At 35.0% G+C, this 72,089-nt stretch overlaps 1 protein-coding gene across 3 annotated transcripts; it reads right to left on the bottom strand.

Annotated features, from left to right (window-relative positions):
• Positions 1 to 24,989: 24,989 nt before the first annotated feature.
• On the bottom strand, positions 24,990 to 45,844 carry LOC145681153 (uncharacterized). 3 transcript variants are annotated; one of them, XM_081752597.1, is made up of 6 exons: positions 45,353 to 45,844; positions 37,679 to 37,827; positions 35,070 to 35,288; positions 30,290 to 30,919; positions 28,222 to 28,378; positions 24,990 to 25,494 (listed from the first exon to the last, which is right to left on the bottom strand). In XM_081752597.1, the coding sequence occupies exons 1-6, from the start codon at positions 45,414 to 45,416 to the stop codon at positions 25,016 to 25,018; spliced, it is 1,698 nt and encodes a 565-aa protein (XP_081608723.1). In that variant the 5' UTR covers positions 45,417 to 45,844; the 3' UTR covers positions 24,990 to 25,015. The 3 variants fall into 3 exon arrangements, with proteins under 3 accessions (XP_081608723.1, XP_081608724.1, XP_081608725.1); XM_081752598.1 differs by having other exon boundaries at positions 28,222 to 28,369; XM_081752599.1 differs by lacking the exon at positions 37,679 to 37,827.
• Positions 45,845 to 72,089: the final 26,245 nt, after the last annotated feature.

Genomic DNA, 72,089 nt, shown 5'->3' with positions numbered 1-72,089 from the left:
TAATTAATTGATTTTAAGTGATTAAAAAGAGGTTTGGTGGAGAGGTAAATTGAGAATAATATGTATAAAAACTGGCAAAAATAATGATGTTTTATATAAGTGGACTGGAACCTGAGCAGCTGCAATAGCGCCTCATGTTGGCAAAAAACAATACAGATTGTGGAGATAAGACTGCCAATTGTGGAGTACGAATGTAATTACGAAAGCAAGTTAATTCAGATATTTAGAAAACCAAAATTATGTTTTCATTTTACACTTATCAATGTGCAAAAGGAATGTAGAAGATTCTTTCTTCGAATTTGATGTAAATACTAAATCTAATTTTAGGTAATCTGATATTTCTGATTTTGCAATTGTAACTTTCAAACGTAAAGTAATAAACCGACAGGAGGTTCCAGTAAATGTGGTCATTGTGAAGTTAACAATCTTAATTTGAGGATCAGAAGTACTTTCCAAAAGAAAATACAAATTTACATATTGCTAATTATCATTTTAATATATATGCTGATAACAGTGCATTTCAGAGAATATATTCTGCTAATACGGAAATATATTACAATCCAGTTGAGCCCACTAAAAATATACCAATGAATGTAATTAATTGTAGTAAGAGAAATAATGTATCACTAAACGAGATAACCAATATAAATTTTTTGTAGCTTTTGTAGCAGTAGCCGATAATACAATTTGTTATGCAATTTTAATTGACCCACACGGCGTTTCTTACCTAAGAATGAAAAAGTAGTAGAAGAATTTTAGATTATTTAAGTTACTTTTAGATCTAGTTTTTACAATTTATTAACTATTTCTCATAAAGGTTAACAAACGAAAATTTTAAATAAAGATTTTCTATTATACAAATATGGGAGAACATGTTTCATATTTAAATAAGCTTGCAAACTTAGAAATGAAATCAGTTTTCTGTTTACAAAAATTAGAGTTAGATATAGATCATTATATTCCAAAATTTGAAAAAATACCAAGTTCGGTATAAGTATTACAGTGGAATGATGAATCTTTAAGATATTTCTTCCACACTCATTTACCAAATCATGTGATAAAATGATAAATGATATAGGTAAATAAGGACTAAATTTTAAACATATTGCACAAAATTATAATTCTCCGCATGCTGAATTCTGTGTTTACGAAACGAATAAATTATTCGAAGATTTTCCATATAATATGTAAGAAATGGCTTCCTTTTTAAACAACACAATTGATATTACTGTTTTAAATCCTGTTTAATTACAATATTTACAAAAAGGCAATGCTTTCGAAATAACATTATGGAAAATAACTTAAACACAATCTACAGATGGAAAATAGAAAACGTTATTGTCACAAACATATAATCAACTTAAAGTGCAAGTAATTAAAAAATGAGGCAATATAAACCATTTATTCATTATTATGGTATGAACACGTTCTATAATTGGTATTCCTGATTTGAGTTGACTTTGAGTTTAATGTTCCATTGAGCAGCTATACGATAATAAATATTCTATAAATTAAATCTTTTTGAAGAATGCACCATTAAAATTTAATATGTTTATATATGTAAAATAAAAGAGTGATTAATATTAACCCCTAAACTATATTATTTTCTTTCTAGCGATATGATATTTTTGCAAAGGAAGGGAAATAAGGGTTTGAAGTTGCCTATGATCTAAACCGGTGCTGAATTCCTTAAACTATGATCAATGAATAGAATTTAAGAAATCATTTTCCCATAGATGACGAAATCAACCAGAGGTTCAGTTAAATTACCCGTATCTAAATTTATAATTATCATATAAATGTATGAAAATTAGGAAGTAAGATTTTAATATCATAAAAGCTACCTTATCAACTTTTATCTACACACCAATAAAGAGATCTCACTAAATAATGCCTCGATAATTATTTTTCATCTTCTATGCATAATAGTTAACATCTACCTTTTAAATAGACTGGATATATACTTGATAGATATAACTCATTCAATACTCTTGTGTGATATATTCTTCATTGTATTCCTGATACCAGTTTCCTAGATATGGACACATATTTCTAAATTACTTTTTGTAGAACTTCTGATCCGCGGCTTGAAATAATCATTAAATGGTGCTGAATTACGTACTTTGTTATATCTAGCATTAGTAGTGTTCGATGTAAAAGATTATAATTAAATTTACTTTTAAAATAGCTAACGTGTGCAAGAGAGATAATGTAATTATATGGGAAGAGCAACAGGAAGTAAGAAAGAAAATTCATGACGTTATGCATATGATTTTCTGTTTGTATGATCAAAGGAAGTGCTCTCTCCCAAAGCTCTTAACGAGTGAGTTGATAAAAAGGAAAACACAAAATATTACTTCTCTTTCTTCTCCATTGCTGCAAATCTATACATATATGTTTGCTCTTGCTACGTTCACATCAAGCAATCTGGCTTATTAAGGACGAAGCTATGGTCGCTTGGATCTTAGTAATTACAAAACGAAAAGTGAACGATGTATCCTTCGGTCGACACATATTGCGCTTTTAAATATAATGGTAAATATATGGAGAGCGATCTGTGTTGAGGTTTTACGTCGTGGATATATCATTCTCAGTTTTTCTTACATAAAACTCTCTGTCTCTCAAAGCTGGTGATGAGTAAGGTTAGGGAGTGACAACATTTTGTAAGCATTCAAATATTGCTATAAATGTAACCATATAAATGTCTGTATAACTTACAAGGGAACCTTCCGAAAATGATAGTTGCAGTGAAAGATGTGACGTATACCAATTGAAAGAGCTGTAACAGAGGTGAGCATTCCCAAAAAATTAGCTGCCCATAGCAATAAGTTCAAGAAATATAAAAAGTGGAAGTTCGGGAAACAGCAAGGTTGGACAAGGTGGAAAAAGTGCAAATTCCGCAAAAAATGGGGACACGGCAAAATACAATGCTGACAAGTTATGTATAGAAGGAGACTTGCCACAATAGGGAACAAATGAAGGCCACCAGTGGACTTAACAGTGTTGCCAACTGCAATGAAAAGTACATGTTTTGCAAAGAGTACTATATGAAGTGAGTGCAATATTCAGTGTCAACCTGTCATGTAGAACATAAGATATGACGTGTATAATCAGTGGTACAATCTAGCAAAAGAAATAGAAAAACAGAAGTACGAAAAATACGGAAAAGACGGAGTCGGCTATAATGCGCCACATTTGATCACGAACTGTGCATATTAGAATGAACAAAACTAGAAAGCACCAACTATGCAGGAATCCGACGTACCTAGAATCGAAAAGAAAAACGAGTTCCAAAGTTGCCAACACTGATCATGAAAATCCAGAAAATTCTAATATAGTTAGGCCACTCGCTTCACAAAAAGAAAATTCCGGCAACAGGCATTAGCCTTCGCATCATTTGTGCATGTTGGTCAACATTGTACGTTCAATTGTTCGATGAGACAATGGTCCAAACAGAAGATACACTTGCAGTGAGCACAGCGGAATACTGCCAATCCGCCACACTTGGTACAATGATCGCCTGTGAATGTCTCGAAACAGTACTCTAGAGGTGTCGGAATCTTTGGTGGTTTTTCTATCACATATCCACATTTGTAGAAAGCATACATAACCAAAGGCTTGAATAAACTGGTATTGGGTTAAGGCTTGAAGTTTCATAAAATTCTCGTGGGACCAAATGTTAAAGTTAGTATCTGATAACACAAGCTCTGCAATGTAGCGCACAAATTTCTTGTATGGTCTAAAAAATAAACATCAAGTGGTTGTATCAGACCCGTACAACCAGGAGGGATCAGCTCAACTTTGAAATTCACTCCGGATGGTACATGCTCGTAGAGCAAGTTGGTGTCTTTGTTCGCTGTCCAAGAATCAACAACTAGCACAACATCAGTTAGGTTTCTTTCTTCCAAACTTGGCCAAAACACGTTGGCATAAAACACGCTTAAATCACTCTTCTGCATGTTTGCGGTTGTATTTAGGAAGGCCTTAATATTCGGAAGAGTTGACAAAAAATCAAAATGGCCGCCAAAAATATCTGCTCGGTGAGAAAAACAACGTGCATTTTCGGCGGCCATTTGGAAACCCGTGCTTCATATAGCAAATGTTTCTTATAGGCGGTGTTGCATCTATCCAAAGAGATATCATCCACCCCTGTTCCCATTTCAAATGTTGCGTTTGACCCCTCGAGCCTTATGATGGGGGCCCTGGGGGACTTGCTTCTTACAAACTTTTCTTGCCCCTTGACATGAGTACATTCCTCTGCAATTGGATTTGCAACATCTCTTTTCGCTTCGCAGCAATTTGAGATCTCAATGTTCGATACCATGTTAAGACATTGTTCCTGCACAACTGGATCCGTCACATTTTTGTTCGTTTCACAAATCTTTCAGGTCACAAAGTTTGGTGGGACACCCTGTATATTCCCACATACGACCCAACCATGACATAATGTTCACTAGTACTATTATCGGTTGTTGACTCAACCCAACCATTTCATGTTCCCCGACTTGACATTGCCTCAATCACTCCAGCATTGATGCATTCCGAGTGATGACTGTTGCCTAAATTTTCTTTTTGTGAAGCGAGTGACCTAACTATATTAGAATTGTCTGGATTTTCATGATCAGTGTTGCCAATTTTGGAACTCGTTTTAATTTTCGATTCTAGGTACGTCGGATTCCCGCATAGTTGGTGCTTTCTAGTTTTGTTCATTCTAACATGCACAGCTCGTGATCAAATGTGGCGCATTATAGCCAACTCCGTCTTTTCCGTATTTTTCGTACTTCTGTTTTTTTCTATTTCTTTTGTTAGATTGTACCACTGATTATACACGTCAGATCTTATGTTCTACATGACAGGTTGACACTGAATATTGCACTCACTTCATATAGTACTCTTTGCAAAACATGTACTTTTCATTGCAGTTGGCAACACTGTTAACCCCACAGGTAGCCTTCATTTGTTCCTTATTGTGGCAAGTCTCTTTCTATACATAACTTGTCAGCATTGTATTTTGCTGTGCCCCGTTTTTTTCCCGGAATTTGCACTTTTTCCACCTTGTCCAACCTTGCTGTTTCCCGAACTTCCACTCCTTCTATTTCTTGAACCTATTGCTATGGGCAGCTAATATTTTGGGAATGCTCATCTCTGTTACAGCTCTTTTAATTGGCATAGGTCACTTCTTTAACTGCAACTATCATTTTCGGAAGGTTCCCTTGTTAGACTTTTAAAGTTGGTGTTGTAATCGGAATATATAACAGACATTACATTATAACTTTTCTCTTTTAAACTTTTTAAAGAGATGCAGTTGTATCCAACGTGACATTCACTCAAAAATTATATAAATATTTGCTACTGACAAGACAAATGTTGAGGGCAACTTATTTAAAAGCTGTTAATACTTCTTCTAGTAACTATTCTATAAACTTCACGCACTCCATTTAATGTAATTTAATTAATACAGTTTAGGAATTGTAATTATCGAAATTTTAATATTCAAAGTGCGTGAAGAAGAAACGTGTTTTGAAATTTGATAATATGTCTACTAGCACGACTTGAAAATATGTTATCGATAAAATCAGTATTTTCTTGTGCTCTCACACGTTATGTTATTATAATTGCCGGCCTGATGGAGATTTATTATGTTCTTGTCACTAGTATATTTTCTGAGATCTCCCTTTACTGGCATTTCTTCAACACTTTACAATGTTTGACTCACATTATAGTGATATTAATTTTCCATAATTTCATTTGCAATTTATAAATGTGTTAAATATGAGTAACTACTACCCACGTACTTTTATAGTTTCGTAAAACATTAAAGCGAATAAACATTACAGCACATTAATTGTAATAATAAATATAGATATTGTACTGCGGGGGCCGAGGTGGCTCACTGGTAGAGCGTTCACCTCTGGTGCATGGGGTCCCGGGTTCAAACCCTCCTCCCGCCAAGTGAACTTTGTGGTGGACAAACACCGTGTGCGTGGATTTTCTCGGGGTTTTCCCGTTTCCTACCACTTTCTTCATTCCACCATTTCATTCATTCCTCACCATCACTATCTCCTTTAGCATAACCGGCAAAACCGTGGGACCTAAAACTCAAGAATTTCATTTCATTTCATTTTCATATTGAATTGTTTATGAACTTGAATTTCAAAATGAGGTCACGCAAACAGTGTTTCTATCTATAACAGAATGGCTACTTGTAAATATCAGGGTGTAACTACCTTGTGGATATCTATAATAGCCGTCAATATTGCAATTTGGAAAATATATAACAAAATATTGTACTGGATTATTGAAGAATGATCGAGTTCTCTTATGTGTTGGCTAAGAAAAGTGTGTTTCTTCTATTTAAATTTCATGTAGGACTAAAACTGTGTTTAATGTATTTAGTTTCAGAGGATCAACGAATTTGCAATAAAACGGAGTATGCTTGTTTAGAAGCATGGAGAGGTAAGCAACGTTTCTCTATTATAATTAGTGATATATAAATGTGATAAATTGATTGGGGCACATATCTTTATGACTAAATTTCAAAATGTACTAATATTTAACCTGCTATATTAAGTTTCGGTCTTTTTCTATACTTGCTACTCTGTGTGAAAAGGGAAGTTAAATGGTAGTTTAATATTTGTCATCTTACCCAGCTCGAACGCAATATTATCCTTTCGTATAATTCAATGGAAAATTATTTTCTTGCTGGAGAACAGAACTTTTGCTACAGAAATAACAAAGATAACTATAATAATTGTTACGATAATTGTAGCGCCTTTTCAAGTAACGTTTTACAAGTGGTGTTTTTCATATGTAGCTCTATTTCATTGCATAGGTGTTTGATATAATAGGTTCATTCGTTGACACGATCCCGTTAAAGTACCATTCTACATGTTAGGCCTCCGTTTGCATTCTTCGTTCAGCTCCATCGGATCATGACACATATTTTAAATTCCCCATACATGTTCTAAGACAGAACCATGTATATTTTTCTATTAAAATATTTAGCGTGAAAAATCCAATTCCTAGCTGTGCAGCAATATGAATGCAACGCAAAGAATTATAACATGAATCTTTAGCACATCATAAAATCCAACATTTATGTCGAAAGGTTGGTCAGAACACCGAAACGTAAGAAAACGAAATGGTGTTAAAATTCTATATACGTATGTGTTTACACTATAGAGAGTTCTGAATATGTTTGTTTAGAAAAGAAAATTATGACATATTTTATGAATATATAACGGACATAAATTATATTTGTCTCATTACCACGACGAGGTCGAACCATTGGAAATGGAAAGTCCAATGTCAAACAGCCCTATAATATTAGAATGATTAAATTAAACGTGAAAGCTCAGAATTAATAACGAGTTAGCATATGGTGGAACGTTTCGGAAAATTTCGCTTCCAAGGGAAGAAAGGAGCATTTAAAATATTACTCTTTTCCTTAATTGTATGTTTGTAATATTTAAAACAAACAAATATTTAAACAGTTTAAAATGAATTATTTAATGTAATCAGCTTTAGGCTCTTCTCCATTTTATTAGTCCAATTTGAATGAAATGGGTATTGTTAAGAAGGAAATGAAATGTAAATAAAGTTGAATGTATAAAGCATGTATCATGCAGAACGTGCGTAAACATATTTCTCAGATTAAACTTAGTTTTTCATTTGCACTTAAAATAAATATGCAAAGAATAGGAAAGTGGGGTTGTAATACAATTAAGCATTCAAATATACTCAACAAACATATTTTTACTTCTTTAAAGAATGGTCAATTAATTTAGTTTCTTATATAAGGATAGGTGTTGCACGAATTGTATTTAATTACAACATAAGTAACAAATCCGTATCTTAAAATTAATATTGATGTTCTAATCAACTCTAGCAAAAATACCACAGGTATGTAAGTAATGCTCAGAAATTAAGAATAGTGTAAAACACTTTAAAATTTATTGTGGAGTAAACTATACTATTATCTTCCCTAATATTCTTTTTCATTTTACCATAACTAGAAACATGCATTATATGAATATTATAAAAGTATATTTAATAAAGTATAAATAGTGCTATTCATCGATGGACACAAAGATAATGATTTGTTAAAGATGCTAGTATTGCCAGGATGTGACTGCATACTTATTACCAACAGATAATTTGTTTTACTTTTTAAATAAGATAATATTTGAAACACAATCGTATAATATATAAATAAACAAAGCTGATAAACGAATAGTAGTACTCATAAAAATATATAAAGAATTTCATATCTTGCTTAGTATGTATATATTGGCTGACAGTAAATATACAACATGGTACGTACCAACCAGCCCATAGTACCAATATCATTATTATCCTACGCATAACTGTTAAACATTTACAGTTGAAGAAATACTTTTAGGAAAATAAGCGCAGTCGTCTTAGATGTCAGAGTATGTTATTGCAGTAATATGGTAGATGAAAAAACTCAAAAAAAAACTGTGTTGACGCCGCCACAATACACTGAACGGCTTAAAGTGAGATCTATGATACTTAATTAATCCTTTTTTTTTTCAAAATAATAACAGCATCAATTTCTCAGAGGATATAAAAAAAATTGGTCGTGCACGAAACAATAAGTTCAACTTATAGAACGTGCCCTTTAAAAAGAAGGGAGAAATCAAAAACGAATAAAAACCAGAATTAATAATCACATTACCGAATATAGAAGATAGTAAAATTTGTGGGATCATTTTGGAATGTTATACGTTATCTGTTCATTAAAGGTAAATGTTTTAATAATACATACAAATAAAATGTCTACATTAAACTTAGAACCAGTATTTAGGCATAAACCAGAGAAGGATTGACGTGATTTTTGTCTTCCTACGTGAATCAGTCCGAACAACTGTGAGGTGTACAGTGGACCACAGAAATTCTTGATGTACAAAGTCTGAGTTAGTAAACCCACGTTACGCCCGCTACAAGATTAATTACGCCTGGTAGAGTAACTAGAGCAGCATCATGAAGTTACCGCAACTGTTGAAAGATCAAATCGTAATGTGTGCATAAGTAAGGTGAAACGCTAGCTGACGATACGACAAAAGGAAGTCTTTGGATACTTGTACTCACAGTAAATATCACAATACCAGAAAAATATACGGGCAACAGAGACGCCAATGAGATAATAGACAGGGGACATAAATAATCTTATAATTAACTTAAATGAGGGATCATATAAACAAGTTTAATTACTTGAAATGACTATGCATATATGCGTATCAAATATATACAGATATATTACGCGGTATGTGTATTACATTATTTTTTAAAGTAAATAAAAAAATGCGCTGAGTTTTAAAACTATTAACAGTAGTCCTACCGGAAATTCAATTAAAGTATGGATTGATCATTCAGGAGAAGAACCCAGCCCCTAATGAAAATTTTATGTGTGTGATAGGGCGTGAGCTCCTAGGTTCCGGCGACACTGATTGATACGTAATGTTACTTCGAAAGCAGAGCTTTTCTGATTTCATTATTTGTTAGATTAGTTTCGAAAATGCTAAATAGTGTAATGGAGTAATTCATTTGTAAATATTAAAAATCCAAAACTCCGTAACACTTAAACGAGTTAGAGAACTTACCCGTACTAAGAGTATTTCTCCTTAGGTTGCAAATATAACTGAAGGGTCGTGATTCGTTTAATATTTGGCGAACATTTACGCACTGAGACACAAGAAGAAAGAGGAGAACATAGTTTCAGTAAACAACAATTTAAGAATGCAGGAAATTAAAGGTTAATATCAAATGTAGAATCATTGATAGAATTAACTCTGTACTCGTTTTGTACATTCATTTTCCTTTCTTTATTTTCAGTCTAACATCATCACTGAAATTTCCACTGGAGATTATCTTTAATTTAGCAGCATCCAACAGGAGCTGAGCATTGTATATAAAACATTTCAAAAATGTAACCGGCGAAAGTGTAAGTCGAACAAGAGTTGTCAGATTAGGAATCTACAACGTTAACCACTGATTTAAGGCGTTATTTCTTCCGGCTCGCTTAACTAAAGAGTCTCTTCTGTTCGCTCAGAATAGTAGCTTGTTAAGAGTCAGATTAATTGCCAAACACTGGAATATATAATTGGAGACTTGGAGTGCATTATATCATTGATTCACTAAATTATCAACATTACAGATTTCTTTAATACACAAAATACAAAACTCCTTTATTTTAAATCAAATACGGTGCGTGTATTATACTCGTAAACACACTAAAGAGAAATCAATTGCGTAATAATCCTGGTTAAGTGGTCAAGGCGTTCGACCAGTAATCTGATGGTAGTCGAATCTAATCGGATCCACGAACGACTACTACATTATTTTTTACTTTAGAATTTTTGGTGGCGATTCATCGGCGATGACACACGTTTTATGTTCTTCAGATATTTGGATACTCGAATGTTTCAATACTTGAACTACCAGATATTTAGGAATAATAATAATAATAATAATAATAATAATAATAATAATAATAATAATAATAATAATAAACTGATAGTAATTATTACATCTTCATAGTATCTTATAGCACATTAAAAGTTAGGACCTTATTATCGCTCAGTGCATAGCAATACTGTAAAATGTTACAATGCAACCAGAATTGTAACATTTGACAAGAATATTTCGGTTTTGATTAATGTTGATCACGAGAAGCGGAATTTTTCATTTCGTTTCTGAAAAAGAAAACAAAATTGAGACGAAACATAAAACAATTTTTTTTTTGTTTCATCTCGATTCTCGAAATAGTGTATGTCGATTCTTTAGGTAACAATTGCTTTGTTGACTGAATCTTAAAAGCTATTTTGTGAATATGTATTTCGTATCTCATTGAATTTGTTATTGTCTGTGTAGGTATTTTTATAGCAAAGCTTTTATAATTAGTTCTCTATATCCTAAAAGTCTATTATATGCCTTACTGTAAGTGATATTAACTCTAACAGCATAATTACATAGCAGGTATATGCTTATGATGTTTCCTCAGGTACATGGGAATGTGCCAAGTACTTGCCTTATGTTACTGTGAGAGAGAAATCTATGGACAGCAAATAGTAGTCACAGTCTATGACCGCCCCTAGGCATATGTCTAACATGTACCTGAGGAACTTACCTAGTACAGTATATTCTAGGTATGTTCTTCCCCATATCGTAAGCGAAATTAGTCCCCCAATATATATTTCAAATCGCCTTTATGCGTAGGTTGTTCACATTAAGGTGATTCTAAAAGTACATTAAAACGTAGAAGAAAGTACACGACGTGGTTGGAACGCAAGCCACCAATCCTTTTGTTACAAGGCATCTTCTCTTTCAACTTGGATACGGAGACGATGAAGGAAATGTCTCTTGTGGAGGGAAAAATCCTTGGGGTCTTTTTAACTAGGTTAATCAGAGTGGTCTTGTTACCCTGTATTGTCGACGATAACCGTTTCGGATCAGATAAAATTCGTTCGCCATGTAATTTTATAGCAAAATCACGCGCGCCTCTTTATTTGATGGTTCTTCCATATTTGCTTTCAAATCATCGGCGACCGTTAGCATGAAAAATAATACAATTCTTAATCCCTAACTACGTAAATAATGAACTGTTTATATATAAATGAAAGATTGATCTTAACTTTTACTCATCAGTTGTGTCATTTCTTTATTCTAAATTCATCTTCCAAATTCGATGCATTTGTTGCTTCTTTTTTCTAAGTGATTGTACAAGAAGTACTGGTGTGAGGTGAAAATTTTCCTCAAAATTTTCCGCTACATTTTTTCGGAAAATTTTCCATTCTAACAAAACTATTAGTTACCAAGTGACAATTCATCAGTAATCATAAAGTTGATTGAATTCTTGTATAGAAATGTTAAAAAGGGGAAAAATCGTTTAAAGAATCTGAAAATTCTTATCGCTCAGACACTTTTCAGTACTATGTAGGAACAAGCGAAACATTTTTTGATGAATCGAAATATTTTCTGTCTGTATGGAAAAATTGAGGAACAATTTATGAGTCGGAAAATTTTCATCAGTTTGAAGCAAAAAGTGAAACGACCTTTTTGTGAATCGGAAATGTTATTGCTCTGTAGAAACAAGTGAAAGGAATATTTATAGATAGGAAAATTTTCATTACGATGTAGAAACAAGTGGAAAAAAACTTTTCATAAGCCAGACAATTTTGGATATTATATATAGTGATGTTAGGTGAAAAAGTTTCCACTACATTTAACTCCACATTGAAAAGATTGAATTTTTCTAGAGGAAAGTTAGTCAGCAACCAATTATATTTTTCCAATTAACTTTCGGGAACCGGAAAATTTTATGATATGTCAATTTTAGAAGTACAAATTTACATAGCATTTCTCTCTCTCTCTCTCTCCCCCTCTGCGTGCTCCTTCCTTTCCAAAGCGGTTAGGATATGCGCTTTTGGCATGTGAGACCTGCTTCGATTCCCGGCGGGAGCTCATGTAATTCGGATTCCATGTTAACCAGTTGGTCCCGTCTCATATAGCGTCGTTGCTGATAGGGACGTTAAACTCAAAGTCAACTCAATTCTACTCTCTCTCTCTCTCTGTGTATATATATATATATATATATATATATATATATATATATATATATATATATTTAAAGTACCGAGAACATACGCACACAGAGAGTGTGTATATTTAAAGTACCGAGTACAATTATCCAATTCTATTATTCAAAATATAAATTGATTAAATGTGATGAATATTTTCCGATTTATGAAACATACTTCACTTATTAGTACATCGTTTCCTAGCCGTAAAATTTATTGGTAATAAATATTGTGTTAAACATTTTCATGAAGTAAAAATCTAACGATTGTCCATTTCTTCAAAAATATTTCAAAAACTTCAATGCAATTTTTTCCTCTGAAATCACCTTTGATTTCACAAATTTATATTTTGTCAGTTTAATACGCGTAAGACGAAGTTTACTCATAGCTATACTACTTTTCTATATTTACACACTCTACTTTATAAATAAGGAGATATAATATAAAGTAACTACTGTAAATTTTTGATTATGTAAAATTCGTGTATAAGTGACTCATGAAAACAAACACTGGCCACTTTCTGGAAATAAGCATTTATTTATTCATATATTCATTCAGAAGAGGAAGTGAAACATAGCTAATAAGTACGCTGATTTGTGTAGTTGTACTTCCAATAAAATAATAAAAGAAACGTAAATAACTGTACTATTAGCGCTGGGTTCTAAAGAAAGCAACAAGTATTTTCATTTTAACTTACAAAATTAAAAAGCATATATTTTTTTATATATGTATGTACTTGTTCTATCGATTTGTCATTATTTCCAATACATTTTATACATAATAATGGTAGTTTTACAATACAAAAATCTGCTGTAAGATGTTAATTATACAAAATATCAATATTGAAATTATGATTTACGATTGTTAAACACAATAAATTCAAAACAATTCTATTTATTTTCTGTTTTGAAAATAATCTTTGTAAGGAACTTATCATGTAGTTATTTCATTACATAGACAGGCCTATATGTGAAGAAATATTGACATTTTCTGTTTCTCAAATAATTGATAAATTCACAAAGGTTTGTTTTCGACTTCATGTTAAATTTTAAAAATTGGAATGGGTTGTCTGTTCTTTACGAACTCGATGCATGTTCCTTGCACTTCACACACACACAGGGAGAAAGAGAGAAACACTGTCAAAATATTTACTTCCCAACTTGAAATATTAGAAAATTTTCTTATTCCCGGAAGCTAATTGGAAAATTATAATTTGTTCCTACCTAATTTTCCACTACAGGAATTGAATTTTATATATCAATGTGCAGTTAAATATATTGGAAAATGTTCCACCTAACATCAATATAGAGGTATCCAAAATTTTCTGATCCATGAAAATTCCTTTCTCTTGTTTCTAGAGAGCAATAACACTTTTCGATTCACAAGAAGTTGTTTCACTTTTTGCTTCAATATAATGAAAGTTTTTCGACTCATAAAAAGTTTTTCAATTTTTCTGTAGAAAACAGAAAATATTTCGATTCATGACAAATTGTTTCACTTGTTCTTGCATAGTACTGAAAATTGTCTGAGCCATGAAAAGTATCAGATTCTTTAAACAATCTTTCACTTTTTAACAATTTGTTTACAACGGAAAATTTTCCGGAAAATATATAGTAGAAAATATTCCACCTGCCATCACGGCTAAATAACGATATAGGAATAAGTGGAGTATGTTTTTATTAACCGTAAAATTTTCCGTTTCAAATTTTCCGAAAAATTTTCATCACTAACTTGGACAGAAATTGGAGCAGAAAGCGTGAGAAGCCGTTGTATTTTACTGCGCATGAGCAAATACAAACAGCTGACTGTCGTATGCACCTAAGGAAGTATCTCGAAGGTGACCGTATGTACCTAAAGGAAGTATCTCGAACATGAAAGATATGTGTTCGAAGTGACGAAATAAAAACAATTGACTATCACAGCGCGAAACTTAGCCAGGTATATAAATGCTACCTTTGTGGTACATAGTAGCAAAAATCAATTAGGTCTAACAAGTACCTAAAACTTTTGGTAGCTGAAGTACATACGTAGCACATCGAAACCTTCTGTACCAAGTGTCGGGTATCTAAAAAGTAGCTGGGACACCAAAATGGCACGAGACTAGCATATCTTGTGCTGTTAGGGAAGTTATTTTTATTACAGTTATCTTCCCTAAAACGTACAGTAGAATACTTTCTACATGAAACATTAGCGCAACGCTTTGGTTTAAAATTTTGATAGTTGCAGAGGTGTTTCCTGAAGTCCCAGACACCCTCCCGAAATCCCTACTTATCTCTAAGTTTTCCCTAATTTAGGGCAACTTTAAAAATTTGTATACCATTATTGTTATTATTATTATTATTATTATTATTATTATTATTATTATTATTATTATTATTATTATTATTATTTCTGAAAATTTAAGACGTCAATATTTCGTCCTATTGCAATGTAAATAAGTACACTGAAGTTAATAGGAAATGAAAAAAAAAATAAGAGATAGTTTCGAGGGATTAGTAAATGGAGTCTTTGAGCTTTACGTCCTACGAAATGCCGCTTAGGCTAAATGAAACGGTAGAAGGAAAGGAAACGAAAGGGGAGAAAGAAGGTGTCAGCTCCTGGACAATATTAATATCGAAACTTCGGATGTGTAAACGGAAATTAAGAACGGGTTGTTTTCACCACGATCCATAGCAACACGCTTTCTTTGGATAAAAGACTTTGAATTATGTGTGCGTTATATTGATATTTGAAGAAAATAGACATACCTATATAAAATTCGTAGTTCCTATTTACACATTTTGATTGAACGAATATATGGAACGGGTTGGAAATGGCGAACGAATATATTTTTATTTCTAGCAGTCGGAGTAGTAGTGGAAGACGTTCGGAACAATTGTTCAGAAACAATATTGTTTCAGTCAGAGTTATGAGTCATATTAGGCTCTAAACATGACCCTCGAGGGCCGTATTCATGAATTGTTTGCTAAACACGTTATGTTTTCATACGATACGGATCAAGGTTGTAGACAGACATAAAACGTCGTTATGTCGATTCCCCTGTGAAGAAAGCCATCTCCACTCTAAGTTGCAAGGCCGATAGAAATTGGATATTTTGAAATTATTATACATCAGAAGTATGGATATTGTGGTTAATAAAAATAACTTACCGCAGCGAGAATCGAACCCGAAACCGCTGGTTTCGAAACGAATGCTCAGGCCACTACTCTAAGACTGCTTGCGTAAATAAAAGTCAAAAAACAATTATTTAGGAAGCAATTTGCATACGTGTACGATAACGATGAAACAAGCTGATTTCTGTCATGATAAAATATTGTAGTTGGGAGACTTCAATTTTGAATTAAAAATAGAAATATAGATATGGTGCCTCAGACAACTTTGTTTTCTGATTCACCGAACGTATCTCAGTAACTTGTTTTTATTATACTTAGCAATACTCCTTTTATATATTTATTTCGAGTTACCTTGAACGTCAGGGATACGAATACATATATATCGAGGACTTATAAAATTTCAAAGGATCCCTCACCGGAAATTGAGCTCGGGACAGCTAGCACTGAACTATCTGAGAGAGTAATGGCGTGGGTCAATGAAATCTTAATCCACCACCCGTCACGACTCATCATGAACCTCGACAACCCGTGACCCAACCTGACAGACAACCCACCATCATCCGCAAAGCCCCACCAACCACCATGACCCACTCGAACCCACCACCAACAATGGCCCATTCTGACCCACCACACACCGACCCAACCCGACCCACCACCTACCAAACACATCGTTATCATCTCTGACACATGATACACATGTTCTTCTCTGCTGACTAGGGTTTATATATGTAATAATAAAACTAGGTTGTAAAATTTTAACTTATCGGATTTTGAATTTTTACGGTCAATAGCTCAAACACCAGTCTGTTACAATAACGGTAGATCTGCCCTTTAGTATATAAAATGGCAAAGTGTTTGTCGTGAGCGAAATTTCGATGAATTTCAATTAAATTATTATGGTATAATTATTTCATTGTTGAATTTTGATACTTCCGAACGGAAAAAAAAACATTTGAAAATCCCAAATCAAAGTAATAGACCAACGTACAGTCCAAACTAAAGTTTTCCGTGTAATTAGGCGTACGTTACAAATTTATGTCTATTTTTCTCACAACTTTATTGCTTGCTTCCCCTTTGCTCTAAGCGCTCCATATAATAAACATAAGCATAAACAATCATTATAGTAGAAAGCGCATGGATTCTATATTAATTTGTTTGTAAATTTATTTCTCAACTAATATCGATCATTTTCGATTATTTTTAGAAACCAACCCACTACCAGTTTTACATATATAGAAAGTGCCGCTCCTCTTCATAAAGAAAAATGTAAGAAATGCACAGATGTTGTGTTCATTTTCAATAAACAATATACTGAATTTCAGCTCCGTAACTTTAACGGCTAGTGAAAAACTCAATTTTCTTTCGCAAAACTTTGGTTCTCCTTAAGATATTTTTATAATGGAAGTGATATGATAACATCCCAGTTTGGATTAAGTCAATAATTATAATTAATTTTGGCATGGGTTCAAACCCGGCTAAGAAAAACTATTTGAATTCTTATATTTTGTTTTTATTATGTTTCCATAACACTTTCCCGTTAAAATATGATAAATAATACTCACAAATTTATTTAGTTACGTTACACTGCAGTTTTGCTACACGACTCCATAGTATAGGTAGTAGTTGTTGTAGTAGTATCAACGGGCAGAGCTCGTTTTATCCACCTTGTCTGCCATAATATTAATTTAACCTCAGCTGCTTACTCAATTTTCTTCTTCTTCTTCTTTAATTGGAACAAAGTAAGTTTTTTCCTCTATTACTGTAATACACAATACATACGCCAGAAGGCTTGAACAATCGCAAACTTGAACCTAACAGAAACGTGTATTTAGTTCATATGGCGAAGGTCGAGGGAGAAAAAAGATACTGTTCAGAAGATACTGTCTTCAATGCAATTAGTAGAGAGAATCGTTAGATCAGAGTCGGTCGGTGTTTTACAGTGGACCATGGTGCGTCGCAGTACGTCATGGTGGGTATTAGTGGGTGAGGGTTGGTGGTAGGTCCCAATGCCGTCAGAGGCTGTTGACCTTTGACCCACTCATCCGCTCAGAAAACTCGACCCATTTGACCCACTGAAACACTGATCCACTGAAACACTGACCCACTGCAACTCTGATCTGAGGGTGGGGTACTTGGTTCGTCCCCAAGACAACTAAGCTTGAAGTGGACACCATCATGCTTGTACGTTTTCTCGGGACATTCTAACCTCCTCCCATTTTCTCCTTCCACTACTTTGCCCATTATAATTAACTTGCCTTAATCATAGTCTCCTTAGCCTAACAGGGAAAATGGTGGGACATTAAAGGCAAAGATCACGAAATATCAAACATTCTAATAACAGTATGTGATAAGTGTCTAAAAGATATGATAGGTTGCAACGAAACTTTGTGTAGGGACAATACGAAAGAAATAAACGAATACGTGTTTTTTCTGTCGAAGAAACGATTTTAGTGAACAAAAGCGCCCACCCAAAATTTTGAAATTTGACGCCCGAAAGTTAAAACGTGAATGGAAGCGAAAGAAATTTTGCCCATATTTTCTTGACCCGAAATGAGGGAATATGTGTTTCATATTTTCCTGAAAAAAAAAAGGTTGTGTGGGCACGGGTTCCGGAAAGCCTTTGATCATGAAATATCAAAATTGCAAATAGCAGTATGTCAGAAGTGCTTGAAGGTCTGAAACTGTTGCAACGAAACTTTGGGTAGGCCGAATACGCAAAAAGGAAGTGAATACTTGTTTCTTTTTTGTCATTTTCTGCGGAAAAAACTGTTTTAGAGTGCAAAAACCTCTACCCAAGTTGTGAAACTTGATGCCCTAAAGCAAGAAGTACTGTGACTGTGAATGTAATTGTGCACAGATATTGTATAAGTAAAATGAGGCAATAAGTGTTTCGTATTTTCCTACACTGAGAAAATTTTTGGGGTTAAATTAGCCAAAATTCGGTTGCCAGTAACCAAGTTGCTTTGTCAATATAGAGCATGCCCAGAGCTCGGTTACTGCAACCGAGTGCTACTCGGTTAATTAACAGTCGTGCATTTAACCGAGTAGTTGGCTAATTCAACCGAGGGGGTAATCAACCAAGTAGTACAGGGTAAAAATAACCGAGCAAAATTCGTTAATGTAGCAAATGGACTTGGTAAAAATAACCCCCTGTACTCGGCTGCCTTAACCGGGTATTATTTATTCTTGCCAAGGTACTTGGTAAAAATAACCGTCTATGCTCGGCTGATTTAACTGAGTATGTTGGTTACTGTTGCCAAGATAGTTGGTGAAAATGACCTTCGAACTCGGCTGATTTAACTGAGCATGTTGATTACTGTTACCAAGGTAGTTGGTAAAAATAACCTTCTAACTCGGCTGATTTAACTGAGCATGTTGGTTACTGTTACCAAGGTAGTTGGTAAAAATAACCTTCTAACTCGGCTGATTTAACTGAGTATGTTAGTTACTGTTACCAAGGTAGTTGGTAAAAATAACCTTCTAACTCGGCTGATTTAACTGAGTATGTTAGTTACTGTTACCAAGGTAGTTGGTAAAAATAACCTTCTAACTCGGCTGATTTAACTGAGCATGTTGGTTACTGTTACCAAGGTAGTTGGTAAAAATAACCTTCTTACTCGGCTGATTTAACTGAGTATGTTGGTTACTGTTACCAAGGTAGTTGGTAGAAATAACCTTCTAACTCGGCTGATTTAACTGAGCATGTTGGTTACTGTTATTAAGGTAGTTGGTAAAAATACCCTCTGCACTAAGATAATTCTCAAAATATTTTCCAGATCTATAGCTCTTGTCCGCGCCATTCTAATCTCCAAAAGACACGTTTCTTAGCATAAATCTGTTGACAGAAGATAGGTACATAAATTATTGTGAATTCAAGTTTTGATTGTTTCCTTAAGGAGATTTATGTCGAGAAACGCGTCTTTTTGCGATTAGAATGGTGCGGATAAGAGTTATAGTTCTGAAAAATATTTTACGAATTATCGTAGCAGAGATAATAATTTTACCAACTACCTTATAAACAGTTATCAACTAGCAGAGATGTTTTAAATACCAACTACCTTAGCAACGCTAACCAAAGAAGGAAAAAAAAAGCTCTGGATCGGCCACTGTGTTGTCAGAAGTTCCTGTCAATAGCAATACGCATTTACGTAAGGCGACGTAAGAAATAAAATATGAAAATAAATATGAAATAAAATATGGAATCAAAATATGAAAACATTTAATTTGAGCTGAAATAAACAAGATTACGGTTTCTAAAAACGCAAAAGGGTAGAAAAATTTCTTCCTGATATTTACGGAACATAACCGTAGCTTACTCTAGGAATTTCTGACACTCAGATATTGCAAGAGGGAAATACGTATTACTTATTGAAAGAAAATCAATTATTTATGCTACATAATACACTTTATTTCATGAATTCTAGTAAGTAGAGAAGAAAGAAAACAAAGGGAAGCACATTTATGACATAGATAAGATTCAACAAAACAAATCTCTCTTCGTAAGAGAAATACAGATAATTCAAAGTTTACTTTGTTATTTTTAGGTAGTCAATACTCTCTTTCAAAACAAGTACCTGATTATTTACATTGATACCCTTATAACTTTTAACAGAAAAAGAAAATATTTGAACATACACATATATCTTATATAGGCCGAATTTGTAAGTGCAAGTAAATAATTTTGCAGACCAACTATGCTCACTTATAGCTTATTTTCTTTTTGTGCCGCATTGATTCGAGATTGGTTGTAGTTTGACGTCCTACGTTTGTACTTTGATGGCTAAAAGAGGCGTGAACTTATTGATTATAATGAATCCGAACCACTTTTTCGTTCAACTGTACTCCACCGGTAATCGAATCAGGAACCACGCACACAGAGGGCAAGGATTCTAGCCACTGGACCAAGTAGGGTGTGTATTGGTTCTAGACTCAAGATTAAAAAGACGCTCAATGGCATAGGAGAGCACTGAACTAGTTACTTTCCTTTAGCATAGTTTTTTTAATGCGAATACAAATTGGGTGGCATTGGCTAAGTGGTAGAGCGTGAGGTCCATGGTTCGATCCATACTCGCGCCAAGTGAGCTTTCTGGTGGACAAACACCAAGTTTGTGAGTTCTTTCAGGGTTATCCCTTTCCTCCCCTTTTCTTCATTATATCATTTCATTCATTGCTCATTATCACCGTCTCCCTTAGCATCAATGCAGAAACGTGGGACGTTAAACTAGATATGTCATCATTTCAAGCGATTACAAAGAGTTGGAAAAGTTATTTACTTACACCTAAAATTCCGGAGTACAATCATAATTAACATGTTTACCAAATATGAAAACTTACTAATAAAAAAAAATCAATATAACATTCATAACATTTATATAGACTTGAAGGTCTTCCTAAAGAATATAAAGGTAAAACAAAACAACTGTCTAATAATGAACATTAATTCTCAAACGCACTATTGAACACGTTCAATGAAAAGTCACTCGAGAAAAATCTCCTGACATGTGTCTGCCGTGACTACCCACACATAAAACTGATAAATGTTAACTTTTAAAATATGGACAGTTTCGTCTTTATGAACTTCACATTTTAACATAATGTTATTGTAAGTACAACGTTTCCCCTTCATTTTCAAAATTACATTTCAAAAGGGCTGGGGAATTTGTTTTGAAAGCCTTACTGAGAACACCATTTTCCTGAAATGTCGCATATGATAATTTTGAATAGATCTTGATTTTATTTTATTTGGAGGTTCCAGCAACAAGACTACATGCGACGCGGACCTACAGCTTAATCTGGGATCCGAACAACATGAGCTCCCATCGGGAGTAGTACTCGGGTCTCCCACTCAAAAGGCGTATATGCCACCCGCTTAGCCATGGAGGGAACTCAATTACATTAATAATGTACATGAAACTGTATGAAACTATTTGATATATTTAACTTCAAAATTAAATTTCTCATATATTTCATATTTTTATATACAGTAGGACGTCGATAATACGGACGCCAAAAATCAGAACGTGGTCCCTAGAAGCTAGTGACAGTACACTAATTGAGTTTTCTTTGTGTGAAGTCAATGTTTTTACAAAAGCTCATTCATATGTAATTATTTGGCATACATATTTTTATTTTCCCTTAGGCCTATAAAAGATAATTTTAAGAGTGTTACAAGAACAGTGTAATTTAGTATACGAGCAGGTTCTTCAGAAACATTAAATGTAAATAGTCTTACGTACGGTATTGTAATGTACTGTATGTACTGTATAACACTGCATCGATAAAAGTGCATACCGTACAGTATATTTAAGTCTAATGGCTATCTTCTGGTCATTTTCGAAAATCCGAACTACCTGTGGCCCCAAATAGTTCGAATTTTCGACGCCATACTGTAATTTAGTATTTTTCATAACAAACACTGAAGGCCGCACTTTGAGATCGTGGCTAAGTAAATAGTATATGAGCCTTTGGCGCGGGACACCCGGGTTCGATTTCCATCGGGATGCTACGATAAGCTGTAGGTCCACGTCTCATAGAGCCTTGCTGCTGAAGGGGAGTGAAAACTAAGGAACTGAATTTATTAGCTTCTTATTTCTCTCAGCCCAGGGGCGGAGGTCGCATGTTTTCCATCCCTGGGCTAGGAGAAATAAGAAGACAATTATAAGTGACAGCGAAGTATCACATATTGCTTACCGTTCATATGAGCGACTTTCGCGTTTGGTATTGGGGATAGAAGGTGATCATAAAAAAGATACACACGTTCGCTATGCAAAGGGATATCCACTTCATAAGCATAATAATGTTCGTCAAAGCACACAGTATTTATCCTTACACCGGATAAAATTACATGAGCAGAATCATATAAATATATTGTATCAACAATAAAGAAGTTAATTAAATATCCGTTGTCACCTGTGTTTAATGCAAGAATTGTTCCATTTTCGTAACGCTGAGATGACATTTCTACCCAACTTAACTTTGACAATTTCTTTTTAGTATTTAATTGTAAACAGACTTGAACGGACCTTCTTTCAGAAGATAATAATTTCATGCTTGGTCCTGTGGAAAGTACATCTCTCTGCTTACCGCTAAGGAACAGATCATTTAGCTGTAGTTGATGTCTTATTGTCAATGTTTTAGTAATATTTTGTCTATTCATTGAGGCTCTAGCAGCTATTTTCGAGTGCCTGTGCTTTGCTTCATATCTCATTGACCATATATTAACGAGGGGACCATATTTCAAAAGAGCTGTGTGGTAGTGAACAAGATTGTGGAATTTAGGTTTGAGTTTTTCGTTTGTTAGTGTCATGTACAGTTCATTTAGTTCGGCCACCAACGTCTGTAGTAATTTCTCTGTGCCAGGAATAATAATTCGTCGCAGTAATATATCAAGGATCTTCATCAAAGTTGTGTACAAACACCAGAGCTCATTGTCTCTAGGAACAAAGTCTCCAACAAGCAATCCAAAATAACGTAAACATGTCAACATCTCTGATGCTGTGTAACGGATATTGCAATTTAATAAGTGCTCCATACTAACAGAACATGGTTTGTTCCTATTATCAGGTCCATAATTAAAAGCCTCTATTCTATTATTCAACGTGGAAAGCGTAAATAGTTCATATGTTCGAATATACGCAAGCAATAGGAAACTAAGGACATATTTTGATACGCCTTCTAGCACGTCATGCATAACATCTACTCCTATCTGATCAAATAAACAAAAACCATCTATATTCATCCACACACACTTTTCTTTAATGCCTGTCAATGAGGAATCTTTCTTTTGTAAATCATCTTCATAACTTTTAGCGTCTCGTAACAAAGATTTATTCTCGTAACATTGAACCTGTAAAATTTCTTTTCTCACTTTGCATACTCTACACGCAAAATTGGCTGAGAAACTTTCAACAAATCCTGCAATTGAGTGTAGACCGAGATTATCCCCAAGAATAAGAGCAAGTTCGAAATAAATATTACCTGTAAATTCTGGAATATCAATGAATATTCCAACATTTCTAAGATAATTCAGCTCATCTATTAACGGTTGAAAAACTACACTATTTCCGAACGCTCTTCTATCTTCAGAATGAAAGAGCAATACCAAGAAAATGTTTGAAAGAATTGAAGTTCTCGAAGGAGGAAGACACGGAACAGAAACATATACGGCACCTAATTTATGTACACTACTACGACTGCCAAGAAGATTTCCAGTTTCATAATCATCGTACGATAGGAACAATGGAATGACAATGCGACCTTCATGATGATTTCGTCGTTCTTTCCAAAACGTTCCCTGAATGAAGTTTTCCACTACATTAGACTGGTGGACGAGATTGTCCATGCACTGTAACGTTTCTGAAAGCACGTTGCGTAGGGTAAAAAAGCGCTTCAACACATGTCTGAGAGATATAAAGTGTTCCACACAATTTATGGTTGCCATACTCCGAACATTACCTTTTGTGACATACTCCAATCTCTCAGCGATTACAACAGACTTAGGTGGAATATAGCATCCTAATTTTTGAAAATATTGTAACCTCTTACTTTCTGTAGAGAAATCTGTTACAGGAGAAGTAATTAACGAAGAAAGTGTTTCAGCTATAGGTCCTGAAGATTCTGGAGCGATAAGGCCATTCTTTGACATTTCTTCTATACAGTTTTTCACACTAGGGGCAAGTGAATTAGAGAGCAAGTCTTGTAAACCATTAAATATCTTATGTATCGCAGTACGGGGTAGCAGTACATTTGCATACAATGATGATACAAAAGTTGCAAGTGAATCGTTTACACTTAATAGATGTGATACTTTCCCACCAGTATTTGACAAACTCTCTACTTTTGTGGTATGTTGGTCAGTCAACTGAATTGCATTTCCGACACTGAAGCACTTATCCTCTGTTATACTTGTCGAAATTGCACAATCATTTGACTTCATAGTACAGGTATGTTCCTTAAAGTAATGCCTTTTGAATGAATTGAACAAATTGAAAGAGCGTCTACAATTTCCTTCAACGCACTTATAAACTTCAAAAGAGAACTCGCTATGTTTGAACATGAAATGAAACTTGAGAGCTTTTAGATTTGGAACGCTAATGTGACATAGAAAGCACAGAACCATTTTAATGTATGAGACGTGCGGTATGAAAGAGTAAAAAGTTATTATAACAATTAATGACTGTTACATTCAAGTTACACTTTTATACATATTATTACAAAAGCTATGAAACTAAATATACTTGGATAATAATTATTTAAGAATTGTTGTTTCGTAAAAGATAAAAGTCAGAATATAGAACATGTATATTACGCTACTCCAATGTCACTAAGGAGAGTGTTGATGGCTGTTGATTCCTTGTCGTAAGTTGACGATAAATGGTAACATGATCTTTGAAGGAATGCCCACACATCATGAGATTCTACCGAATAACTAGCATTTAAGGACCATATAATCTTAAAACAGCAGTCCACGGCACTCATTATATTTGGTAACGTATATACCACATCATCGACTATTACGTGAAAGCCACTTACTTCATTCAGTTCTCTTCCTACAACCATGACGTATGGCTGTACTGTTAAATGCAGATCTTTGAACTTCGCCTGCCTTGCACTTATGCTGTCTTTTAGTTCTGCACACGTTTGTATTCTTGAGATGAAGCCCTCTTGTACTTCGGCCTTAGTTGGTCTCCAAATCTTCTGCGAAGTTTTCACATGAACGCTATTTACGTTCATAAGATAGGGTATGAGTAGAAAAGCTGCTAATGTTGATACTTCTTCCGAATCTGGAATAAAGTTGAAAAGTACTAGTAAATAAATTGATAAATGAATTTCTTACAAATAAGATTTAGTTCCATTGCAGAAATATAATATTCTTTGATGACGACAATGACAAAACCTTCACACACAGTATTTGTCCCCTACAAGTTTCACTTAGCATGAGTGGGATCAAACTAGTGACTCCACGCACCAATGTGAGCGCTGTAACACTCAGCTACTGAAACTGTACGAATTCTCTGCATAACTCGGCTTTATTATTGCCGTGTCACGAATGAAACTTTCTCAGTTGCTACTAATTATAATAATAATAAAAAAACTAATGCAATTTCCATAATATTTCAAGCGCTTTTAACCGGAAAGACATTTTTAAAACAAAAAATCAGCGAGATGTGAACATGCTACACTTTGTGAAATGTGCAACGTTTTCCCTCCATCCCTCCATCCTTTACCCGCATCCCAGCTCACCGTAGAAATGATTGTTTTGGATTGAATGTGTAAAGGCCTTTAACAACATGAAAGTAGGTAGCAAGTTAGAATCAAATTGTTCTTTTTGGGAGGGCTCTAGCTATGTTCAGGGTTGAGGTTTAAATCAGATGGATTAAAAAAAAAGTTTTTTTAAGGACTTTGTTTGAGAAAGTACAACTATATAATAATTATTTATCCAGTTAAGAGTTAAAATCCCAATGACTAAAAGGTCTGCCCTGCAGAGGCAAAGTAGGGCTGGGAAGTATCGTTCTGAACCATCTTTGCTGGTATTGTCCTATAATTTGTTTGGTAGATCTATAGACAAACCTTATTTCTGAAGATCTTACCAAGGGATTGAACAGTGACCCTGTCGACACAAATAAAGATAGCATAATAGCTATTGAAGAAATATGTTTCTCATGCAGGAACTAGATGCCTTGATCTAGTTTAATTTCCTGCTGTTGTGACTGTATGTTGAGTGAAAAGAATAACAGACTTGCTGGAAGGAGAGTAAGAGGAAATTGAAGTACCATGAAGAAACCTATACACACCATTAATAAACAATTGGTTACTCAGCAAAACCAGATATACACAAAATACTTGTCCGATACAAAGCATATGGAACTGCTGGAATTTGAACCAGAGAAGTAAACGATTATCCAGCAGATCTACTATTGCCGTACCGCGACTGAAGAACAATACTCTTTCCCATGTCTTCCAGTCAACTTGTTCCCAAAGTTAAAAGCGAAAAAATCTTACTGGACAGGGATTTCAATCAGCTAATGATCGGATAACCACAGTAGATTCCTGCTTTTCGGGACTTTCTAGAAACGTATGTTCTGGATATTATATAAGCATTGAGATCCAACTGAATTGTGTTTATTGTAGCTAAAGAAGACCACATTACTTGATATGTAAAATTATTTTTTTTATTTATTTAAGGAAAGGACATAAGGAGGGGTTCGGGCATCCAACTACTAAGTCTCATCAGCCCTTAAAGTGAGGCTAAGACGGAGGAACGAAGTTCGCCTGCCCTCAGATAAGGTACTACCCAGGCATTTATCTGGAATAGCTGAGGGCGATCAGAGCAGGCTAGGGTTCGTTCCCACGCTCGACCTACCCAAATGCCGCATGGGTGGCAGATGCGTTGAGAAATAAAAGTACTTCAAAGACGCAATTACATTCTTTCATTTTAGGCCTCGAAATGTTCAGCTGACCCTCGTAGATCACGTTACATGAAAATGAAGTTGCACCAATGAAGCTTCTAAATTCTTATATCAACGTTATCTATAGCCATATTTTTCAAGCCGAGACAGAAGTGACGAATTACATAATGTAAACAAGTAAGTATTATTCCAGAATTTAAAGGTACAGTAAACTTCAAATATACAAATGCAATAGTAAAACCCTGAATCAATTTGCGAAAACTGTTTGAGCTACCTATTACCGTTTTTGAGTTATAGTCCTTACTGTTGAAACAGGAGGTAGTAGATTTCTACCACTTCCGGTTTAAGGAAATGGGATCTAACCTTGCGATGCTAAATCAATTCCCAAAAGCCGCTTGTTGATACCACTGACCATTTCTTATTTATGGCCATTAATGTTGAAACCGGAAGTAGTAGTGAATTTCTACCGTTTTCGGATTTAGTATAAACGCAAGAGTAGAGATGGTTTATTTTCTTGAAATCGTTAATCGATTTCCGGAAACCGTTTGTCGCTAGGCATTACCATTTTTTGAGTTATGACCATTAGTGTTGAAACCAAAAGTGGTCAATTTCCGGTATAAGTGAATGGTTGTTGAAGGAGATGCAACCAATTCTTTGGATGCTGAATCGATTTCCGAAAAACGTTTGTCAATAATTCTTACAGTTTTTGCTGTGACAGACAGAAAAATGAAAAAAAAAAACTTTAAAACTCTATATATATATATAAAAAAAACTTACTTCAACCCTAAAAACCTGGTTTAAACCATAGAACTTGCTTTCTAGTTAGTACAGATATTTTTCTAAACTTTTTTCATATTTTCCTAAATGATATGTAACAAAGAAAGTCCATCTTTACCGTAGAAACTTTTCTTTCCTTAAGCAATTCGTTTCAGGATTTTCATGAACTTACTTCAATAGAATTAATGAAACAATTTCATCAGTTAATTTTACTCTGGATGCACACTTACGTTAATTGTCAAAGCATAGTAATACCCTTTTTTGGGGTCACTGTTTAAAGGTTCTGTTTTGTTACATACTTTTACACAGAGAAAAGTTACGTACCGTTCTTGTACTGTAGGAAATGAAACAGTCGACCATCAGAGTTTCGTGGTTTCTTCTTTTTCGTGGCAACGTCAAAAAGTTTTGACTTTAATACTGGGAAAGTTTCAAATAAGCTGATTGTGTTGTCTGAGTACATGTACTCATAGTCCTTAAGGAGCTGGAAAGAAAAAAAGTAATTATTTTCATTATTGTAGTAGCTAATTGCAATATAAATTAATATTACTTACAAAGACATTAAGATATATTATTATTACGGTGTTTCGCTACCAGTACCTGAGCTAGTTAAAGAAACGTGCCTGAAGAAATTACGCCTACTTGGTTAAAATACAGAATACTAGTATGTTTGATCCTTTCTTGCTTACAACAAAAGGTCTGTCATTGAGTGAATATTGTATATCTTTCCACATTTACTAGTTCGACAATAAGAAACATTAAATAAATGATGTTAGTAAGCATGCATCCAAAATCTAAATGAGATAGATATGAAATTTATTCCAATGAGCAATCCTGCGAGAAATACTGATAGCGAACAACAGAAAGTAGATGTTATAACACGACAAGAATACCTTGATATATTTCCAAGACCAAATGAAAAGTGTATGGTTACTTCTGTTAACAAATATTCTTTTATGCATCATTTTCTATTACATTTTTAAAATTAAGATCTTAAGGCATTAAATACATTCAATATTAAATATAAGTCCAAAAACCTCAAGATATTCTAATATCAACTTATCCCATTTGTCGTGGATGTCAAATAGAAGGAAGACGTGTGGTCATTTATGCTTCCCAGTGAGTGATCATTTATGCTATTATTTTCTGTTGTGCTTACTGTATACTGTGATCGGCAGAGAAGCGGGAGGTATCATAGTTGAATTTTATGCAACTCTATTTCAAAGTAACTGTTTATATAAGGAGCCTGTTTGATTTCTGCTGTTACGACTAAAAGGAACAGTTATTCGCCAATGGGAATGTCTCGTCTAGCAATCATTAACGGAGAAATGAGAACATCTTTAGGGTAGCACGTATGCTCCTTGCTCTCTGGTACTATATTTTATTCGGTTTACAATAATAATTTCTAAACCTATATTTAGTCACAAACACCTTTGTTGGAATTTAATATCCCAAAATGCCATTATGTAAAAGTTATTATGACAAAAATAGCCCATGTGCGCAGGTCATCACTACTGGAACATATGTATTAGGTAATTTATCACAAATGGAATAGTATTGCGCAATCAGAGTTATTAGTTAACTATATTTCAAATCAGAAGTAATTAAAGGTATAAAACACATTCTAAATTTAACATACTAACCTTATATGTTCCAGCAGTGGTGAACTTTACTGCTCTAAAACATCTCAATAGCTCAGGTGTAAATTATGAACGCCTTTCATCGCAACGTCTTTAAAGCAAAATAATGAAGACATTTCCTATTTACATTTTATATATATCATTGCAGTGGCATTCATTAATTACAAAGTCATTCTATTCCAGTTTTTTGACCGGTAATAATATACATTATGTAAATGTAATATATTTATTCCCCTATATGTGAATCTAAAGTGCATTAAAACCATTTACATAGAATTAATCTTTGTTACTGTAGGAGAACAGAAGTTCATAGACAATTTCTTAGTTCCCTTCGAAATACGTGTCTACTCTTTCAGCACCAGAAACCTCCTAGGTTCATGTATGCAGGAATAGGTATAATACATTAACGTAGTGTGTATTGTTGTCGGTTGAAAAGCTCTGGAAGGGTGAATTTGTAATTAGTGAATACCACTAAAGGCTATAAATACGCGTAAAATGTAAAAAATAAACATCTCATAGTATAGCTTAGACATTTCGACGAAAGGCGATCTAGATTTACGAGTGAAATATTGACGACCACGTTTCGAGTAAAAATACTCATTACTAATGGAACACAAAGTTATTATATTACAATTCAAATGGTTTGTAACATGGTTTTCGTTTCTGCTTACAAAAATGGCGTTTGGTACTAGCAAATTGATCTAATACCCATTCAATTTACCCAGGATGTCAATAAGAAACAATGTGTAGCTTACCAGACAATACCCCAGAGGCTTCCTCAATACTTTAAACTCCTGCATGTATTCTTGTATTGTCGGTCCGTCAGCAGATAATATACGTGATAATCGTGCACATGTAGTCAATTGCCATTTCTTCTCAACTGTCTGCCACGGTTCGGTAGAGTGTCGCAACCACTGCAAGCAGTCTTCAAGATCTATATCATTGATCTCAATTCCAGTTGATAAATTTAATTCTGTGCAACGTTTTCCCGGAGTACGCTGTATTTCATCGGTTGTAGTTGATGAGGATGAAGCTGTTGAAGACCTACTAGAGTGAATTAAACCATTAGCTCTAGCTTTTCTCTTTAAGTTATGAATCATATCAGGAAGCTTTCCTATGACTCTGTTCACCATACCTCGTGAACTTTCTGCACACACTTTGTTGAAATAGACTGATGTCAGCTCTTTAGGAAATACCTTCTTTATTTCCTGTGTCCAATACACGTAAGTGGAAGTCGTAATATGTTTGGATGGATCGTCCCTTAAAATATGACTACAAATTAGTTTAGTCAACGTTCGCCGTGCTGACACATCCAATGGAACTGTTCTGTCTCTTCTAAGTAGACACTTTCCATCAAAGGCATCTTTGAGAATGTCTACAAGTTTCTGCAATAAACAGAAGTACACCGTGACCTTAGTGAATTAGATTTTTTTATAATGTGTTATGCTATCCCCATTCATGTTCACTCTACAGTGTTCAGTGCTGTACAAAGCTATTTTTCGTTGTAATCAAAAGTATCGGGACAGGCCAGTAATAACGAAATAGGTGGACGGAAGAAAATTCAATGTTGCTAGTGAGTATTAAAGAAAAACTGCATTAAAGGGCTTACTGCCATTACAACAGCCATCTTTGATTCCTCCATTTTAGACACCACGTAATATTTTTCAAATGGAAAAGTTGTGTGACATTAATTTAGACTAAAAAGACTTTCAAACGAGAATCTGAACTCAAATTTGGCCAATCATCATTCGTTTAGTATAAAATCACGCGTAACCCATTCCTTTAAATATATATCGTCGTATGAAAACCAGAGGAACGTAACTCTATTTTTGTAGGTTTAGAGGAGAGAGGGGAAAAAAGTTGTTTTTCCCAAACAATTGAATCGTTGAGCTCGAAAACCGGTCATCTCCATCCAAGCAAATTTCAAAGGAGTGGCAAACAAAACTAAATTAGTCAATATTCATCCGACATATAGGGCTGTTTTAATTTTCGGACCGTAGAACGGACATTTTTCTACTTTCCAAAATGAAAATAAAACTGTATGTCACATACATATTGATTAATTTGGTTTTGTTTGTCACTCCTCTCAAGTTATCTTCGATGGAGATGACCGGTTTTCGAACTCAACGATTCAATTGTCCTTTTATTAAGATGGTAAACACATTATTGCATAACAAACAAGTCAATGACAAAGTCAACTTCAATAACACTTTAATAACAGCAAGTGGGGCTTTCAGAATTATGTTCATAATCTAAGCAAACAAAAATTCCATTCTTAGAGTTACGTTCCTCTGGTTCTCATACGACGTTATGTGATATCAAAATAGAGGAATTCAAGATGGCTGTCATAATGGCAACACTCCCATTTAATGCAGCTTTTCTATTAATACTCACTTGCAACATTGGATTTTCCTCCGTCAACATATTTCGTTAATACTGGTCTGTCCCGGTACTTTTGATTAACCCTATATAAATATGGGCCCCAAAATGTCTCCGTTCAGTCACATGCTACACAAAATTCGAAAAATTATGTTTCAAAACGGTCTTGCTTGAAAACTATTGAATCTACTGCAAGTTCAAGCAAGAACCAACGAGCGAGAAGTAAATGTATAGTGATACCCAAGAAACTATATACAGGGTGCGGCAGCGTTCGTAGCGTAATTTGACTTGAATTGCACAATGACGTCCTGCATGAATGCGCGCCAGCTCGTGCCGCATTCGTGTACTAATGAGCTGCCATTTCGAGTGTGACAGTGATATGGAGCGGTGGAGTGCACAGCATCGTGCCTTTGCTGTTGAAAGTTATTTCAAGAATAACGACTCTGTTATTGCTACCCAGCGTCTATTTCGGCAACATTTCAACTTGGGACGTCATGGGAAAGTTCCAGGTGGACGGACCATTGTGAGGTGGGTACGTGCATTTCGAACAACAGGTACTGTTTGCAGTGGCAAACCGGGAAGAAATGAAAGAACTGTGCGGACACCAGAAGCCGCGGAAAATGTTCGTGCTGCAATATTGCGTAGGCCAAAAAGATCTGCTTGTCGTCATTCGCAAACTGTGCATATGTCCGATCGCTCATTCAGGAGAATATTGCACGAAGATCTCCATTTTCACCCATATAAGTTGCAGATTGTTCAGGAAATTAGGCCTTGCGATTGGATTTCACGAGAAATATTCTGCTTAACCATGTGTGATCTCCTTCGCCAAAGTCCACAAATGTTGCACACCATCCTGATGTCAGAGGAAGCTCATTTCGAGTTATGTGGTTCAGTGAATAAACAGCATATGCGTTATTGGTGTGATGTAAACCCGCATGAACTGCACATCAAGCCCTTGCACAGTTCTCGTGTCACAGTGTGGTGTGGAGTTGCTTCCTTTGGAATTATTGGCCCTTACTTCTTTGAGGATGACAGTGGTGTGGCTGTAACTCTCACCAGTGAACGCTACCTAAAGATGCTGCAAGACTTCGTTCTTGCCCAATTAGATATAGTCGATGTGGATGTGGAACAATTATGGTTTCAACAAGATGCAGCGCCCTCGTATACAGCCAAAATTTGCATGAATTTCTTGCGACAGACATTTCCAGGTAGAGTAATTTCCCGTTTTGGTGACATTTCCTGGCCGCCTCGCTCACCTGATCTTTCATGTGCAGACTTTTTCCTTTGGGGCTACCGTGCCACCATTCCTGAGTTGAAGGATCGCATCAGAACTGCCATCGGCAATGTCCCAGGGAACACATTACCCCGAGTTATGGAAAGCTTCCAACGCTGCCTAGATGAATGTGTCGTGCAGAGGGGTCATCAATTGACAGGAGTCATATTCAAAAAGTAATCCACGCAATGGACAATGACTTACACATTAGCAAATTGCATACCTTTAACTATTAATTGACATAAGAGGTAATACATAAATCACAATTACTGCCTGATGGTATGTTGTTAATATCCTACTATGAACGCTGCCGCACCCTGTATAATTACATGATTTAACATTACAGATGTACTGTACCTAGGAAGAAAAAGAACAAAACCGTCAAGGAATAAAAAGGAACAGACTTACCAAGGGGAAGAGCTGTGTAGAAAACACGTTGTCAAATGCATCAGCGATCTGCAGATGTTCTTGAAGCAAACTAAAATATGGTGGAGTCAGTTTATGCGTCTTTACTGTTTCTGTTGGAAGGTTGCCAACTCATTATATTTGTATTATCATGCTAATGCTGGGAAACTTTTGTGATACCCTCCTCCCATTCGTCACTCACCATCCCTTGTCTAGATTTAATTTTGTTTTTGTTTTCAAAAGAATAAATAAATTTTCAACAACCGGTCTCTCTACTTCATTTCTAGCTCCAAATAAAATTTTTCAATCTCCTACCCTGTGTTGCGTTTCTTTTAAATGTTTCGATAAACCTGACACCGGATTTTCCGCTTTCGAATTCGTAATGTGTTCTTTTACTCGGACTTCTAAATTTCTTTTCGTTTTGCCTATGTAACTCTCTTGGCAACTGTATTTTTTTTTTCGTAAATACCTGCTTTCTCATTGGAATCTGTGCAATAAGTCTTAAATTGGACGACATTTTTTTCTAGAGTTTTAGGTGGTTTAAAGACTGTACGTAAACCGTATTACGTGTTGATTCTATTTAGTGCAGTTGTCAGTCTAGGAAAAATAGGCAATCATACCCATCCCTTATCCTTCATGTCGGTTTCAGGTTAATCGGAACTAACATTCTGACTCCACCATTCTGACTCCGCCATATTTTAGTTTGCTTCAAGAACATATGCAGATCGCTGACGCACTTGACAACGTGGTTTCCACAAGCTCTTTCCCTTGATAAGTCAGTTTCTTTTCATTCCTTGATGATTCTGTTCTTTTTCTTTCTGTTTTTAACCACCGTGATCAAGACTCCAGGGGAAATTCGAAAGCTTGAAAATTTAAAGATTCAGGAATTAGAAAAGCCTGTAAGTAGAATTATTCTTTTTGCTTTATATTCGGACAATGCTATAGGAGCACAGGTTCAATCTTAATTTTATAATTATTCTAATCGGTGCTTCACCGGATGTGACATCATGTTAAAAATGAAGGGGAAATTTACCAAACGACGACTGATATTCAGTTGGGGCCCGCAGTGTTTAAATCCCCCGAACTGTCACTCTTATTACGAGAGTTTAGAATGGATACCCCGTTTTCCAATCAGAACACGTCGTGTAACTTGTGTGAGAGAGGAAAGAGGGGAAAACATCGCGAATATTTACTAGTTTGTAAGATGTAATTTTTTTTTCAAAATATGATATCCTTAACTCTATTATGAAAATTGCTTTTTAAAGCTGCATTCCTGTCATTTTATTTTATCATGTAAATAAATAACAGTAATTAAACCCCATATTTAAACTTTGTTTCATATCTCTGAAGTTTCAAACATATTTATTACCATCTGTACTTATTTTAAATTATATAACCTTTCCAAGTTTTTAACCTAACGTATCAATAGTAACAACGATTCTTATATTAAAATCAGTATATGCAGGTAAAACAATTACCAAGTTTTCTTTCGTATTCAGTTGTTCATCCATATCACCCTGTATATGTTTATTAAGGCTACAATCTGTTGCTGAATCAGAAATGCTATTCCCTGGCATACAACTGGTGTCTCCCTGTGATTTTGTAGATACATCTGGAGCGGGTATTACAACTATATCAGCACTGTCAAACTCGAGTACGTCTTCTAATGATGGTTCAATATCAGTAATCTCCACTTCCTGTAATATGTAATTTGGTTGAAATTGTACATAAGTCATATTTCTTCACTAACACGAAAACTTTATTTTGACATCGCGCTAAAAGATACTATTTAGAACACGTGTAATTATATAACACTACAATATAAGTAGGTAAAACCTGGTATGTTTTTATTGTATTCAAACAATTATATGAAGCATGCATTAAATCAAAATCAACAATATGTCATTCATTTAACAATTATTGAATTACAAAGTATTGAAAATGAAATTTTTGAGTTTTACGTCTCACGGTTATGCCGGTTAGGCTAAAGGAGACAGTGATGATGAGTAATGAATGAAATGGTGTAATGAAGAAAGTGGGAGGAAACGGGAAAACCCCGAGAAAACTCACGCACACGGTGTTTGTCCACCACAAAGTTCACTTGGCGGGAGGAGGGTTTGAACCAGGACCCCACGCACCAGAGGTGAACGCTCTACCACTGAGCCACCGCGGCCCTACAAAGTATTGAATTTCACTTTAGACACTTAGAAAGAAACTATAAATATCGCAAAACTAAAGAATACAAAGGCTTTTGTGAATTGTTAGAGTCGTCAAGTCCAGGAGGCTTAGGTGGGCGGGTCATGTAGCTAGAATGGAAGAAAGTAGAAACGTTTTCAAAGTCTCGACTGGAAGACCAATCGGAAAACGACCATTACGAAGACCTAGGCGCAGATGGGAGAACAATATTAAGATGGATCTCGCAGAGATTGGAATACAAAGTAGAAACTGGATGCAGTTAGCTAAGGATAGAAGTCAGTGGAGAGCTTTTGTGAACGCGGCATTGAACCTCCGGGTTTTATAGGCCATAGAGTTAGTTAAAGAATACAAAGCACATAAAGGTGTGTAAAAAAAAAAAAAAAAAAGACAACTTATGAGGAGTGCTTGTTTACAATTTTGTGCGCATTGAATTATCTCTTCTTTTGCCGACGAAAGCTTCAAAATTCTACGATAGTTTTGCAATACTTTTCTTTCCTTGATTTTTTCATTTTAAAAAGCCGCTGAATCTTTTAAAGATTATATATAGATCGGGTGGAAAGGTTAGGTTAGGTTTACATTTAAGCGTCACACAGTTATGCCATGTCGGCTAAAGGAGACAGACCTACTGATTATAGTGGAATCCGAACTACTTTTTCGTTTAACAGTACCCCACTGGAAATCGTACCAGGGTCCACGCGCATCAAATGCAAGTGTGCTAGCCACTAGACCCAGCGGAGGTCCAACTGGAGGAAAGAAACGACCTGCCATATGTTTTACAGGAACATGCATTGACTTATCCATAACCTTAGTTGTGTACTACTTAACGTACAAGTATTTATGTAACTAATTTCGTTGGGATTGGGATGAGACGTTTATGGTTGCAAGACTTCCAACATTGTAAAGGAGAACACATTCGGTTGGCAACAATGTTAGTTTGGTGATGTTAGCTATTATGCCAAACAATATCCTGCCGATATTTCAATGGTGTAACATTTCGGAGTTTAGTTGTCTATTAGTTCAAAAGTTACGACGTCGTAACAAGATAAAGGGCCCATCCTGTATAACTATTATCTCTATGAACGTAATTGTATATATACAAGAGAGTGTCGTTCCACAGAATGAAACTACAGTACACTTCCAAACTACGCAAGTTCATAAAATCCCGAATCGATTTTCGGAAACCGCCTGTAGCTAGCTATGACCGCTTCAGAGTTATGACTTACTGTTGAAACCGGAAATGATCGACTTCTACCACTTTCGGTTTAACTTGGAGGTTCTTCAAGAAGGGGGAACGAATTCTTGGGGTGCTGAATCGATTGACAAAAACCGCTTCTCGATAGCTCTTCTCGTTTTAGCTGTGATACCTTGATAGACAGACAGCCGTTCTATAACACTTCTTCAGAGTTTCTACAGATCTTGAAAAATCTATTTCCCTGACTTCTCGCTGACTTTTACTGACCTGACCTTTCATGACTGGTGTCAGAAAACGCTGGCATATAAATAAGGAATAAATAACATTGAATATTTATATATAAGAAGAGACAAATAGTAATCAATTGCTCATAAGTACAACAAAAAATAGAAATAAAAACCAAATAGGTATTATAATGGTTGGCTAAGCTGAAATTGGTGTACAATTAATGTTAGAAAAATATATTTTATAAAATTTCCCTGGCTTTCCCTGATTTCCAGTCTTTTTCCTTGACCTGCAATATTTTCTCTCAGTTCTCTCTGAGAAGTAGGAACCCTGTTCTTACACTTATGCATAGCATCGTTTGGAAGTGTAATATAACTATACGATACCTTTAAATACTTTGGAAGCTTTGTCATTTATATACTTCAGATATGCTAGTAATGATAAAACTACGAATAAGTAAAATATACAACTAACCGCAGAATCACAGTCTACTAGTGGATGCATATCTTTCTTCCACATGTTCCAATGTTTCCTGAACAATGCTCTGTGTCCCACTTTTGGAAACAGAGAAGTTATGTCTTCGCCTTGGAGCATGGCCATTATGTTGCTAGTAATTTCATTCTCTGGAAAATATATTAAATAATTACACTTCTGTAGGACAAAATAAGACTGCAAGGTGTGATGTGATTACGGGGGCAGACTACTAAAAATGATACAAAAGCTAACATATTTTCTTCTGCCTGTTTCTCGTAAGTGGAAAGAGATAATGAAATGTAACTTACCACAATAATAGATAATGTTATTCTACACCCGAAATATGAATCGGAAGAATTTTCAGTGTTGCCATCCATAGAAATTAAAGTGTGGCCAGAATATGAATTACCCAAAAATCTAGGTTAAGGCAGGACTAGAAGAAAGAACTCAAGGATATTTGATGACTTATCATGTATTGGTTCCTTGTTAACTACTTTCTAAATAATATTTGTAATTATTTTGTAACAAGCTTTCTGTATTTGTATTTATTATAAATTTTCTGTATTTGTGTTTATTATAAAGTTTATTAATCATCTCTGCCGATGTTTGAATGGTGCAAAATTTCAACGTTTTCTGTATTAGTTTTTCAGATATTTCCAGATAGAGTTTTAAATGCCTCACCCTATATATAATAGTAGCATCACATACCCGCTTCGCTGCGTCTGACCAACAATTCCACCCTAATAAACAGAATTTTCGAAATTCCCATTTTTACTAAGATATCAAAAACCACTGAAACACGTGTCAAATTATTTAAAATCAGAAGTCCAAATACACAACTTCAAAATTTCTAACTTAATGGCCCAAAAGGGTATTCCGAAGAATGCTAATGATTAGGAGATATGCCCATCTTATTAAAATACTTTCCCCTCTTCCTCGTCGAATTTCCATAATTCATTCCTTAGAGATACTCTATGTCACGAATCCTACGTCCCTTCAAGTTTCTAAGTTAAGCAATTTCCATCTTATTAAAATATTTCCCACCCCCTTTTCCCCTTCCATCCTTTTATTTTCTTCTAGGCAATATGTCAAAAAACTCTGAAGCACGTGTCTAATTATTTTAAATGAGAAGTCCAAACCCCAAATTCCATGTTTTTAACCTTCAATGTTTCGACATATCGATATTTTACTGTAATAATTACAAACACACACCTTTCTTCATTTTCCTTTTTTTTCTTCCCATTTTTTATAAAATATAATAAAAGACTGAAACACGTGTCAAACTATTTAAATCAGAAGTCCAAATACAATTCGTCAAGTTTCTAACCTTAAAGAATTAGGAGATACGGACAGCTTTACAATATTTCCCACCCTCTTTCCCCCATACCCGCCGAATTTCCAGAAATCCTTCCTTATTGCTACCCTACGTCACAAACCCTATGCACTGACCAAATTTCAAGTTTCTAGCCTAAGCGGTTTGGCTTGTGCGAGGGTCAGTCATTCATTCAATCAGTCACTCAAGACTTTGCATTTTATACATAAAGATCTGATATTGTCCCACTGCACGATGGCACCATACTTCAAAAGAGGTTGGTTTTAATCCAAATTAATATTAGCTTTCGTATAAAGTAATTGTATCACCATATAGTATAAGGGAATCGTTTAAAAAATCACTCTCCATTATGAAGAACATTGTATGTACACAGCCTTAAAATTTGTAATTATTTCAAAATCGAATAAACTAAGTTGAAGGCTATGAATTTGTACTACTTCCGTTGGTAATGAATGCTGCGTCTCAAGCACTTACAGCAAAAGCCAATAACTACCATTATCGAGCATGGAACAAATGAACTACAGTGGGGACTTGTGGTCTTGCACTATTAACTTTGTCCTCTGGTTATTATTTTGACTAAGACACAGCCACAACAAGATTTTAATAAAATCTATTTAAACTTTCACTTATTAAAATTTAACTTTTTTAAATACCGGAAATCAAATACGGAGTAAGTTCAATATCTGAAAGGAGCATGAAGCACTGAACACTTTGACCTTAGTAGAAAACAAAAATATCTTTTTTTTAAGATACTTTCAATATTCACACCCTAAAACTATAGTATGACTTACTGAAACACTTTATGCCTAATTTCTACCATCTTAAGACGTATAGTACGTATAATCGTTAAATAACAATAAAATACATTGTATTAACACATTTAACATTACTAGATCCTTAAAAACAACTTTCAACTTCATGTCGTTTAGCATTTATTAAAAATTCAAATTGTGATAAAATTTACACTTGTTGATCTTCCAATTAAGATTTAAGAAAAGCAATATTAAATTATTAGAAGATTAACATTGCCCTGCAGACAAGTAGGACAAATTCAAAGAAACAAATTTTATCACATGATCTCGCCCCACTCCCTTCTTCTTTGCTCCTCCGAGTGCGAGTTATTCGTTAGAAAATCTTGTTTTTGAACAACCATTCTTTAAACTATCAGAAAACATTTGAAGAAATCGGTGTATAAACTGAACTTGTTACATGAAACCTTTTATCTAAATTTTTCTAAATGATTATTGTAAGCATTACAAAAGTTTTTTTTTCGCAGCGATTTGACTCTTCATTATACACAGTGGCGTATTTAGGGGGGGGGCTTCCGGGCTTAAGCCCCCCCCGAAATCTTACTTACTATAGTAAATTATATGAAATATCTTGCAGAATTTTCACATTTTCAGGCAAAGCCCTCCCCGAAAGTTAGCAAAGCCCCCCCCGAAAGAAAATCGTAAATACGCCACTGATTATACATGTAAGTAAAAGCTCTGTTATTACATTTTTGCGGCTATTTACTGATTCCTTTAGTTTTAATATTAATAAAAGGAAACAGCTACTATGGAGGCTAGTCGTGAATGTATCATATCCAATTAAAAATCTGCGGAGAACACATAAGAACATATTCAATTTCTACAATATTTATTATTTTTATATGTATACCGTTGGAGAAGGTAACTTATATTATTTATTTTCATTACTTTTACTTTCGCATTCTCTGTTTGTTTATATTTCTTTTCAACACCCACATTATACCTAAGCAAATAGACTATTCACAGAAAGCTTCAGACACTCCGCGCTCTCGGTCCAGTCGTAGCGTTTTAGCATCTTGGAACCTGAGAGGATGCAACTTTATTCTTTTGATAACATATACACTGGTTAACCCATTGTAGATTTACTACCGGTATTTTATATTTAAGTCACAACAACTTTTCACTTGCACTTACTAGAATCTCATAAAGATGCATAAGCTATTGAACATTTCATGGACACGGTTAATTAACAGAGCTGCAGCATCGTACACTAACACTAATTTTTAATTAATAAACACGGAAGAGAGGAAAGGACTCAAAGCAAAAGGGGAGAAAATACAAAAACTGAGACTTTCTATCATAAACGAACAGATTCACATTATGGGCCTCTTCTATATTCCCTTTCTTTTCATATTAAAAGCAAGAATAAAACAACTCCTAACCAAAATTGACACTTTACAACACAAAGATATATATATTAGCTGAACGTACTCGATTCGCTGCGTCAAACAAAAGAGCCCCTTCCACCATCAGTGTTGCTAACAACCTCTGAAGAAAAAAGGCTAGATGGCCCTAACAAATAAGCTTTTTTATGCAAAACAAATATATATAACTAGATTTTGAGCTGCTAACCTAAATTATAGATTTTAAATGCCTTTTTGTGTGTGGGATTAAAAGTAAGTTATAGTAAAATTTGAAATGTTGAATTTTATTCAGTGAAGACTAACAGGTAACATATATGACGCTCAATAACAAATTACTTCGTGAAAGTAAACAGCCAGAATTATCAGTCGAATATAAATAAATAATAGATGACGTCGCAGCTAGCTGAGGTGTGGAACTGGATGCACCGTCGTTGGATTGCGTATTGGTTGTGTAGACTGGAGGGCGCCATGGTTTAGTGGTAGAGCATTCGCGTAGCCTCTGGTTTGATCTTAGCTCGTACCAAGTAGGGTTTGTGGTGGACAAACACCGTGTGCGTGGGTTTTCTCGGTATCCTCCCACTTTCTAGATTCCACCATTTCATTCACTTCTCATCACCAGTTGTTTTAACCTATGCGGCGCGGCATATTTGTGCGTCGTAAAACTCAAAGATTTTTTTTTCTTTGTGTAGGCTGCCATTCTCCCAATTTTCAGTAGTATTTCTTTCGACAGATATAGTCCTTACAAAAGTATAATTTCTCCGCAGACCCACACGAATCATCATGGTTGCATTGAGTGTTTTCAAGCTGATTAGAAGTCCTATTTGTTTTCTTTAATAAACTAACACAATCTCCGTAGCATGAAGAACCGAAAAAGTTAATAAATTTGTATGAGAAAACTCTCATTCTTGCAATGAAATGCGAAATTTAAAATAATTTAAAAGCACTTGACCGTTACGGGAGCGACATTGAAATTATTTCTCAGTCGACAATTATTGTTAAGTAGCTGTAAAGCTGTAGGTAGGAAGAGAGAAGAAGAAAAATTAAGAATTTGTTGCGTAATAAAACACCCTTTCATGGGAAATCAATTAATACGATTGTATATAATGACAAATATTCTTCTCTTTTTATGTTTACACTTTATTTTCAAAGAAACAAAATGAAATGAAATCTTTGAGTTTTACGTCCCACGGTTATGCCGGTTAGGCTAAAGGAGACGGTGATGATGAGTAATGAATGAAATGGTGGAATGAAGAAAGTGGGAGGAAACGGGAGAACCCCGAGAAAACCCACGCACACGGTGTTTGTCCACCACGAAGTTCACTTGGCGGGGGCTGGGATCGAACCCGGTACCCCACTTCTCTTTTTATGTTTACACTTTATTTTCAAAGAAACAAAATGAAATGAAATCTTTGAGTTTTACGTCCCACGGTTATGCCGGTTAGGCTAAAGGAGACGGTGATGATGAGTAATGAATGAAATGGTGGAATGAAGAAAGTGGGAGGAAACGGGAGAACCCCGAGAAAACCCACGCACACGGTGTTTGTCCACCACGAAGTTCACTTGGCGGGGGCTGGGATCGAACCCGGTACCCCAAGCACCAGAATTTCAAAGAAACAGTATTGCGTAATAAAACACCCTTTCATGGGAAATCAATTAATACGATTGTATATAATGACAAATATTCTTCTCTTTTTATGTTTACACTTTATTTTCAAAGAAACAGTAGTTTTAGAATTAATTTAAGGGCTAATAAAAAAGGGAAAAAATGGCAAAAGAACTTCATCAAATCAGCTATATTTAAGGTTTTCGTAAATTTGCATTGCTAAATGCCTCTTCAAATAGGCTAATTTTTTTCTTTCCGCCTCTTTTCTCCTCCTTTTCACTAAAATATCAAAACAATTAAACACGTGTCAACTTATTTTAAATAAGAAGTCGAAACATAGAACTTCAAGTTTCTAAGCTTAAGGGATTCAGAGATATGGACAACTTATTAAAATAATTTCCACCCTCTTTTCCACACCTAAGCCGTCAAATTTCCAAAAATTCTTCCTTTGTGGTATCCTACGTCACAAATCATATGTACTGTCAAAATTTGAAGTTTCAAATTCAAGGGTCACTCAATAATAATGCCAGAAAGGATCATAAAAATTTCGCTAGTATTTACGAACAGCCTCAATTGTGCTGATACATTTCATTTTTCAACACTATGATACCTCCCTTGCATTGCTTTTGCAAATTACAAATCTTGTCATTCAGTTACACCAACTATTTCTCAATTAATAGTTATTCTGGTCAAATTCATTCATTCACTTTCTTTCGTCTTTATAATCATGCATATTGTACGAATTTGTGCTTGTGAACAAGACTCGTCAGGGTAAAAGATACATAAACATACATAAGTCTAATATACATACAAATTAAATTGAAATACTAAGCTACGTCTACTATATAAAAGAAACACAAAAATAGGCATTGCAAATACTATCAGTAATCAAATTCATTTACACATCGTATATAAAAGAAATGAAATAGATATCAAAGGGAAATTCAGTTTGTAACATGCCGTGACTTTCGGCATTACATACTGCATTAAATACCATATTTGCCGTCACTGTCATGAAGCCAACAAAATAAGCCACAATTCGGTGCTGCAGTAGTTTTGGCGCACCACACTTTGGAAGATTTACAGGCAAATTTTTAATACTTTCCATGAAAAGACACATTTATCAGCATGAAATTTCTGCAGGCTACAGAATAAAACAAAATAATACAACTATATTTTAGGTTTACAAGTGTAATATCGTTACAAGTTCTTTACGACCGATAAAATAATTGGAGTTTCTATTTTCCACCGGCTGCATATTTCTCCACAGTGTACAGATCCTGTATTTTATGTTTAAAAGTGGAGCATTATACTAGTATGAAACCATGACAAGTGTTAATGAAACTTGTATCCTGGCTTAAACCCACTTTCTACTACCCTAGCCTTCGCGTATACTCACCATCGCCGACGCGCCGTCCCTTCGGATTCAACCCGCGCTAATGCGACGGCGAGTTAGCTTCGCCCTTCCGTCAATCGGTTAGATACGATTCGTGCTTTTAGTGGCCACCTATCATAGGTTGGTTTGTGTTTTGTGGGTAATAGTTAAGAACAGCTACTTCTCATCTCCCGTGCACGAGGACACATCTTACTGTTGCACTACCTAAACACCCTAAGTACAAGGGCAAGAACTCAGTCTATTACCTACTTTTTAACATCCTAGATAGTCAATGAATAATTCCTGAAAGTATGGCGTTTCTCGTCCTTCCCTAAATGGGAAGTACGGCTCCTTAACTATAACCTTTTTTAAGAACTCTTTTGTTTGCCTCCTTGAATTTTATCTATGTCACGTGAAATATTTTTATGCTGCCCAGTAGAATCCTTTTAGGACACAATAAGAAGAAAACTAGTGAAAGAATTTTAATTTTCCAACAATTCTTTCGGCTTACGTCCAGTTTCAAACCTTCAAAAATGCAGTTAAACCATTAATGATTGTTCGATTAGGTTAGTTTAGTGTTCCCGGTAATACTTTACTTACACTAGAACTGTGATTTTAGCCGCTTTTCATAGAAGTTGGTTTTCATTTCATAATATATTCTATTTTCTTGTGTAATTCTGTAAAAGTCAAAGCGGGAATATGGTATTCAACGTACCGATTCACCATCCTATACGACTATCATGCTCCTCGATCATCGGAACATTCATCGTATTGCAAATAGTATCAACTTCTACATGCATTTTCTCTGTGTTAATGAAATTCGTACCCTTGCCAAAACCCACTTTCTAATACTCTAGCCTATTAAACATAACTTTACTGCCAAGATTACACACATAAATATCACCTAAGAACTCCAAATCATTTCTTACTTAATTTCTCTCCTGTATTTTTTTTTAACGGAGGAGAACCTTTAAACTTAACCCATCCTTCCTAGTGGTGCGCCAAAAGTAAACCTGTACGCACAATTCAACAGCATTATCACATCAAATTTATGTGTGAGGTGTTTCGTACAGACGTAAAGTGAAAGCTACGTTTCAGTTTATGTTAACAACTAGCAAGACACTGCTATTTTTCGAAGGTCTATGAGCCGGGTGTAACTATACATACATACATGATCAACACAAACTTACCTTCGAATAATGGTATATATTGTTCCAATTTCCATGTTGTTAATAATGTTCTTGTTTCCTGCATCTTAATCGATTTAACGGAAATATTACACCACTTTCCTCTGATTACACTATTGCATACACATATGCCGCCTTACAGATAACCGCGACAGAACAGCGATGTTGTTTTTTCTTTATCATAAAGCAGAGCGCCAATTTCCCTGCAACGGCAATTTCATTGTCTAAAATACCACACGTACTCGGTAATTATCAAATGCGTTGCGTGTTTACCGATCTCTCCTTATTTGAAGTAGCCGAGTAAATTAGTTAGATGTCATTTTTCAAAATTAGTAGCCTAGAATTAGGTTAAAACAGCAAAGTATGATTTAACCGAACACTGCTAGGTTACAATAACCCAGAGAATTTCTTCAATGAGAGTATTTTTAACAGAAATTCGGCTACTGTCAAACGAGTTTTCATTTAACCCTGGCTTAGCAAACCCTCCATTTTCTCAGTGTAAAATAATGAGTTGGGCGGGGCACAGACCCTTCCAAACCTTTGATTATGAATTATTGTAAGTTGCAAATAAGTATACGTCAGAACTGATTAAAGGGTATGGAGGATTGCACCGACATATTTGTAGGGACAATACGCAAAAAATAAGTAAACATGTCTTTTTTAGCATGTGGTGAGAAACAGTGTTGGAGCCAAGGTATCTTCCGCAAAAAGTAAAAATTATCGTGGAAGTATGGGAAGGAGTGGATATAAGCGATTGAAATTGTGTTTAGATATTGTATATGTAAAATAAGACAATTCGTGTTTCCCGATTGTCACCATCCGATTTGCTTCAAATTTAGCTCACCAACGGAAAACATAAATGGAAACGTGTGGAAAAAGATTGTAAGGAGTAAAGGCGCCCCCTGAAATACTATAAAATCCGCCATAGGTAAGATACATCTAGTGTTAAAATAGTGAAATGTTATCAATAGATAAACGAAATAAAAGCTATAAAGTGAATTTCTAGTGTGTCCTGTTCTTATCCTCAAGACTTCGAGTTCAAAGACTGAACAGTGTACACTCTAGCGTGGTTCAAACAGACAGACAAACGAGCAAGTACATATAAACAAAAACGTGTCGATTTATTTTTTGCTTACTTTTGATACGCCAAATATGAAGCAAATGGGATCAGGACATTTGCGAAACACGAATTGCCTTATTTTACATATACGGTGTACAATATCTACATATAATTTCATTCGCTTCGATCCACTTCTTCCTGCACTTCTACGATAATTTTTATTTTCTTCGGAGGAGGCCTTGGCCCCAACACTACTTCTCCACACAAACTAAAAACAGATGTTTGTTTACTATTTGCATATTGTAACTACATAAAAATTCGTTGCAAATCTAAATATCCTTTAGGTATTTCTGACGTTAAATTATTAGCACATTTGATAATTTGTAATCAAAGGTTTGGAAGGGTCTGTGCCGCACCAAACTCTATTTTTAGGAAAATAAAAAAAAAACACTTTTTGTCTCATTTTACATCCAGGAACTACAACATCTGTGCAAAAACACATTTACTTGAGACCACTTCTTCTTGCCTTTAGCGTGTCAACTTTCAAAATCTTGGGTGGGGGCTTTTGACCTCTTTAACCGTTTTTTTTGCAGAAAATAAAACAGCACGTATTCGCTTATTTTTGCGTATTGCCCCTACACAAAGTTTCGTTGCTACTACTCATGTTCTTTAGGCACTTCTGACATATTGTTATTAGCACTTTTGATATTTCGTGATCTTTGCGCTTAATATCCTACACTTATGCCTGTTAGATTAGGGAGACTATGATTACAGCAAATGAATTATAATTAACGAAATAGCAGAAGGATAAAGTGGGAGGAAAATTGAATGTCCCGAGAATACGCACGAACACTATGTTATCCACTTCAAGCTTACTTGCCTTGGGACGAACCAAATACCCAACCCTGAGATCATAGTTGGTGTGGGTCGGTGGGTCAATGGGTCAAGTTGGTCGAGTTATCTGAGAGGATCAGTGGGTCAACGGTCAACAGCATATGAGCCACTTCGACGCACCACCCACCATGACCCCTGCGACTCACCATTAAGAACTGCGTCCACTATCACAAACTACGAGTAACCTACTGACCCTGATCTACCGATCCACTCTACTTACTTTATTGTAGACAGTATCTTGTGAACGGTATATTTTTTCACCCTCGACCTTAGCCATATGAACTAAATACACGTTTCTGTTAGGTTGCATTTTGCGATTGTCCATACCTTCTGGTATATTTATTGTGTATTATAGTAAAAAAAGAAAATTGTTAATTGGTTATAATTAAAGAAGAAGAAGAAAATTGAAAAGGTAGCTGAGGTTAAATTAATATCATGGCAGTCAAACTGCAACAAAACCAACCCTGCCCGTTGATACTATTACAACTACTACTACCTATACTATAGAGTCGTGTAGCAAAACTGCACGCGTAGCTAAGTAAATAACTTCTGTGAGTATTATTTATCATATTTTAATGGAAAAAGTGTTGTGGAAACTTAATAAAAAATAAAACATAAGGATTAAAAAACGTGTCTCTGAGCCAGGTTTGAACCAACTACAAAAGTAATTATTATTACTAACCAGTTGTGCTAGCAGTTTCGGCCAAGAAGACCGACAGTAGTAGGTGGTCCATTTCTGCTATATTTACAGTAGGTAGCGAGAAACGGATAACTTCAACTAATCACAACCGCGTATTTCACTCCTCTTGCTAGTGTCGAGCGTCCTTTAAAAATATGCTTCTCAACACTGCTGAATTTGTCTACGGTTTATTTTGAAGGTCTCGATTACCCTTCCTTTTTCATTTGTTTCTGTTTTATTACCTAACATTAGTATATCTAAGTGAAAAAAGAACTTCAGGCATTGATATTTGACGTTAATATTTGTAATTTCAATAATAAGACTAGCACTTATACTACTACATGGCTTTCAAGGTACACAGCCTGGAAGTTTTTAGAGCAGTTAACTATTGGAAACAATGCATTTTTTGATTACTATACTATATAAATTATTATATAAAATGGATGTAACTATGTGTGCCTGGTTATCACGGCCAAATTGCAAAGTCAAATGAAATGACTTTTCAAACTGGGATGTGACCATAAATCTTTCATTATAAATCATCTTAACGGGTTACTGTGGATCCGATTTTTTTCGGGAAAAATGAGTATCTTACAAGCTGTTAAACTTACGGATCTGACATTCAGCATATTAACTTTTTATTGAAAATGAATACAACGTATCATAGCATTTTTTTAAAAAAGATCTTCTTTGTTTGGGTTGGTGGCACTTTCTATATATGGAAAATTGGTAGTGGGTTGGTTTGTAAAAATAATCGAAAACGATCGATATTAGTTGAGAAATAAACTAAGAAACAAATTGAGAAACAAAAACCATGCGCTTTCTACCATAATAATTGCTTATTCTTATGTTTATTATATGGAGCGCTTAGGGCACAGGGGAAGCAAGCAATAAAGGTGTGAGAAAAATATATATACAATTTGTAACGTATAATTAATTACACGGAAATTTTAAGTTTGGACTGTACGTTGGTCTACTTACCTGGATATGGGACTTTCAAATTTCATGCATCTTTTCAACTAAAAAGCATCGACAATTTAACAAGGAATTAATTATACCTTGATAATTTAATTAAAATTCATCGAAATTTTGCCCATAACACTTTACCATTTTATATAGTAAAGATCGTTATTGCAACAGACCGGTTCTTGAGCGAGTGACCGTAAAAATCAAGGTAAGTTAGTTACAATTTCACAACTTGGTTTTTATTATTACAAGTATAAACTGTTTAGCCAGCAGAGAAGAAGATGTGTATCATGTGTTAGAGTTGATAGCGATGTGTTTTGGTAGGTGGTGGGTCGGACCGGGTTGGTCGGCGGTGAGCACAGCCCTTGAAACTCAGGCTAAAAGACGGTGTGGCCCGTCCCAGATGGATCTGTATTATGTGCCCGGCTCAACCCAACCCGATCCGGGCAGAAGACGGGCTGGGCTCGATCGGGCCGCACACTAAACTGGCCGATCACAAACGAGCCGGGTCTAAACGGGCCGGGGTTAACCGTCCTGAGAACAACCAAGTTGATAAGTCAAGTCAATCCTTCAATATGCAATGGAAAATTGAGAAATGTGTCCTCATAATATTGCAATGTATATTTGTCTATACTAATACGACAGCTAATATGGTCTGTTCACTCTAGGATGGAAAATTGTTTACAAAAACAATTCTAGTGCGAGCGTCAAAACCTTGCTTCTCACCCCTACATGGTTAGTTCATGGTTGCTAGGCACATGAATCGCCGAACCGAATGTACCTACTTATGCACAGTCATGGAGCAAGTGCTATTACTACATAAATTGCTGCTTTTGAGATGACTGAGACAAATCGAGTTTGTTATTATGTAATACAATCTTAAATATAATGCACACTCAATTTTGTACAAGTGTTGTTGTTCGAAAGTGTGCGAAAACCTTGTAGGACTGGCTATATTGGAAGATTGTAGTTTGTGTCGATAACAATAAACAGAGGTAGCGAAGATCGTTAGGTTCGCTGGACAGCGTTGTTTTCATGATAAGGTGACAGAAACATATTGTACTGATTGTAAACAAGGACTTGGAATTTTGATGCGAGTATAGGTGGAAATATTCTCGCCACACATTGCCCGTTGGTGAAGGTTTGCAATGTTGCAAACTGCTAAGTCTAGAATTTCATACTACTTGAACGAACTTTAAGAAGGATTAGTATGATGCAATAATTATAATTACTAACAACCATAGACTTAAAGTATTAGGAAATAAAGCATGCTGTTGTAAGAAGAATATAATACACATTGAATTACGTGTTCTAAATACAGTATAAAGCGAATTTTAACATGTAAACATTCTAAAGCTGTACACATTTGCCCTGTTTGGGTGCCTTTACCAGACACTGTGCAACACAAAAAAATGCATTAAAATAGGTAGATCGAGCGTGGGCATAAACCCCTCTCTGATCGATATTCCTTATTAAGGTTTTCCTCAGTCCCACTCGGTGAATGCCTAGATGGTAGCTTCTGTAAGGCAGGGGCCGATCCAGGATGGACTTCTGGGGGGAGGTCGGTGAGTTTTAATACTGCTACTTTGAGCTACTTTTAAGAGCTCCAAACTCTTGGATGGGTTTTATTTAAATATATAAAATAAGACAGTTTCCTTTCCTGGGGAGTGCAATCGCCACGATCTTCCCCTTGATCCGCCACTGCTGTAAGGCCAGAATTGGGACAAACACTGAGGCTCCAGAATTGGCGAGAAATATATTCCTTCAGAATATTATGTTGCCATCACTTCCACAAATATTATGGTGGTGGGTTCCGATATCCATTTTTCGTTTTTATGTGCTTAAATTCATTATGAAATAAATGAAGAAGTGTTTCTTTCACTCTCTTTCTTTCTTTCTTCTAATGTTTCTCATCCTCGCTCTCCTTTCTCCACCTTCTTCAAATTTGAATACTATCTTCATGTAATATTGTTTATCTCCACGGCCCAAGGTTTAAAGAGACCAACCTGATATAGTTAACTATTAGGAGAACTGTACCAATAAATTAACATTAGAGACAGCGCCATTTTTTCCGGGAGGCAAGCATTAATAAGTGTATTTGGGCCTCCTAGAAAAAGTTGTTTTTCTCATTCTTGGGCCCCCCTCTTTCTATCTTTCTCTTACTATTTATGCCCCTGGAGCATGTGGGCCCTCCCTCACGGCAAGGTCTGCGGGGTCGTTACTTACGCCCCTGAGCTCGTTCTATACAAGACGAATTAATTAAGAGGACAATATTGGCAAATCTCAAACCCTAACGAATAAATGTTATTTCTAGGGCCCCTAATAATAGACGTTTCTTACTGAAGTGGGCCCACGACTCACTTTTGTTTTATTTACCTTTTGTGCGCTGCATTATGTAACGTAGTGAAACTGTTTGATGATTTATTTATAATTACATGTTCGTATTGTGTATGGATTAATAAAACTTTGTCTCCAAATGGGCCCCTTCGAACGGCGGGGAACCTCCCTGGGCGGCAGTTGCTCTTCCCCTGCCCACACAAGTTACGGTCCTGATTAGAGAAAAAGTCAACACTTTTGAAATTTACGCAACTTGCAAATACCAAACCCTACTAGTGCTAAAATTGATGAGTTACTGCCACTGTTACCACTGCTAAAAGAGGAAAGTAGGGGAAGGACTGCTAAGATTCGCACGCCAGGTTTTGTGTCAAAACACAGCGCCAAGCTACAGTAAACGAACAATACCACTACTGCTATTACTAGTAATACGAAAACAAAACAACGAAAAGGAAATCTTTGACTTTTACATGCTACAGTTATGCTGGCTAGGCTAAAGGATACAGTGATGATGAGAAATAGATGAAATGGTGAATGAATAAAGTGAGAGGAAACTGGAGAACGCCGAGGAACACCCACACGGTGTTTGTCTACCACAAATTTCACTTGGCGAAAGCTGTGGTCGAACCAGGGAAGCTATTCGCCAGAGGTGAACGCTCAGCCGCTAAGACCGTTCCAGGACTACCAAATCTACCCTGGCGTCTTGGTGATTTATTTGATTATTATATTATGTTATCATATTTTTAGCATCATACTATAAAAATAGAAGAACATGTAACACAATTTGGAATTAGCCTTGCTAATTGAAAATTGCTAGAAATTTCACTGATCTTATGAGCTTGCCAGTTCACGGTTTGGCCTCCGTGGTCGTATCGTAGCGTACCAAATTCTACTTAGTAGGTCAAGTACTTGACTTCATTATACGTTCTTTAGGTAACTACGGCTTAGGCACCCCGTATGTATGATGATGGGATGAAAACAGCGGGAGGAAGCAGGACCACTCCGGAAACACCCAGGCACACGGTGTTTGTCCACCATTAAGCTCACATAGCACAAGCAGAAATTGATCTGACGAACACTAGCACCAGATGTGAGTGCCTTTCCAACTGAGCAACCGTTGTCCCTCGTACATCAAGCATCGTTTCACATTCTACGCAGACCGGCCATTATAACTAGCATTTCTCCGTTTTTCCGTACTTTTAGAAGGTAAATTCGGTAACAGCAGTCATGTCAACTCTGACAGGAAGTCGTAGCACTATAGTAGTATTAACAGCGGACGTAGTAGTTCTAGTATAAGTAGTAGTAGTAGTAACAAAAGTAGTAATAGTAGTAGTAGTAAAGTACACTGCAATTTTGAAAAAGAGCGTTTCCCAAACACAGTACGATTAACATACATTAAGAGAAAACCGACAACATTGAATCCCGATCCGTCTTTGAGAGTGTCCGTGCCGAGCCGTGCCGGCTAGGCTTGGCCAAAAAATGCATGTGCCCGGATCGGCTCTATAGCATTTGTGTCCGGGCCGGAATGTGCCCGGCTCGATTTTCCCTTTACAGCCCGCTCCAGTTTGAAATTCCTTGAAACGCGAAGGGCCGGTGAGGGACGAGTACTCACCGGGACAAACCGAACGCGCTTGTCCCATGCAGGGTTCTGCTAGTTCGTCAGAGTGGGTCATTGTGCTTGAGGGTACGAGTGGATCATAGTAGGTGGTAGGTCCAAACGGGTGATGGTTGGTTGTTAGTAAGAGTGGGTCACGGTGGGATATGGTGGGTCATGCTGGGTGGTGGTCAAGTTTTCATTGACCCACGCCGTCAATATCTCAGATATAGTGGTGGCGGTCCCGTGTTCAATTCCCGGTAGTAGTAGAAAATGGATCGATCTGGCTCATACTAGTCCAATTCAGGAGCCCCTGGGAAATTGAGCATCGTGAACCGTCGACCCACGGTCGTTTACGACCTTAATTTTAGGGGTGTATTTGTTCCCTTTTATGAGCACTTTTTAGGGGGTGTACTCGTTCTCTTTTATGAGCACTTTTTAGGGATGAACTCGTTCCCTTTTATGAGCATATTTACCAACCCCCATTTGAACATAGCAGATAATACATAATACTACGTAACACATAGCAGAGCAGAGAATATATAAGACTACGAAACATAGCAGGGGTGTACTCATTCCCTTTTAGGATCACTTTTTCAACCCCATAGCATAAGACTATGTACTATAGCAGAGCTAATACAAGAGTATGGCTTATTTTCCAACCCCTATTTTAACATAGCAGAAATTACATAACATTACGAACACATAGAAGAGCAGATTACACATAAGAGCACGTAACATAGCAAGGGTGTATTCGTTCTCTTTTATGATCACTTTTTCAGCCCCTATTTGAACATTTTATCAAAGCAGAGAATACATGGAGACTATGAACACATAGCATAGCAGATAATACATAATACTAGAAGGGCAGAAAATACATAAGATTCATTCCCTTTTATGAGCATTTTTAAGGGGTGTACTCGTTCTCTTTTATGATCACTTTTCCAACCCCTATTTTACCATAGCAGGAACTACGAACACATATTTTCCAACCCCTATTTTAACATAGCAGAAATTACGAATACATAGAAGAGCAGATAACACATAAGAGTACGTTCTGTTTTATGATCACTTTTTCAACCCCATAGCAGAGAATACATGGAGACTATAAACACATAGCATAGCAGATAATACATAAGACTACGTAACATAGTAGGGATGCATTCGTTTCAACCCCTATTTTAAGATAGCAGATAATACATAAGATTCATTCCCTTTTATGATAACGTTTTCAACCCCTATTTCACCAGTCGACCCACGGTCTTTTACGACCACCATTTTAGGAGTGGACTCATTCTCTTTTATGATCACTTTTTCAACCCGTAGCAGAGAATACACGAACACATAGCAGAACAGATAATCTTTTATGAGTGGACTCATTCTCTTCAACCCCATAGCAGAGACTACGAACACATAGGAGAGCAGAGTTAGTAAAAGAGTATGACTTATTTTCCAACCCCTATTTTACCATAGCAGGGGTGTATTTATTCCCTTTTATGAGCATTTTATAACTGTAAACATAGCAGACAATGAATACCTATGTAACATAGCATGAGTGTATTCGATCAACCCCCTATTTTAACGTAGTACAGATTTTGTCCCCAACCCATAATGTAACATAGCAGAAATGACACAGAGACTACGAACACACAACTATGTAACATAGCAGAGACTACTAAGACAAAAATGAGGGTGTACTCGTTAACTTTGCACATAGCAGGAGTGTATTCGTTCCACCCCTATTTTAACGTAGCACTGATTGCATAAAAACATTCATTCCCAAACCCTAATTTAACATAGCGGAAATGACACAAGCATGTCTCCAAACTACTGACCATCGAGAACAGAGGTTAAACTCGTAAACAGAGCAAAATATTGAGGTGGTGTTTCCACATATAATAATAGGTCATCAAAGACCACATGTCCCAAAAGTGTTGACCGTCGAGGTCAAAGGTCAAAATACTTAAAACCCAATAACTCAAAAACAGGTGACATATGGAGGTGCTGTTTCCACAGTTACTAATTGGTCATCAACTACTACAAGTTCCAAAAATACTGACCATCGAGGTCAAAGGTCAAAACACTTAAAACCTAATAACTCGAAAACGGAGCCAAATATAGAGATGCTGTTTCCATAGTTAGTACTAGGTCATCAAAGCTCCAAAAATACTGACCATCGAGGTCAAAGGTCAAAATACTTGAAAACTAATAACTCGAAAACGGAACCAAATATAGAGGTGCTGTTTCCACAGTTAGTAATTGGTCATGAACTACTACAAGTTCCAAAATAATGACCATCGAGGTCAAAGGTCAGAATACTTAAAACTTAATACCTCGAAAACGGAGCCACATATTGAGATGGTGTTTCCACATTTAGTAAATGGTCATCAACTACTACTAGTTCCAAAAGTACTGACTATCGAGGTCAAAGTCAAATATTTAAGCCTGTGTGACCTATTCAGTTTTGTACCAAGCAGAGAGAAGTGAAGAATGAATAAATATGACTGCCTCATTTCGAGAAAGAAAGCTAAGATATGCCATTTTAACAAACTGAGAATTTTAAATCATCCTGTCCTATTTAAACAAACGAAAGGATACATTTGAATGACCTATTCAATTTTGTACCAACGAGAAATGCTATTTTATCTAGCTCAGATTTTTATATCATTTTGTACTACTGCAATAAATAAACAAAAAAGGGAAGAAGGACCATTTTAATTAACTCAGATCTTTATATCATTCTGTACTACTGCAATAAATAAACAAAAAAGGGAAGGAGGACCATTTTAAGTAACTCAGATCTTACCATTTTGTACTACTCCAATAAACGAAGGAATAGAGTATTTAGTTTTGCACCAACCAAAAAAAAGTGAAGAATGAATAAAATTTAGGAGGAGGGATCATTGTGAGGGATTAAAATAAACTGATCTAAAAGACACAAAAATATACAAAATGTAGCACCACAACTAAATGAACCACTAGTTTATTTTAATCCCTCACAAAGGTATAAAATTCTAAGCTTTTCTTCTGATTGTTACAAAAATGGAATAGACCACACAAATTTATTAGAGTAATACAAAATGGTATAAACATACCGAGCTTGTTATAATGGGCCTTCTTCCATTTTTTCGTGGTTGGTACAAAAATAAAAGGAGCTTTTTCTGCTTGCTATAAAAGTGAATATGTTTATTCCTTTGTTTATTTGAATAGCACAAAAAGATATAGAAATTCTTAGCGTATTCCTTCGTTTGTCTGAGTAGGAAAATATGGTCTTTCTTTGTTTTTCTCTGGTTGATAAAGAAAGTAGAATTTGATAGTACAAAATGTACATAAATACGGAACTATTTAAAAATAGACCTTCTCCGCTTTTTAGTTGCTAATACAAAAGTAAAGAAGCAAACAAAATTTATTAATTCTTCATTTTTTCTGCTTGGTACAGAATTGAATAAGTCACTCAAATTTAACCCTTCGTTTATTTTAAAAGCACAAAAAGGTACAAATTGACCTTCTTTGCTTAAGCCACTCAAATTTATTTTTTCGTTTGTTTGAGTTAGTTAAAGAATGGATAAAACTAAATAGGCCACCCAAATTTGATTAGTACAAAATGTTAGTTCTTTCCTTTTTCTGCTTGCTATAAAAGTGAATAGGTCACACAAATTTATTTCTTTGTTTGTTTAAATAGTACAACATGGTCAAGAAACTGGGTAGACCACTCAAATGGTATAACATACTGAGCTAGTTAAAATAGTCTTTCTTCGCTTTTTTTGGTTAGCACAAAAATTATTAGTTAGTTAAATGCTATTTCCTTGCTTTTTTCGGTTTGGTACAAATTTTACAAAAAGGTATATAATTCTAAGCCCATTAAAATAGTCCTTCTTGGCTTTTTTCTCGTTAGTACGAAAGGAAATAGGACAACCGTTTTTAAATGGCACAAAAAGTATAAAGTCCTTATTCTTCTTCGCTTTTCTGGTCAGTACAAATTTATACATTTGTTTTCTTTTTCTGCTTGGTACAAAACTAAATAATCCGTCCAAATTTGAATATTACCAAATGATATAAAATTCTGAGTCCTTGTTCGCTTTTTCAAATTTAGCCCTTCGTTTGTTTAAATAGTAAATCATGGCCTGGAAATGAGATTTCTAGTTGGCACAAAATTCAATATATCAAGCTGAGCCAGTTAAGATGGTCTTTCTTCCCTTTTTGTGGTTATTACAAATGTGTTAATTTGTTTATTTGTGTAGCTTTTTTCTGTTTGGTACAAAAATCTAAGACTGATATAAATGGTTAGGACACGCATATTTATTTATTTATTCCTTTCCTTATAGTCTTGGCAACATTAGGTATGAAATGGTTCTTTTTTGCTTTTCTTCTAATGAGTACAAAAACTTAGACTACTCAAGTTATCCTCAATTTTTTTAATTGTATAAAAACGTATAAAATTGCCCTTCTTTGATTTTCTTCTGATTAGTACAAAAATAAAATAGATAATCAAAATTTTATACTTTCGTTTATTTGAGTAGTACAAAATTGTACAGAATTATTGAACTAGTTAAAATGGTCCTTCTTCGCTTTTTTGTTTAATTATTGGAGTAGTACAAAATGATATAAAATCCTGAGCTAGATAAAATTTCATTTCTCGTTGATAAAATTTCATTTCTCGTTGATAAAATTTCGAGGTATTAAGTTTTAAGTATCTTGACCTTTGACATCGATAGCCATTATTTTGTAACTTGTAGTAGTTTATGACCACTTACTAACTATGGAAACAACACCTCTATATTTGGTTCCGTTTTCGAGTTATTAGGTTTCAAGTATTTTGACCTCTGAATTCGATGGTCATTATTTTGGAAGTTGTTGTAGTTGATGACCAATTACTAAATGTGGAAACAGCACCTCTATATTTGGTTCCGTTTTCGAGTTATTAGGTTTCAAGTATTTTGACCTTTGACCTCAATGATCAACACTTTTGGGACATGTGGTCTTTGATTTCCTATTACTAAATGTGGAAACACAACCTCAATATTTTACTATGTTTACGAGTTTGACCTCTGTTCTCAATGGTTAGTAATTTGGAGACATGCTTGTGTCATTTCCGCTATGTTAAATTAGGGTTTGGGAATGAATGTTTTTATGTAATCAGTGCTACGTTAAAATAGGGGTGGAACGAATACACTCCTATTATGTGCTAATTTAACGAGTACACCCTCATTATTGTCTAAGTAGTTTTTGCTATGTTGCATGTTGTGTGTTCGTTAAATTAGGTCTTGGAGACGAAACCTGTGCTCCGTTAAAATAGAGGGTTGATCGAATACACTCATGCTATGTTACATAGGTATTCATTGTCTGCTATGTTTATAGTTAAAAATGCTCATAAAAGGGAATGAATACACACCTGCTATGGTAAAATAGGGGTTGGAAAATAAGTCATACTCTTTTACTAACTCTGCTCTGCTATGTGTTCGTTGTCTCCGCTATGGGGTTGAAGAGAATGAGTCCACTCATAAAAGATTATCTGTTATGCTATGTGTTCGTGTATTCTCTGCTACGGGTTGAAAAAGTGATCATAAAAGAGAGTGAGTCCACTCCTAAAATGGAGGTTCTAAAAGACCGTGGGTCGACTGGTGAAATAGGGGTTGAAAAAGTTATCATAAAAGAGAACGAGTACACTCCTTAAAATGGTCATAAAGGGGAATGAATCTTAGGTATTCTCTGCTCTTCTAGTATTATGTATTATCTGCTATGCTATGTGTTCATAGTCTCCATGTATTCTCAGCTATGATAAAATGTTCAAATAGGGGTTGAAAAAGTGATCATAAAAGAGAACGAATACAACCTTGCTATGTTACGTATTCTTATGTGTAATCTGCTCTTCTATGTGTTCGTAATCTTATGTAATTTCTGCTATGTTAAAATAGGGGTTGGAAAATAAGCCACACTCTTGTATTAGCTCTGCTATGTTACACAGTCTTATGCTATGGAGTTGAAAAGGTGATCCTAATAGGGAACGAGTACACCCCTGCTATGTTTCGTAGTCTTATGTATTCTCTGCTCTGTTATGTGTTACGTAGTCTTATGTATTATCTGCTATGTTCAAATGGGGGTTGGAAAATATGCTCATGAAAGGAAACGACTTCACCCCTAAAAATTGCCCATAAAAGAGAACGAGTACACCCCCTAAAATGTGCTTACAAAACGGAACAAATACACCCCTAAAATTTAGGTCGTAAAGACCTTGGGTCGACGGTTCACGATGCTCAATTTCCCAGGGGCTCCTCAGTTGGCCTAGTATGAGCCAGATCGATCCGTTTTCTACTACTTCCGGTTGGAGATCCTTTGAAATTGTATATGTCCTCGATGTATCTGTGTTTGTGCTCCTGTCGTTCAAGGCTACTGGAAATAAATGTAAAACGAGTATTGCTAAGTAAAATAAAGACAAATTACGGAGATACTTTGAGTGAATCAGAAAACAAAGTGGTCTGAGGCACTATATGTATATTAAAAAAAATAAATGTGAAGTCTCTTTACTGTAGTATTAGATAACGACGGAAATCAGTGTGTTTCGTAGTAATCAAAAACGTGTGCAATTTCCTTCATAAATGAGAGTCTTTTGACTCTTAGTTAGCTAAGCAGGTTTAGGGTAGTGACGTTAGTATTCGATCCGTAATCAGGGGACCCGGTGTGATCCTCGCTGCGGTAAGTTGTTTTTATTAACTATGATATCAATACTTCTAGTGTGTTATAAAATGAAAAATACTCAATTTCGTTCGGTCTTACAAGTTAGAATGAAGATGGCTTTCTTCACAGGGGAATAATAGCAAAAATACGTCGCATGTCTCTCTACATCCTTGATCCGTATGGTGTGAAAACGTAACAATTCATGAATATGACCCCTGAGGGTCTTGTTTAGGACGTAGTAAGGGTCATAAATGTGTCTGTAACGATATTGTTTGTGAGCAATTATTCCGAACATCTTCCACTATTACTCCTACTGCTAGAAATAATAATATTTCCGTTCGCCATTTACAACCCGTTCCATATATCCGTTTAGCCAACATTTGTAAATAGGAACTATGCTTTTTTATATAGGTATGTGTATTTTCTTCAAATTTCAATATAACGCATACATAATCCAAAGATTTTTTATCTAAAGAAAGCGTGTTGCTATGGATAGTGGTGAAAACAACTCCTACTTAATTTCTGTTTAGGCATCAGAAGTTTTGATATTAATATTGTCCAGGAGCTGACACCTTCTTTCTTACCCTTTCGTTTCCTTTTCCTCGACTCTCTCCATTACTCCAACCGGTATTAGCGTGGGACTTAAAACTCAAAGCTTTCATTTACTAATACTTGGAATCTATCTCTTATCTTTTTTCCATTCCCTATCAACTGCAGTATGCTTATTTACATTGCAATAGGACGTAATATTGAGGTCTTAAATTTGCAGTATTAATAATAATAACAATAATGATAGTAATAACAATAATAGTATTTTAATTTTTTAAAGTTGCACTAAATTAGGGAAAACTTAGAGATAAGTCGGGATTTCGGGAGGGTGTCTGGGCCTTCAGAAACACCTCTGCAACTCCCAAAATTTTAAGCCAAAGCGTTGCAATAAAGTTTCATGCAGAAAGTAGTCTACCGTACATCTTGAGGAAGCTAACTATAATAAAAATAACTTCATATCACTGAACACTAAGGCATTAAATAAACTAACTTTTTGGATATGCAATATAAAAGCTTTGCTACAAAAATATCTACACAGGCAATAATAAATTCAATGAACTCCGAAATACTAAGTGACAAAATAGCGTATAAGATTCGGTGTACAAAGCAATTGTTACTTAAAGAATGGGTATATATTATTTCGAGAATTGAGATAGAGCGAGAAATGTCTATGGTAGTTTTCGTTAAATCTCGATTCCCATCTCCAAAGCGAGACCATAATATGAGCTAGCCTTGCCCCATCTTGTATTTAAAATGTTAACTTTCGTCTCAATTTCGTTTGATTTGTTTGAGAAGCAAGATAATAAATTTCTTTTCTCGTGTGCAACACCTACTCAAAACCGAAATAGTCTTGAAAATGTTACATTTCTGTTTGTAATGCTGTGACTAAGCTATAATAATATCCTAACTTTAATGTCTTATAATATTATAATAATAATAGTAAATATTATTATTATTATTATTGTTATTATTATTGTTGTTATTATTATGATTATTCGTCCTGAAGATTTGATAGTTCAAGTATTGAATCATCCTAGTATACAAATATCAGTAGAAAATAAAAAGTGGTCATCGCAGATCAATCGCCAGATCAATAACTCTAGAGTAAAAAAAGAGTACTGGTCGTTCGTGGTTCCGGTGCGTTTCGACCACCTTCAGATTACTGATCGAGAACCTTGACCACTTAACCACGATTATTACGAAGCAATTGGTTTGTCTTTAGTTTGTTTACGAGTATAATACACGTACTGCATTTGATTTAAAATAAATTAGCTTTGTATTTCGTTTTTTTTTAAAAAAACAGTAATGTTGATAAATTAGTAAATACAATGACATAATGCTCTCCAAGTCCTCAGTTACATATTTTAGTGTTTTGCCAATTAATCTGAATCTTAACAATTTTCTGTTTTGTGCGAACAGAAAAGTATCTTCATTTAGGCGAGCTGGAAGAAGAAACCCTTTACATCCATGGTTAGCGTTGTAGTATCGTAATCTGACAACCTGTGTTCGATTGCAGTCTTCGCCGTTTAAACTTTTTTTAAATGTTTTATTTACACGTCTCAGCTCGAGTTGGATGCTGCTAAATGAAAGATAATCTCCAGTGGAGAAATTCAGTGATGATGTAATCCTGAAAATACAGGAAGGAAAATGAATGGAAAAAACGAATTATGAGTTAATTCTATCAATGGTTCTATATTTGATATTAACCGTTAATTTCGTGCATTTTTAAATTGTTGTTTATTGACACTATATTATGCCCTTTTCTTTTGTGTCTCAATGTGTAAATTTGCATGAACTTTCAGTTATATTGGCAACCTAAGGAGAAATACTCTTCGTACGGGTAAGTTCTCCAACTCGTTTAAGTGTTATTGAATTTTGTATTTTTAATATTTACAAATGAATTACTGAATAACAATATTTAACATTTTCAAAAGTGTCTTAACGAATAATGAAATCAACAAATTCTTCTTTCAAAGTGGTATTATTTATGAATCAGTAGTGCCGGAACCTAGGAGCTCACGCCATGTTAGACCCCCAGAATTTTCATTGGGTACTTCCCCCCAAATGATCCATCCATAGTGTTTATTGATTTGCATGTAGGACTACTGTTAACAGTTTTAAAACTCAGCGCAAAGCTTTGAGTTAGTTAAAAATATAACCTACCATATATACCGCATAATCTATCCGTATATTATTTGATACGCGGATATGTATAGTTATTTCAGTTAAGTAAACTTGTTTATATAATCCTCAACTGAGTTAATTAGAAGATTAATTAAGTCCACCGAAATTTATCCTCTCATCAGAGTCTCTGATATCCGCATATTATTTTTGTGGCTGTGTATAATTTTACGTGTTTAGTATAAATAAGAAGTACTGTGAGTACAAGTACCCAAAGACTCCCTTTTATCATTTCGTCAACCAGCGTTTCGCTCTACTTCTGCACGAACACACTCTTTAGGATTTGTGCTTTTAACAGTTTGGGGCAATTTCATGCTGCTTTGTTAGCTACTATCAGGAATAATTAATCTTGGAGTGGTCGTTACTTGGGTTGCCTAACTCACAGACTTTGTGCATCAAGAATTTATGTGGTCAGCTCTACACCAGTATTAAAATTGGAGACTTCCGATAAAGATCATATAGTTAATATGTTGATCAATGGCAGTTTTATTATTTTGAACATTACCTCCACCATATCTCAGGGATGAGTTCTTTGAAGGGCTACCATTTACAAACGGTGGTCCGCTAATATTAATTAGGCGTCCATAGAAACCAATTTTCCTCATCATTGCTACACTCATTTAAAATGCGCGTTAAAGAGTATGTATCTCACAACTGAATGTTCATGATATTATTGTAAAATTTACGCAAATGCCGAAGTATACACCACGTTAAGAACTAACATTGTTGGCCAGGTTGTAGGAATTATTAGTAGTCAGATTATAATGTTTATTCGTGAAATTGAAACACTTAATGTTTTTTTTTTTGAGTGTTCTATTTTGATGTTGCCTGCTGGTGTTTAGTACGTTACTTTCTAGGTTATCATTTAGTTTTACTTGTTTTCTTCCTTGGTATGTACTATTTTAGTTTTCCACATTCCGTCTTATTCATCAATTTATTTTTCTACCATTCACAAAATGCTATATTATTATGCTACATATTTGAGCTATACTGTTATAGATACGGTTTAGGGTAATTTTAACTGCCAGTGCTGACTATGCGTAATATATTACTATTGCCATGATAAAAATATAAGCTGTAGCTTCACTCTTGAAGTGAATATAAATACTATTCAATAAATAAATCAGTCTACTTCGGTCTACATAAACACTTTAAGAAAAAATTTTCTTGAGAAACTTTATACACAATCCAACGACGATTTTGGTGATTTTCAATGTAGGTTTAAGAAAATATTTTTCTCAGGATTTTAACATGATACCTTGAGTACAAAAATTTCGTGACTTATCAATCATTGCAGGGAAAATTAACTAATCAATTGAAAAAACTACAAACCAGACACAATATTAAATTCAGATTTTGTAACTGACTGTATAAACTTCTCACCGATGATAACTGAATCTGTGTCTGATATATATATATATATATATATATATATATATATACAGTGGTGGATCAAGGACATGATCAAGGGAGGGGCTACACCAAATTTTGCCATTTTATCCAGTGTAAAGCAGGATTGAAACCCATATTAACCAGTGTATACCTGTGCGTCAAGGGTGGGGCTATAGCCCCTACAGCCCTCCCCTTGGATCCGCCACTATATATATATGTATATATGTGTGTGAAAGTTAAAATTTGTTTATATATATATAAATCCAAGACGTTCCGGACGTACATGGGGCAAATGCAGTATATATATATATATATACTGCATTTGCGTGTGTGATATATCATAAGCTTGGAACGTCTGGAGCAATTTCAACAAAAATCAATATACTTATTACTATCAACCAGAAATAAAACTAACTTTAGGCACGCTTTGAGCTTCAGTGGTGGAAATTAGAACGTTTTATGTAACTAGTAATGACCGATATTAATGAGTATTTTTCGAGGTCATTCAGATGAACAGTGAATATTCTGTTGCAATGTAAATACAAGAGGTGTTGTTGAGAGGCAGCCAAAAGTAAAATGTCTAAAATTTTATACACTGTTCGGGAATTTAGAGTTTTCGGTATAAAGCAGCTGGTTGGTGACAATCCGGGTGATATTTACGCATAAGCATATTGGAAGCTTAATATGCAAGTTAGTGTTGTTTGTTTTTTCAAATTTCTGGAATTTCAAATTTCATAAACATAATTCGCCCCATGTACGTCAATTTTCTTTTGATCATGATGACATTGGTTAATTTATTTTAAGAATTTCAATATTATCGAATAATTTGTATAAAAATTTCCCTTCTTGGGAAGAACGTACATTTGAGAGTATAATAATAATAATAATAATAATAAATGTTTCTTCAAGTTGTATATTCCTCTTGAAAATCAAGGTTATAACGTGGTAACTGTTGCACTCGGAGAACAATTAACAACTATAATGTGTTAAGAAGAGTTGCCACATCAAGAAACATACAAGGAAGCTTGCAGCCGTAAAATGCTAAACATGCGTTTAAAGGTCTATGTTTTCTTATGTTGTATATACTACCGTATATATTTTACCTTTTAGCGAAGCAGAGAGAAGCACAGTTGGACACCTACAAATGCCCTCGAGACTGTGTAAGACCACGCCACATCCACAACTATTATGCAAGGTGAGTATTTTATGTATCAAATTTTTATAACTCTTGATAATAAACTTTTCTTCTTAAAATTTTCTCTCATTATTCAAAATATAGAAAGACTATGGAAAGGACCTTTAATTTGGACATCGACCATCGGAAGATCATACCATTTTAAAGATTGCATAACTTCAATATACATATAAACACTAATTGTTTAAATTCTCTGAAATATTTTACCAGTATGTGCAGTAATCGTGTCCCCTGTCAATCATAAGTATGATCAAAAAATTAAAAATCAAATCATAATCCATATAAAGAAAATAGATTTGTTATTTAAACTATGATATACGAACGTACATTCTTTCATGGCCTGAATATATTATATTGATCTAACAGAGACAGAAGAGATAATTCTTACGGTAATTACTGTAGTTAAGAATAGAAAAGAAAATATTTTGAATGAAACTCTGTAATAAAATTACTAGCGCTAGAACCGCTCTTAAAACAATAAACTGAACATATTGCGTTGTGTATAAGTGTAATATTTATTTCAGATAGAACGGAACCGTTTGCATTGTGTTTTAAATAGACTTAAAAATATTTAAATTGAATATAGTTTCTTTGATTTAAGTATTATTACATCGTGTTAAGCAGGATACAAAAATACATTTTACACATGAGTATCACACTTTTGAAATTTTAATGTTTGTTTCTATTTGTGTATTTTGGATACATCTTTCCATAGCTATAAACAAAATGTGACAGAGTAAACACTAGAGAAAACCAATTTTAAATGACGATACACGTAGAGATCAGTGATGAACCTTGGAATACGCTTCTTAATTTCTATCTTAGCATTATAAATTTTACTGTGCATTCCCGTCTTTGCTTATTTTCTTACGTGTTTGAGATTTTTCCCGTTACCTTTATTTTCTTACGTCAAGGATATAATTTTTGTTCTCCCTAGATCGCTTAGTAAGAAACATAAAATGTCTTACGTTGGGTTTCTTAAGACAAAATCTACTATGGTCCAGCCGATTGATAAACACACTTTCTTCTCTTGTCCATTGCAATATTTGTTTATTACTAAGGTATTTTAAAATTTTATGGTACCTCCTTTCCTTTTTATCAACGTTGTCATAGTTGAATTTTACTACAGTACTATGATATTACTGTCATTCATTGACACAGTTTCCATTGGAAATTCCATCGTCTATCAATCATCATCTCGGGTGTGCTTTTAATCCTTTTTAACAGCTTCAAAAATCCTTTCGCATGGATGAAAACGATGCCGCGCTGAGGAAAGAATTAGTAATATGTATGTGATTTTATCCTACGTTACGTAGTCTACAAGTGTCCATGGCACATCGTCACCTTTGTACTTCTTATATCTTGTACATATATACGGACTTTATAACGTTGCATTTGTATTTGCCACATTTCGAACGTCCTCTTTTCTTGCTCAATGATCAATTACCTTATGTAAATAAAGATATACATTATTGTATAAACACCAAAATTATCAGGAAAATCTAGCTCTTAAAAACATTCAGTGCCACCACCACACAGCATTGTAGAATTCAAATCACAAAAAAAAATGTGTTAACATTTACACAATCACTTTCGATGTGTCCGAGTTAAAAAATACGCGAAATAGTGACGACTTTCAAGGAAGCCAATAACAACATAAACGTTCATGTATTATATAAATGGAAAACTAAATTAACATATCAATTTAATGGCGTTTGGTAATGTCCTTGTGAGTAAAGGAGATTCTCAGTAACGTAAGTGAATGTTGGTGGAACAATTGATGAAGTGTGACAGTGGTAGGAAACTGGAGAACCCCAGAAAAACCACGCAAACAGTGTTTGTTTGGCTTGATTAAATTTAACGTTCCGCGTTTATGCCTTTAAGGCTAAAGAGACTTGGAACAACTGACTAAAGTGAAATTCGAACCACTTTGGTCGTACAAATGTACCCCATCCGTAATTTAAACAGAGACCATAAGGAACGAACTGACAGGCTTCTGACCCAGTGGTCTTCTACATACTGTGTATGTTTATAAGAAAACTAACATGGATCTAACTTCTAACTCAGCGAAAATCACATGCAGCTGAAAGGTGAAAGCTCAGGAAAGGTACATCATCGTAGGTGTAAAAGAAACGGTATACTTATGATGCAGTGTCTATAATTCGAACTCCAAGTAAGTTTACCTGGATAATGCCATGCTCATTTGTTTTCTCATTGCATGATTGTACAAAGATTTAAAATTGAAGAAACAAAATAGTACGTTTATGTCGCCTGTGATGCAGTGGGTCCCTGGTTTATTCCGAGTGAAGTAACTTTATGCCCAGAAACAATCATTCATATCTTAGTTCAAAGTACGGGGTAGATTTTTGTGGGACTTTTATTGCAGAAAGAGAAAAAAAAGGAATTTTCCTTGAATGTGTAATGCTCGTAACGTAAGGTAGATAGATAACTTTGTAGTTATTGAAATATGTTAAGAAGTAATGCAAAAGAAATTTTCAAAGTAAAAATTTTCAAACAAAAAAATCAAACCAAAATTTTCAAACTACCTTTTAAAACAAAATTTTCAAACTAAAGATGTCAAGCAACAATTCTTTAAACTTTTGTGTCAATGCTACTAGGTCACACATTCGATATCATAAATTTCAAACGAACATTTCCAAGCTGAGAACGTTAAATACAAATTCCAAACAAAAATCTCAAATTTTAAAACAAAACTTTCAAACTAAGAAATGCTAACCAAAATTTTAACATTATAAAACAAAAGTTTAAAATTAAGAAATTTTCAATCCTAAATTGTCAAACCCTTAAAGTAAAATTTTAAAACAAAATGTTTCAAATTAAAAAAATTAAAACAAAATTCCGAAACAACAAATTAAAACACAAAATTGAAAACTAAATATACAAACAAAAATTTCAAACTAAAAATTCCAAGAAACAATATTTTCAAATGTAGTAAAATGAGATGAAGCTTAAGATCTTGTCCAATTGTTTCATAGTTAACACTTTTACCTACCTCTGACTCATGGGCACCCGAAGGAGGCAGTGTGGGACCCCCTCTGACTTACGAAATGTATACAAACAGACATACCAAACATAATATATAGCAACCATGACGATAGCCCCTCCTAGAACATTTTAGGGTGTCATGCGCGGACTAGCTTGTTGTCACGCAATTTTTATTAAGATGCGTATTATAACAGAGGAGGGGACTTAAATTTATGCCAAAATAGAATATCTGACATTTGTGAGATGAAACGTGACCCCATGTCGTTAACGTCGCCAATATCTAGTGGCCCACTTGCCGGTAAATGTCGATCGTCGATATAACGACGCATCGAAAGATTGCCGCTAGTGTTTCCCTGACGGCAGGGTTTCGTCGAGGCGAAACAGACACCTAGATTAGGGGTGTTCCAGTTACCACCACGTAGCCGCGATGAATTCTTTTCGGTCGGCCTTTCGATTTGTGGCGGAGAATTTGCGAAGGGACCGAAACGACTTATTGCCAATCATGTTCATGAGTTTATTATTATATATTCTTTTCCTGACGAATGTTCCTAAAGTGAGCTCCGGGGTCAAGAGTAACCCATGCTTCTACATCATAAGGTTGCCATTCCGGGAGAACTTTGCACACTCCACATCAAAAAAATTGCGACACCTAACGCCGTGCAGCTAGGCCACCCAATATACACCTTCTTATCCCATAATCGTGTCTGGTAGAGAGACTCCCTCCCTCTCCTCCTTTCTTCTTTCCCATACTAAAATTAGCTAACAACATGAACGCAATTGTAATTTTAAACTACATATGTATTAGTATCGATAAAATGAAATAACAAAACCGAGCCGAAACAAGACTCATAAATTAATTCAGTTAAATTAATTTCACTGAAACACACACAATGAAAAATTGAAACCAATGAATGTCTATTACACAGAGGTTCATAAATGAAGCAATGAGAGAGAGAGAGAGAGAGAGAGAGAGGAAGAAAAAGAAAAGGGAGAACAGATAAAAATATGGAATTTTAAACTTACCAAGAAAAGAACCTAACATTATAAAGTTCTGTTACCAGAAATCCAACAGCTACATAGAAATAACGTTTGCTTTTGTATTTTTTTCGGATTGTTCGAATATATAGAGGATGCTTGAAACATTCACTAAGTTTCTTTCATAAAGGATAGCACATTCAATTTCCAGTAGAACTGTAGATCTCACGGGACACATCTAAGATAATGTCAACAGTTAAACACACATGCTTTGTATCTGAGTGGTTCAGTTGTAAATTCGGTAGTGTTCATTGGACGTACTGATGCAAACTACATTCTAATAAACCCAGTAGGTAGCGTAGGTCATATCTTCCATTCCAGACTACTAATGCAAAGTGAAAAAAAGAAAAAAAAGAAAAGAAAAGGAAGAAAGAAAGAAATATAAAATTGAATGAGTGCTATTTTGCTGGTAAATTTTTATCAGAAATATTTTATATTAAAAGTCCAAACCGTATCATAATGCAAAGTTACAAATGTTCAAATGGCAAATTGGATGTTTTTACAGATGTAGCAGACCTTGCATGTTTCAAATTTCAACGTGAATAAATCACATTGAATTATAAGATGGTAACAAATTTGTGTCGAACTAGTATAAATAAAATTTTGTTTTCAAATAACCAAAGAGGTTACCATTTTGTAGTCTTTACCGAAGATTTTTCTGTACCGAACATCCAGCATCACTTCCAATTCTTGCAAATATAACGTTATAATTTGCACAAAGAAAATGAACACGCTAAAGCTAAAACGGATCATAGTGTCAGTCGGATGATGTTGGTTAGCTTATGGACCACCACTGGACCGAAGATTAAAACCCATAGTGACCCGGTAATTCGACTGAGACTCGGTAACCCAGATGATAAAAAAGAAATTTTGCTTATTCTCTTGCGTTTAAACAGTATTTCTTTCAGAGATGACCAGGACTGGAGATGTTATCTCCAGAGCACGAAAAACTCGACGCTGAAGTTGCCAGTTAATTACATTCTCCAGACCAGGTCTATCGTGCTCTTGCTCCGTTTTAACTTTGGAACACGCACACGCAGATGAAATGCGTGTGTACGTGAGAGAAAGGGGAGAGAAGTGAAAAATGCAACGACAGGATAGGTAAACGACAAGAAAGAGAAAGAGAGAGAGAGAGAGACAGAGAGAGAGAGAGACAGAGAGAGAGGGACGAATATAAATCATTACAGTGTATTATGAACAACACACACACTGTTTATTCGAATTCTAGCCAGTGATGCTTTGTAAGTTCTCCAACAGAAGATAAATCTCTGTTTGCAGCCATTATTTTATGCGAAAAAGTTATATTGCTTGGTGGGGAATCGAACCCAGATTTCCAGCTTTGAAGTCTGGTACTTTACCACTACACCATCGATTGCTTTACCCAAACTTTGTTAAACAAATGCTGTAATATTTCTTTCTGAGAACGATAACACGAAAAGTGTTTACTGCAGATCAATGAAGTGTTTCGAAAGTCCTGGTAAATCCCTTGCCCTTTCCCAACCAACATTCGTAAATCGTCTCTATCATGATAAAGGTGTTTGCTTTCACATTTTTAAGCATTGCACGTATAATATGAGAAATCGATTCTTCGCTATCACTTTGTGAAAAATGCAAGGTTGGCATGAACAGGATTTGAACCCATGCTTGACACCTTTATTAATCGTAACTCCATTACGTTACCGCTACACTACCACTCCACCTGAAGCTAGAAGGCAAATATTACTTATTTTAGCCTTGATATTTGGAACGATCAAGCTTCTTCGTGTAAGTTTATTTTCATCTAAGTGCACAAAGAAATTTATTTATTCGACGACCTGGGAGAAATTAGTGCCCCTAATAAAGGAAACAACATACAATCCAGGAAAAATTACGGAAATAAAAACATATTATGAATTAATGTCGTCGCGTAAGTTCAAAAGTATGTCAATAATAGTAATAATAATAATAATGATAATAATGATAATAATAATAATAATAATAATAATAATAATAATAATAATTATTATTATTATTATTATTAGCATCAATTGGCCGCTTTGCTGGGCTGAATTGACAAAAAATAATAACATGCTCCGTTATTCAGTCACTTTTTACTATTACTAAAGAGTTCTTTGATATCGGTCATTTTCAATGAGTTTTATATATCCCCTCCATACAATATAATGAAAACCATACTAGGCCCGAATCTCATGTATGTTAAAACAATGATCGAAATAGGTCGCGTGGTTCAAGACTTATTAAGTTTTATTTATTTTTATATATATTTCCCCTGCCCTCCACTCCCCTAAGTTTTATCGTCAAAGTGATATAATAAAAACCACTCCAGGCTCGAATTACATCCATTTTGAAAATTTGATGCAGATCTGTTCGGTGGTTCAAGACTTATTAACTCATTAACATAGTCACTTTTATTGTAATTTTAATTGATTTTTGTATATCGCCCCGTCCTCCCCTTCACTACATTCCACCATCAAAGTGAAATGATTAAAAGCATTCCACTCCACAAACGAATTCTATGTTGAAAATTTCATCCACGTCGGTCGTTTGATTCAAGACTTATTAAGTTTTCTTTATTTTTTATATTTTTCCGTCCTACCCCTGCCCTAAGTAACACCATCAAAACGAATAAATAAAAATACTCCCTGGTAGGAACGTTATCAATGTTGAATATTTGATCGAGATCGGTCGGCTGGTTCAAGAGACTATAAGTCACAGTCCCTTTCAATTTTACAATATAGGTTATTATGATTATTATTATTATTATTATTATTATTATTATTATTATTATTATTATTATTATTATTATTATTATTATTGGCGTACTTTTGAATTTGCACGGCGAAATTACTGCATAATATGTTTTTATTTCTGTATTTTTTCCTGGATTGAATGTGGTTTCTTTTATTAATTTCTCTCTAGGACGTCGAATAAATAAATTTCTTTGTGCACTTAGGTGAAAATAAACTTACAGGAAGAAGCTTGAACGTTCCAAATATCAAGGCTAAAGTAAGTAATATTTGCCTTCTAGCTTCAGGTGGCGTGGTAGTACGCGGTAAATTGGCACAACAACAGGGCCGTACGCTTTCAGAATTTTTCCATCGTGCTCTCAGCGAGTTGTGGACATCCCCCCCAACCTTGGCCAACAGGATCCAAATTCAGGAACTTAAGAGTAGGTTGCGT

Source organism: Thermobia domestica, chromosome 3, assembly GCF_964235325.1.
Source record: "Thermobia domestica chromosome 3, izTheDome1.hap1.1, whole genome shotgun sequence".
Lineage (NCBI taxonomy): Eukaryota > Metazoa > Arthropoda > Insecta > Zygentoma > Lepismatidae > Thermobia > Thermobia domestica.
This window is presented reverse-complemented; position numbering and strand designations above follow the sequence as displayed.

Bases quoted from the DNA above. Each gene is read 5' to 3' on its own strand.
- LOC145681153 (XM_081752597.1), bottom strand. From the start codon at position 45,416: ATGCAGGAAACAAGAACATTATTAACAACATGGAAATTGGAACAATAT. The intron at 35,289-37,678 runs GTTAGTTGTATA...TACATATTACAG, and splicing joins TAGTAGACTGTGATTCTGCG to GAAGTGGAGATTACTGATAT. The intron at 30,920-35,069 runs GTAATTGTTTTA...TGTTTATTGCAG, and splicing joins TGAATACGAAAGAAAACTTG to AAACTTGTAGACATTCTCAA.